This window comes from Brachyhypopomus gauderio, chromosome 20 (assembly GCF_052324685.1).
Source record: "Brachyhypopomus gauderio isolate BG-103 chromosome 20, BGAUD_0.2, whole genome shotgun sequence".
NCBI lineage: Eukaryota > Metazoa > Chordata > Actinopteri > Gymnotiformes > Hypopomidae > Brachyhypopomus > Brachyhypopomus gauderio.
This window is the reverse complement of record NC_135230.1, coordinates 11,237,041-11,297,988: the sequence shown is the minus strand read 5'-3', so window position 1 is coordinate 11,297,988 and position 60,948 is coordinate 11,237,041. Positions and strand designations below refer to the sequence as shown.

Here is a 60,948-nt window from a genome sequence, read left to right as displayed (position 1 = left end):
ATTTAGACTCGCCTTTGGTGCATTCAGTTTTATCGCCAGTTCCACCTTCTCCACAGCCTGTCCCCTCTTCTTCATATTCGGAAGTATTGTCATTTCCCTCACCTGCTTCTCCTAAAAAGCCTCAACATGTGTCCTCCAAAAAGGTCAGCTGTCCACACTGCATCATAAAGCTGCAGGAGAATAATTTGCCTGGTCACATTTCTAGGAAGCATTCCTAAACTCAACCAGACATAACCAGCACCTCACATTTGCAGAGTGTATGTTTGGATGCCACCAATTTATGCAGTACAGTCGTGATTTTTCTGTGCCTGTCCATGTACAGAGGAAGACATGGGGCAAAGTGCAATTCACTGGCTGTGAATTAGAAAACTGCCAGCAGTACCAGCGTCTAGCACAACGTAGTAAATGTGTTCACAACCATTGTAAACATGTTCGATCTGTTGACTACTGTGCTAACGCTGCTAGTGAGGAGTTCCTTGAATGGTACATCTAAGTATTGGGTGTATCAAGGAAAAACACCTGCTTAAAAAGGCAAAACGCAGCCATGGCAGCTCATGTGCCATTTTCTATAGAAGTGCATTTCAGAGGCTCATCTAAAATAAAATGCCTTTCAATTCATGAGCCACAAAAGAAACACTCCTGTCGTCTTGGACGAATCCTTGTGACATTCAGCCAAAAGACAAATTCATGGCATTGTCCCTGTGCAAAGCCAAGAATGTCTTGTGCCATTTTGCAACACTTTTGTGCAAACACAAAGACATTTATTTGAGACAAAAACTGTTTCATCTGCTGCAGCGATCGATCAGCCCAGCATCATCTACTCACCAACAACCTGGAATGTGTAGTGAAATACATTTTCACTCAGAAAAAAGTTCCTTCCAAACTTCCAAAAGAACTGACTATTCCCAGACCAGTATTCAGTTACCCAACAAGACTAGTTCCAAAAGAAACAAAATGTACTGTCTGTTCTGGGAAGCCCTCGCTGGAAGGTCTAGTCATAATAACGGACAAAGCCCGGATTGTGGGTATAGGTGGCATCATTGAGAGTAAGTTCAATTTCCTGTTGAATAACCTTGGCTATTTTAATATTATTTAGTATAACACACTGCTACGTTTATCTGTTTAATTATCTGTTTTTTGTTCCTTTTGTAGATGTGTCCACTTTCTTTAGACAATGTCCATTGTGTCAGATGGTGTATCGGTATCAGGAGTGGGAAGCAGGACTCCACAACTTTGATGATCATGTTGTGCTGACCCTGGAATTGTGCATTTTTCTAAGGCACAACCTAAAGGTAAAATAAAACATTATATGGTGTACTGGGTCTTCTGTGCTGTTCATTTAACAGCTACAATACTGTGTCCTACAGAACCATACTGCAGTTTCCCGAACAATTAATTCACTGGAGGGACTTCGGGGTGCTACATTTCCATCCAGAGACACCATACTGCATGGCTACTGCCATTTTGAGGCTCTCACAAGTCATGATTATACATACTCTTGTGGCCTGCAATGTGAAGCACTTACAAGGTTACAGAATGTTCATGCGTGTCGAGCCTCTTGGTCTTTCAGGTTTCACCCTGACCAGGAGGAGCTGGTAAGTGGACACAGCAACACCAAAAAAGGAACATTAAATGTGATAATCAGTGTTGTACTGTTGAACAGCTTTTTCTCCTCTCTACATAACTTGATAACTGAGCTTTGTTCACAAGAACAGTAGATAAAGATGGTTATACAGAGGTTGGGTAAAGCAAAAATAACCACTTCCTTGTTTCTACAGAATCCCCATCTCCACCTTTAACAGCATTTTACATGTTCAAGTTGCATTTAAGTTCATCAAATGCCTTATGTCCAAAGGTTTGTGGATGTTGCTTCTAATTACAGAAGTCATAAGCTGGTATTCACAAACATTTGGTCATATAATGCATTTGTGTGCTATGTGCTTAATGTTTTGTAAACCATAGTAAAATATATATATTTTTTAATGTTAACAGTAATCTTGCTCAGATGCTCAATCCAGGTCAATGGGAGGAGAAAACTGGCTGGGATTTGCCAGTAGTTACTTTTTCTTTAGGTAAAGACTGTGTTTTAGAATGTATTTCCTGAAAACGTCAACTGAAATAATGTTCATTTTTTTAAGGATCTCCCAGTCCAGCAATGGGGTAATGATTGCGGCATCTTCATCCTGATGGTGAGAGACCCAATTTTCTTTTTATAATTATTTTTTATTAAATATTTCTTACTGTGTTTTTATTTTGTCATTCATTACTGATTTTTTTGTGTTTGTTTTTGTTGTTGTTGTTTTTGTAGTATGCTTTTATGTTCTCCTGGATGCCCCATTTGACTTCTCTGTAGTAAGTTGATTGTTATACTGTGTGTGTGCATGCGAGGGCATGTGTGCAAATGTTTGTGCATGGTTAGAATATATTTTTTTATTATTTGTTTTTGCATGATATGCAGGCTCTACGCAAATGGTGGTGTGTGATACTAATGGAGAACCTGGAGCTAGAAGGGTAAGATCACATATGGGCCTCATGGTACAAATCCACAGAGTTACTGAAATAACTCATAATGTTTCTATTTCTATTTAGAGACATGGCAAAAAATTTGCACACTGGACAGATCAAGCACAAGGCATTTTTTACGTGGTATCCTGCAGCCTGTCCTCTGGGTGGGACAACATTCACAAAGCCAGGTTTGGTTTTAGATTGCTTCACATGGTACTAACTCTGAATGCAACATCACAAAACATCCCTTTTACAGCCATTACTTATTTAATGACTTAATCATCAAGGATCAATTGAACATTTTTTTCTGACTTACATCACTATCAGTGTATCGTCTTAATTCTGTGAAAATTATAAACTGCTACAAATGAATAGTATTCTACAATATCAGTGCTGTTTTATTTCATAGGATCCTCAATCTCCAGTACACCTCAAACAAGAGAAACTAACTGCAATCCAAACATCACTGTCTTGCACAGGACATATATGCCTGCACTTACCAAAAGATACTAAACAAGTATGTAAAAAACTGTTTGGAATTAAGGACTTGTGAAATTTATGAATGTAAGATTAAATAAAATATATTTATGCATGTCTGTCTTTTAGTGTAATCCAGAAGTGCAGACAGTCCAGTGGGTCCAGTGTGAATACTGTGGGGGCTGGTTACCAGTGTTGCGAATAACGCCGTTGAAAATAACGTTAGGTAACGGTGTCATTTTGTGTCATTTTGTCAGTAACAGGATAAAATAATTCATTACTTTTCCTGTCGTTACAACGCCGTTGACGTTACTGGTCATTCAAAGTGGTGCGTTACTATATATTGATGTACTAACAGTAATGCGAGCGGACTGCTGCCCAGATTAGTGAGAAGTAACAGATCTCGATATGTCACAGTTCTCGGTGTAACACCTGTTTAACTAAACAAGTCAGTAAGCGATTGGCTAAGGCAGCGTTATGGTAGCCAATCAGAGCCAGTGTTGTTACACGCGTGCCGAAGCACTCCAGTGACACGACCAGAGACCGTATATATGTTACGTATATATGTTATGTTTATTATATAAAAACGTAATTTATAACAATTATAAAACAATCAAAGCATTACACAGCAATGTGCTCTAACATTAGCCTAAAGTTGGTCGCTATATGTTCACAATAATCCTCAAATTGCAGTTCTGTCTGTGTTTATGCGCTCAAATTGAACTTCCTGGAACTATCTGAAGCCTCCGTGAATCACATGACCATCAAGCGTTTTGAACTTTCGTTGTCGCGACTCTCTCTCTATATGGCTCTGGCTCAGACGACCCACACCCACGGAACTACAAACATGGACATAACGGCACGCAGACAACGTATCGACACGCCCACAAGGAGGGGTCCGGAGCTGTCACCATGACAGTAGACGTTACTGTAGGGGTGACCTGCAATAGTCGCTGATTCGACTATAGTCGACTATACCCCCTAGTCGACTATGAACGTCATAGTCGAATGTACCATTCTAACTGCATGGGGGTGCCCAAGGATGCAGCTAAGAATTAGTTGTTACATGAAATGTCTTTGTTTTCGTTATATATAGCCTTTTGTCAAATAAAATCATCCTAATTTCTGTTAATAAATATTTTAAAATGATGTTTGCGCATTAACAATAGGCATCTTCCTTACTACACATTAATAAATCACACCCTGCAGTTGCACAATCCAAACGAGCGGAGCTGAACACGCTACAGAATACGCGGCATCTGCCGAGATTATAATGGCTACTAAAAAACTTCAAAAGTATTTTGAAAAAGATAAAGACGAATCAAACAAAGTAAAGTGCAAGTTATGTCATCAACGTCTTTCATTTCGCACGACAACATCTAACATGGCATACCATTTAAAACGCATAAGGCGAAAAAAAAAACAGTTCAGCCGTTTGTCGTCGTCTCGTCGCGGTGCGTCTCGGCAAGTAGGCCTAAAAACATTTTTTGTTGTTTGCTTTTAAACCCCGTTACTTGAACCTTTCCTTATATTTTTTTGCTGTTGTGTGTCAATTTTGTTATATTTTCAGGCAGGCATATTTTATTTAAAATATTTTTGACATTTTGCACAGTGCCTGTCTGACAGTTCGATATGCGCAATGCGCACTGACGGTTAATGTTCTCTAACGTTTAATAAAAAATAAGTAAGTAAATAAATAAAAGCTGAATAAACCCAACCTACCGTGTTTATTCATTTATCTGAGTGTTTTAGGTTTTTACTTTGAAGAGGAAAAAAGTCCTGAATGAGAACGGGATACCGTTTAGGATGCTCTAAATAAAAACATAAAAATAAACCCGATTCGACTATTAGTCGACTAAAGGGAAAAGCTGACGAATCAGATTCGACTATGAAAATCCTTAGTTGAATACACCCCTAGTCTACTGTCATGGTGACAGCTCCGGACCCCTCCTTGTTGTTCCCTTCCTCAGTGTTGTTGTCCACCATGGTTTGCTGTGCTGCATGGGGATGCTCCAATCGATCAGAGAAAGGAGCAAAAATGTATGGTTTCCCCACTGATACTGAGAGGAGAAAAAAAGGTTGTCTCAACTCAGCAGGAGCAATCTTACCCTCACTAAAGATTACAACAACAAATATATATGTGAGGTAAACATCAAACACTGCATTTGCACTTTTCACAATAAACACACTATTGGAAAGCTTAATGCCTGATTTATTAAAATACAGAATAGTGAACAAACAAAATCAAAGACTCCAGACAGACTCTGGTGCAGGGTGAGGGTGCTATCTAGTTGCAGGCTCCATTGAATCCCCTATGGTTATTTGGCTTAAAGAGAGAGAGGAGAAAAAGACAGGAGAAAATGATTATTATCATTATTGATGTGATATGAATTTGAACTTGTTGCACATCCTTGGTTGTTTTTCATACGTGTAATGAGTGTATACGTATCCAGTAAGTGTTCTCTAATACTGCGTATTCACCCACTATGGGATATGTAATGTTCTGGATATAGCAAGTGTAGTTGCCTGAAAAAAGATCTTTCTGCTGCTGCTGCTTAAGTTAAAATTAAAATCTATTTGTGATTTTCTTCATAGGATGTGTTTAACATGTGCTTAAATGCCACTGTCAAAAATGGTTACATTCTTTCTACTCCATTCAGTTTAAAATGTGCAGTATAATATTATTATTTTTATATATTATAATAATATAATTTTTCCTAGAAATTTACAATATTACACGTTTGCTCAGCTAGTTGCTCACTGTGTGCGAGGGGCTTAAGAAGAGCAACATAATTGTGTACAGGTGCATCAGTACTCAGGAGAATGTGATGGTATATATATATATATATATATATATATATATATATATATATATATATATATATATATATATGCATACAAAATTGCTCCCTATCACAGAAATAGTGTACTATTTACCATTAGCTGACACAATATATTGAACTGTTTTTGTAGATCACTTGCCGAGTGATCTCGCGATCTGCCATGCTTAATTTCTTATGCAATCACGTGACAGCGAGTCGTCATTTCCTGGTCTCAGGGATGAGATCGGTCTCAGAGAGGAGATGGCCTGAGAGGAGAGATTTATGGCCAGACGCTGTTGGCCTATTATTACTGCTACTAATACAAAGAATAAGAATCAGCATGGAAGTAGAGCCTCAGCGCTGAGAACTGGGGTTGTCAACATCTACGTTAGAGGACTCCTGTAAAATGGAGCAATTTTATACGCTTTGCTTAACCGTGCATTCATTAGGCCTCTTTGGATTCATGCCATCGGTGAATATTATCTTTCAGTTAAATAAGATTGGAGAGATTCCAATCTCCAGCCTCATATTCCAGAACTCACTATTTTGACAAACAGCACACTGTATGTTATACAGGAACTCAAACTGCTTTTACTGAAACTGGTCACTCAATTAATTCTCCAGGCTTTATGCCGACTATAACCACAATTCTGTTAGTCACCTATAAAGGCATAAAGGCACACCATACAACCCTTTCAGGCCAAATAAGTGTAACGTCAGGAAGAGACAGAGAGGGATCCTTATGCAAAAGCACAGTGCTCTTTATTTGGCAGATAGATACAACCAGAGAATGTGAGATGTTAATGCATAAACAGAGTTGATCTAATGCCGTTTGTTGAGAGTGGTCTATCCGGTCCGGGGTCGTAACGGGAAGGCAGAGTCCGTACGGTACCTGAGGGCTAGGCAGAAGATGGGGTCGAGGGAACAGGCAGAGGTCGGTACACAGGAGAAACAGCAGGGTATGATAATGCTCGGTATGCAACATGGTTGGCAATACTTCGCCACGAGGTGTTGTGATGACGGTGTATATGAATGCCTGGAATGTGGGCGTGGTGATGAGGAACAGCTGAGTCCTTAATGGCTATCAGGTGACATTCCTGACAATAAGATTATTTCAGTCTTGCTCTCGTTTAAGTTAAAAAAATTAAAAGCTATCCATGCTTTTATTTCATCAAGGCAACTCAATAAAGTAGTCAAAGCTGTGCCATCCTGCTTCTTTAAAGGTATAAATCTGAGTGTCGTTGGAATAACAATGAGAGGAGATACCATACTTTCTAAAATGGCTCCCAAAGGCAGCATATACAGCATAAATAAAAAGGGGCACAAAATCGATCCCTGAGGAACCCCACATGAGAAAGTTGCTGCTAATGACACAAACTCCCCACTGCTGACCACAAAACTCCTATCCGATAAATATGACCGAAGCCACTAAAGGGCAAGGCCTTTAACTCCAACACAACATTCCAACCGCTCAACAGGAATATTATGGTTGATTGTGTCAAAGCAGCAGTTAAATCTAAAAGAATAAGAACAGCGCAATCATCAATTGAGTCTGTAATTACAGAGTGTAATTATCAGTAAGTCATGAAACATTTTCAGAAGGGTTGTTTCTGTACTATGGAATGCTCTGAAGCCCGATTGATAAACCTCGTAGATATGATTTTTGTCTAAATAAGATTTCAGAAACACAACTTTCTCTAATATTTTCGACATAAATGGAAGTTTGGAAATAGGCCTAAAATTAGAGAGCACAGATGGATCCAAATTGAGCTTTTTAATTGTTGGGTGGACCACCGCTTGTTTCAAGTACGGTACCTAGGGACAATCGCTGTGGATAAACCACTATTGATAATAGTTACAACCTCAGGCCCTGTAGTCTCAAATATCTTCTTAAAAAATCGAGGATCCAATACATTGAAAGGACAAGAACTCGAGTTTGACAGGCTCAAACTGCTCAAAGACAGCTAGTCACTAAGGCAGGCAGAACACTTAAGGATACTTAATAGTAGACCTTAAATTTGTGATTTTCTCAATAAAAAACTTTTTTTCACAAATATTTAGGGAGGACTTAAAACATACAGGATTATTGCCGTTCAGTGCAGCGTTAATAGTATAAAATAATGTACAAGGTTTATGACTATTATTTTGGATAATGGTAGAACAATACAGATTTTTTTCTGCCTTCACTGTCTTTTGATACTTAAACCACTTTTCTTTAACCCTAGGAGGTCTATGGGCATTTTTGCTGTTTAAATGAAAATACTGCTGAACGTTTTACTGCTGCATTAAATACTTTTGTAAGATTATTGTAAACAATTTTGTAAACAACATTTTTTTTTTTATGATCCCAATGATATACTAGCAGCTTTCCAGTCTACCTGTAGTAATTTGTTGGATATCATAGCTCCACTTAAATTGATTCCTTTTAAGTTAAAAAATGAACCCTGGCTCAATTCCACTACCCGTGCAGCCAGGCAAGAGTGTAGGAAAGCAGAACGTAAATGGAAAAAGGATAAGCTACAGGTATCTTATGAGATACTTAACATACGAGAGTATCGACCCATTACAGAGGGAGCAACACTCTTAACCTGTAATGTTTCAAACCTAATGGGATTATGATCTGAGAACACTGCATTGTACAGTTCAAGATTGTTCACAGGAACATTAAAAGAACAAGGTCAATAGTATCCCCCTGTTCATGTGTAGGGCCCTTTACTGACTGAACAAGATTAAAAGAATCCAAAAGATCCCTATTGTGTTTGAGCATCAAATCTGTCCAAAAGTTTGAAAAGTAATTAAAAAAGTCCTTTTTGTATTTCGGAGGACGGTACATTATAGCACAAGCAATTGGATGGAAGCAGTCCAGCTCGAACAGCAAAAGTTCAAAGCTGTAGGGATGCGGGAATAAAGGGATGAGGGAATAAAGTAATTAATTTTAGTATATGTACAATGTAGAATTCAAATACAAAACACAATACTAGTCTCTTCACGGTGCCAGCTAGCATCTTGTGTGCTGGATTGTTTCAGGGGCATATTTGCACAGACTCCATTATAAGTGAATAGTCTTATCACTAAGCACTTATTCACTTGGGGCCATCTTTCTGTTGTACTTCTGGATCTTTTTTGTTTCATCCTTGATAGTGGCTCTGATGTTGACTAGTTGGTCACATCTCTGGATTTGGGATGAAACCCCCCATACATTTTGAGTTTCCTTGTCTTGATGTTAATGGCTTCTATCTTCTCTTTTAGCTGGCTTATTACAGTTTTTGGCAGCTGCTAAGACCCAAAATGTGGTCCGTAATGTAGCCTAGCTATTGACCTGGTGCGTTAAATCTTAAGCACATTCTCTACCTCACACTCATTTAGAAATTCTTAAATATCTTTAGGTATCAAAGCCTAATCCCTATAAAGAGGCCACAAGTTGCAAATCTTGGTTTGCACATCAATGGTGTCCAATACTGCATAGAAATGATGATGAAGAGGACGAGAATGAGGAAGAGCAATATGGATCAGCAACCATAACGGATGAGATCAGAGTCACTCTGGTTGACCATGTGGTCAAACATGCATTGGGTTTTCTGGAGGTAAAGGGTCCAGCCTAATCTGTGCTGCTACACTGTAGCATCATCCAGACATTTCAAAATGAGAATAGACATAGACGTATCCTCTATATCAGGGGTCACCAACGTGGTGCCCGCGGGGACCATGTCGCCCGCGAGGACGTCACGAGTTGCCCGCGGGCTTGTTTTAAAAATAGCTCACTATAGTGCCATGCACCAAGCGCTGCATCGTTTATGTTTTTGCTACTATTATAGATTGTCCGCGGTTGCTAGCGGTCTTCCCGCTTAGCAATTGACACTCGCACACGCACCCCGCCCCCGCTCAACAACTTTTCGTTAGATTGATGCGAATTCATCTGGTAGCCCTCCGCAATAATTGGTCTCCAAGAAGTAGCTCCCAGTTTCAAAAAGGTTGGTGACCCCTGCTCTATATATACTACATCATGGTTTTGCAGACTAGACTACCCTGTGCTGGAGGATGAAAACAGCTCAGAACAGAAAGAGACCCTTGTCAATGTGGTGAGAGCAAACAGCATAAGCATACATTTCTACATGTTTCTACAACAGAACATCATTACTGACGCAGTCACCATCAGCAACATCCATTCAGTGACTCTTGGCCAGTGACAGTGTGACACAACTGCACTATGAATTGTGCGCAAGTATGTTCTGCTATCCACTCACTGATTGTCCAGTGTCCTGTGCCACACAGCATTGACAACATTATACCTATATCATACTGTTGTTCAATACTGTAATGAACATCATAGGACACTATACCATTGTCAGTCCCTGGCAGCATAGCAGCATCATCACATTGTGTGCAGCCATTTGCCAGAATGCTGTTCATCATCATGCCACTCATGGTCCCTACAACACTGCAGATCATAACCTTCCTCAACACAGAGCACAACATACTCATTGTCCATCATTAGGGGGATGAAGCAGGGGGATGAAGCAGAACAGTTTGCACCGGGTTGCTCAAGTACAAACTGAATCAATGAACCAAGATTTGTTGTGCTTCACCTCCACCATACTCTCCACTGCTGTTGAGCTCTTTTTGTCATAGAGGTGATTACCATGCGATTCCGTAAACTACATGTTCATGCAAAAGAAATCCATCTTTTCCAGAATACCTTTGTTGCTGACAATCGATGAAGCCCAGTCTTCTTATCAGTTTGATTTGGCCGAGTTACAGAACTGTGATGTTCTGAAAGACGCGTTCAAGCCCAACAGTCTTATTGACTTCTATGCCGCACTCCCAAACGTATATCTGCGAGCAAACATTTTCACACATGAAACTCTTGAAAATTTCGCTGAGATCAAGATTGACAGATGAACATCTGCATCAGTGTTTGAGACTGGCTGTGACTAGAATGGAAAATGACATTCAACTTCTCACCAGCCAAATGCAGGCCCACAGTTCACACTGATGAACATACATAGGTAAGCTCACTTTTCTGACTTGAATGAGTCACTCTGAGTATAAAGGAATATGATCATAATAAAATCTACTGGGATCAAATCCATAAAAAATGTATTGTGCTGTGTAGGTCACAAGGAAGTTGATGAGAGAGAAAGGTGCAAACAGCGGTATCTACAAGCCTTCTAGAACCTACAAAAGGATTATAAGGAAGGAACATGAGAACTTTGAGAGACTACTCATATGAGTCATTTAAGGAAGAGATTCTGCTCTGACAACTTTACCTGTTAAGATGTGCATGGCACAACAGAAAATTAATGTTCCACAGACTTTTTTTCTGTGAAGAACCCAGAGAGGATTATTTGGTTTATTTCATAAATAGTGTTATTTATTTTGTTACTGGTGTCATTTATTTTGTCAATAGTGTTATTTAATTTGTTAATAGTGTTATTATTTATTACCAGACTTTTTTACTGTGAAGAACCCATAGAGGATTATTTGGTTATTATTTCATAAATAGTGTTATTTAGTTTGTTATTAGTGTTATTATTTATTTCTTGACTTTTTTTTCTGTGAAGATCCCAGAAAGGGTTATTAATGTTTGGTTATGTGTCGCTTTCTGAAAACAATAAATGTTGCAGCACCCCTGTGATTGTCAAACTTTTTTGTTTCACACTGACCCCGGCCTCCCATCAGAGAAGAGAAAAGTTATTTGGCCCTTACAGGAAAAAGTTTGGGGACCCCTGGTCTAATATAACAAGTTTGCCATAATTCATTAGCAAATATCGCCATCTAATGGCCGGCAACATTTTGACCCAGTAACTGAACAGGAACAGTACGGAAAATCACCAAATAAACATTTATATCTATGATGTGAAGTTCGGTGCTTTGCAACAGTTGCAGTTCTAGGTGAATTTGAATAATTGTTTTTTTAATGCAAATTTGAATTTTGATACTGGAAAATAATTAAATAATTATTTTATATAAAAAAATTAAATTCTGTGATCGGATGCAAAGCACTTTGTAAGTCGCTCTGGATAAGAGCATCTGCTAAATGCCGTAAGTGTAAATGTAAATACATTTTAAAAGGCATCTAAGAATCTAAAATGCATTTTTTTTCTTAAATTGTTCTGTTTTATTTATCACAAGAGTGAAGGGCCTACTGCTTGCATGAAGGCTGCCATTTTTTATGCTTATGTGTAAGTGTGTCTGTGTATCACAGCAAGGGAACCAGACCATTCGTTACTTGAAAAAAACAACAATAGTACAGCGCTAATATCTTCTTTAGAGTTCAAAAGTACATGTCTTTATTGAGCAGCACAGGTCACAGGACAACAGCAACTCAACTCAATGATGCTTTAAACCACATTTTTAAATGGATCCAGCAGCTGCCAATGTCAATGTTCTCCTTGATCAAGATAGTTAAGAACAAAATGTACTGTTAATATTAAACAAAGTTCATGAATTATTCAAACCCGAACCACCAAAGTGGCAGAAATCCCTTTGTACTGCTTTATTTTTATCATGTGGTAGCTGTAGTGTTCCAGACGTGTTCCTGAGTCCTGAACCACTTCAGTAGATACACAGTTTGACTGGAGATCTCATTGGTTACTTGTATCCACAAGCCAGTTTGGCAAAACCCAAAACAAAGCTTGCCACCCATAAACTGGTTTTATGCATTAGTGGTTTGCACAGCTCTTTCTTCAAATTGATCAGCCCTGACACGTTGTAGCTCAGAGCACAGCATCAAACAACCATGGAAGGCGACACGGCTTGTATCCACATGGCTGCTGGGGCTCCGGCCTCCGTCAGTCCCCTGGGGGCCCAAATGTGTGTTCTGTCTCTTCTGCTCCACCATCATCCCTCTCCTCCCTCCTGTCTCTCTCTCCTCCATCTCTACCCCCAGCACTCCGCTCACAGGCATCTCTCCCTCAACATTGCCGTCATCATCCTCATCTTCGTCAGGTGTCTCTGCATACTCCCCATCAGGCTCCACGACTGCAGTTTCCACACCATCACCTGCTGGTGAGGGATCTGTTGGAAAGAAAATAATTATAACTTAGAATTAGAGTTACGGTTTCTCATTAGGTTTAGTGTGATCTTGGAGCCTTGATCCCCACTTCCTCGTCTAAGATTCTAAGCCGAGGGAGTCACTCTGACAAGCTCCCTCGTATGGCCGTGAGCGCTTGCTCCTGTGTTTTACACACAATAACACGAGGCCTATTTCCACTAATGCACGCACCAGTGTCAAATTTCAAACGCCTCCATGGCTTTGCTCAGGCTCTCCTTCAAAGCGCACACTATGACTTGCTAGACGTACTCCTTCATTTCTCTCAATTTCACCCCACACATCGCACGAAATGCAGCATGCCTTCAGTGGATGGCAGTTGCAGAATGCCTTTTTGTGGCAGTTGTGCAAAACGACCTCGGACTGCATGGACTTTCTTAGCACGCAAATAAACGAGAAAGCCTTTTCTTGCTATACGCGTTGTTTGATGCCTTGCAAATAGTTTTTGAGTACATATTTAAGCCGAGATTTGTAATGAAAAAACACAAGCGCTAGCTGCTCAAGGAAGCACAGGCACGGAGTGCAGGGCGAGTTGAGTCTACACCGTCCTCATGTGTCTTTTAAGGCCACTGCCCCTCGAGAGGAGGGAAGGTTCAACGTCACAGAGCAGCTCGTTCAGTGTCGCGTGTTTATTTCTCTTACATAATTGAAAGATGGCAGAAGTGGCTCCAGCCCCGACCGCAGCGGCGCCGGCTAAAGCACCCAAGAAGAAAGCAGCCGCTAGACCCAAGAAAGCGGGACCCAGCGTCGGTGAGCTCATCGTTAAAGCTGTTTCGGCTTCCAAAGAACGGAGCGGTGTGTCTCTCGCCGCTCTGAAAAAATCTTTGGCTGCTGGCGGTTACGACGTGGAGAAGAACAACTCTCGCGTCAAGCTCGCCATCAAGAGCCTGGTGACGAAAGGGACTTTGGTGCAGACCAAAGGAACCGGTGCGTCTGGCTCATTTAAGATCAACAAGCAAGCGGAACCCAAGAAGAAGCCTGCCAAGAAAGCCGCACCTAAGGTGAAAAAGTCGCCCGCTAAGAAACCTGCCGCGGCTAAAAAGCCCAAGAAGGTCGCGGCAAAGAAGCCCGCCGCCGCTGCAAAGAAGTCGCCCAAGAAGGTGAAGAAGCCCGCTGCCGCCAAAGCTACCAAGAGTCCCAAGAAAGCGAAGAAGCCGGCTGCTCCGAAAAAAGCAGCCAAAAGCCCCAAGAAGGCAAAGACTGTCAAGCCCAAGTCCACCAAGCCAAAAGCGAAAAAAGCAGCCCCCAAGAAGAAGTAAACGTGAATATTTTCATGTCTTGGTCTCCCCAAAAAGGCTCTTTTAAGAGCCACCCAACTTTTCCAAAGGGCGCTTTTCTTTGCACTCGTGTGAATACTTGTGAATGAAAATTGCGAGCGCTGTCGCTCATAGATATTATTTTAGTTTTATTTTAGATTCTATTTTAGTTTGCCATTCTCTCCGGTCCTTGTCATACATATACGTAATTTGAGTGCATTTCGAAAAATTTCTTCCAAATTGAAGTACATACATAAAGAACTAAATTATTACGATAGGGAGTGATGGAGAGGAAAGTGCGTAAAGCATGTTACATCTCATAGAATATTATCGTGTACATGTCTATTACATGCTATGCATATTTTAGTTTGCCAATCTCTCCTGTCCTTGTCATATAATAATAATAATAATAACCTTTATTTGTATAGCACCTTTCATACATACATGCAACTCAAAGTGCTTTACAGAATAAATAAAAAGAAACATTAAAAGGAAGCAAAGATAAGACAAAAGGAAAATGTTAAAATAAATGAAAGATAAAAAAGAAACAAACATAATAAAATAGTGACAAATTATAAAATATTAATGTAATAAATAAATATTAAAATAAGATAAAATGTAACTAAATAAAATAATGCAAAACAATTACATACATATTCAGTAGCTTAGAAGATTTCGAAAAATATATTATTCATGCATATATTCAATGCATATAAGACGGCGAATTTATTGAAACTGGCAATTATTTACCAGAGGGAGTGTTGTATGGGAAGAGAATGGAGGCTGGCTTTGGATGTCGGCTGCTTCGCCATTGGATATTCGTCAGGCTTTCTTTAGCCAATAGGAGAGCAGCTGATTTTTCTATATTTTAAGCGCTCTCAGCTCGTTCTCTTTATTTCAGTTTTGTTCACGCAGTATTGTTAGAATTATGAGTGGCAGAGGGAAAAGCGGTGGAAAGGTGAGGGCCAAGGCAAAGACTCGCTCGTCCCGCGCTGGACTGCAGTTTCCCGTGGGCCGTGTACACAGGCTTTTGCGCAAAGGCAACTATGCCCAGCGTGTCGGTGCTGGTGCTCCGGTCTACTTGGCTGCCGTGCTGGAGTATCTGACTGCTGAGATTCTCGAGTTGGCCGGTAACGCCGCCCGTGACAACAAGAAGACCCGTATCATTCCTCGTCATCTTCAACTCGCCGTGCGTAACGACGAGGAGTTGAACAAGCTGTTGGGAAGAGTCACCATCGCTCAGGGTGGCGTACTGCCCAACATTCAGGCTGTTCTGTTGCCCAAAAAGACCGAGAAGGCGGCTAAGACCAAGTAAACACCCGAATTATCAACCCAAAGGCTCTTTTAAGAGCCACCCACACTGACTACACAAGTGCAATTTTTTCAGATATTATTCTGCGTTTCCCACCTAGTATAGATCTATGATAAATGGTGCTTTCACCTGCCATATGTATTCACATGCACATCTTTTGTGTTGTGATATGCCCCGACAGTATGAAAGCAAGCCTTTGTTTATATATTTACGGCATTTAGCAGACGCTCTTCTCCAGAGCGACTTTCAAAGTGCAATATACATATACGTATAGCTGTAGTAACTATATTACAATGTGTTTGTGTATAAGGAAAGGGAGACCCTTGGTAATATAAACTTGTGCAAAACGTTAACAGGGACAATGGGCAGGAAAAACGATGCAGCCTGAAAAGTGGGCGTATTGGTTTGCATTTTGAAATGCGCGCTATAGAACCCGGCCCAATTGTCGTACGGTGACGTACAATAACTGTCCAATGAATGGCGTTCAAATTGAAGACGCCCAATGAGCGCAGGTCGGAGTTGGGGTTAAATAGGATGTCTTCTCGTTTGCTTGATATTATTTTTACTTCGTCGTTTAAGAGTGAAGTCTCAGCACTATGGCAAGAACCAAGCAAACCGCCCGTAAGTCCACCGGTGGCAAAGCCCCGAGGAAGCAGCTCGCCACTAAGGCTGCCCGCAAGAGCGCCCCAGCCACCGGCGGCGTGAAGAAACCTCATCGTTACAGGCCCGGTACTGTCGCGCTGAGGGAGATTCGTCGTTATCAAAAGTCTACCGAGTTGCTGATCCGCAAGTTGCCTTTCCAGCGCCTGGTGAGAGAAATCGCTCAGGATTTCAAGACCGATCTCCGTTTCCAAAGCTCTGCCGTCATGGCTCTGCAGGAGGCTAGTGAGGCATACCTGGTTGGTCTGTTCGAGGACACCAACCTGTGTGCCATCCACGCCAAGAGAGTCACCATTATGCCCAAGGACATCCAGCTGGCCCGCCGCATTCGTGGAGAACGTGCTTAAACGTTCTGAGTACGGTCTCAAAAACCCAAAGGCTCTTTTAAGAGCCACTCAAATAATTCCCTGCAAAATGAGCAAATAGTATGTATTGTTGTGCCGTGTAGTTTTAGGTAGGTAAGTGATAAGCGGTTCATTAGCATTTGTCTTTTCAAACAGTGAACAGTGCAGGTTTAATTTTGAATATTTTTTTAAACAAAAAGTACAACGTTGGAAACGCCTGACATGACTACACAAATATAAAACCATACATGATCATGTTTATATTAATGGAGCTTGGTTTCCACCTTGTGGCCAAAATGTTGAACAACTCTTGTCGAAGCTTGCAAATAATGAAAAAGTCTATAAATAAATAAAATGCTTTTAGAAAAAAGTTTAATTATTTTATTACTATTATAAGATACATGTGTTTCTTTGGATCTCTATTTTAAATATATTATTTTGTTCTTCTAAATACTTTTTTCTGATTTACATTTGTACTTTTTTCAATTACTACTAGTTACTAGTAGTAACAATACCAACAGCAACTATAATAATCATCATAATTATGATTCTTGTCCTGATTATTGTCAGGCTTTGACCATGGTCATCATGTAGAGGGACTATTCCATTGTTGGATGGTAAGCAAGCAAGCATTCTGTGATCGGATGCAAAGCACTTTGTAAGTCGCTCTGGATAAGAGTGTCTGCTAAATGCCGTAAATGTAAAATGTTTTATATCTGATGTGGAAGCCAGTGACAAGAACACAACAGTGGAGTGACATGAGTGAACTTGGTGCTTGAAGCTCATGCTGCTGTATTCTGAATCAGTTGTTGAGGTCTGATGGCCCGTAGAGGAAGACCCACAAGTAGGGAGTTGCAGTAGTATAGCTTGGAGATGATGAGAGACTGCACAAGTCCCTGGATACCTTCCTGTGAAGGGGTTAACACAATTGGGTGAGGTCTTATCAGGAGAGGAGGTACAGTAGACTTGGTGAAGTTGTAAAGGAAAAGTACAGAGATATGGAGAGAGAGGGATTCTAAGTGAGGTGCAGACACACAGATAAGGGAATGAACAAGTCAGTGCTGTGACTGAGGGTCACAGAGTCCATTAGTCAGGTTTGTTTACAGCATGTGTTTAGAAAGACAATTGGTTGTTCAAAGTTACACCCAGGCTTTGAGCAGTTTCTGTTTCTACTTAACCTATGATGACCTACATCCATGCTAATACATATTATTTATATTGGCAGTAGCAATAATAGTAACAATGAAAGCTTTTGTTGTATTTTTTTTCCTTGTTCCTTATTCTTGTCTAAACTATCTATGTGTACATATTTATTACTGCTGATGTTTTTCATGTGACTAAGAGCCGAATTATTCCAGTCTTTTCTGGACGTATCTGGAGGAGCTTGGCATTTAGCGCCGCCTCTTCGTTGGTTTCAACTAGGTCCTTTTGAAGAGAATAATAGTGCACCCTGGTAGTCGCTGTGTCATTATTTCACTCCAATTTGAAAAAGAAAGCGTTAAGTATGTCTGGAAGAGGAAAGGGTGGTAAAGGACTTGGGAAAGGAGGCGCTAAGCGTCATCGCAAGGTTCTCCGTGATAACATTCAGGGCATTACTAAGCCCGCAATCCGCCGTCTGGCTCGTCGTGGCGGTGTAAAGCGTATCTCCGGTCTGATTTACGAGGAGACCCGTGGTGTTCTCAAAGTGTTCCTGGAGAACGTGATCAGAGACGCGGTCACCTACACCGAGCATGCCAAGAGAAAGACCGTCACCGCTATGGATGTGGTTTATGCTCTGAAACGCCAGGGACGTACTCTGTACGGTTTCGGAGGTTAAACCCTGAACTAAAGACGAAAAACAACGGCTCTTTTCAGAGCCACCCATATAATCCGTTAAAAAGAGTTGTTCCAGGTCTTCGTACTTACAAATGTTGAACGAATTAATACTGATAAAGGGCTAATAAACTCATTTAAATTTTTGCATGTTGTAGGATTTTAAGTTTAAATGCCTCACTCATTTTAAAACACTTCCATACATCAGTAGAAAAGTGCGATATGACAAAGCGAATGAGAAACAGTGACGTAGCTAGCATAGCCTAGCTTTCTGTGCTTTCTTTCCAAGACACGCGGAAAATTCAATACTTTTAATATTATTAACATGCTGATGGGACGTTGCAATGCTCAAATATTGATTAATCACAAAACATAATTTAAAAAAGGAAAAATCCCAGAACTATGGCTGGGGCGGAATTAAAAGACGCTACCCCGTCGCGATACAGTGATGGAGCAACGATAGGAGGTCCGTGTGAGAGGAGGGGTTGTTTCTGGCCAGTAATAATTTGCCATCCCCGCAGAGGGGCGGGCGTGTTTAAATTAGCATATCAGAGTCTAAATAAACCATGTGCTCTCGCGCCGTTTTTTATTCTGTTGTTCGTTTTTCTACAACTACAATGCCTGAGCCTGCGAAGTCCGCCCCAAAGAAGGGATCCAAGAAAGCCGTGACCAAGACGGCGGCTAAAGGAGGCAAGAAGCGCAGAAAGACCAGGAAGGAGAGCTACGCTATCTACGTGTACAAAGTCCTGAAGCAGGTCCACCCTGATACCGGCATTTCTTCCAAGGCGATGGGAATCATGAATTCTTTCGTGAACGACATCTTCGAGCGCATCGCTGGTGAGGCTTCTCGTCTCGCCCACTACAACAAGCGCTCTACCATCACCTCCAGGGAGATCCAGACCGCCGTGCGCCTGCTGCTTCCTGGTGAACTTGCCAAACACGCCGTGTCTGAGGGCACAAAGGCCGTCACCAAGTATACCAGCTCCAAGTAAAGCGCGACAGTGTCACTTAAAAAAAAAACCAACGGCTCTTTTAAGAGCCACTCACACTTTCGCCAAAAGAGTTTCCGTTTTCTAATTGTATATGCGGCACGAAAACCAAGACACAGTTTGTAATTGCCGTTTTGATTTTGCCAACTATGGTAATCTTCATTGCACATGGTGACTACTTTTAAGTAGAAGACTAGAATTCGTTGCATTTTTGTACTTGTATATTGTCTACACTGGCATCATAGCTGAACTTTAGGTTATTTTGCTCTAGAAGACAGGTGCATCTCAGTAAATTACAGTATCATTATACAGGGTGTCCGCGGGGTTGTAAAAAGTATTAAAAGGTAGTAAATTTAGTTGGCCAAAATTAAGGCCATTAAAAAGTATTAAACTTCATCTGACGAGGTATTAAATTTTCGAACGCTCATCCAACTGCCTAGACGTTTTTGAATTTGTGTTAAGCGCCTTTCTCCTAAAACTCCTTAAATTAGATTTATTTACATGTTGCTAGCAGTGATTTGACGTGACGTGACCTGATGTTTGTCCGCGCACGCGCCAGTCACCTAAATACCGGCTGGCTTGCCGCCAAACCTGTTTAGCGAAACACTGGGAAATTGCAAGTTTACCGACGTCTGGCTTGACGACCCAAGATTTAAACAGGCATAAAAATCTGTCACCTTTCGGCGAAATTCGCCGTTTTGAAGTTGAAAAGGGTGACCTACGCGAATCGTTTAGATCCGAGGACTTTTTTTGTGGTGCGGGGGTTCTGGAGATTTACATCTATATATATTTTTTTTTTATTATCATATTGACTTAATAAGCAAACAGAGCACTTCCCGAAATCGGCTATTTCAATGGCACAGTTGGCCACCCAATATCAGAAACGGGTAGATTTGTCCCACCCAAAAATTAAACCAAAGAAAAAGCGGAAACTGTTTAAAAACCCTTTTTCTAAAAGCGCGTTTGGCAGCGTTCGCAATTCACGCGCTGTGTTTGTTGTTATAGCAACTTGTCAGGTGCTCTCTGGGTCTTTCGCTTTCTTAAGGCTTGTGTTGAGATGCCTGTTCAGAAATATCCCGCACTCATAGCGTCACTGACCCGAGCTCTCGCCTCGCTGCAGCGGCGGGTAGTTTGCGCCCGCGTTAAACGCGAGGTCAGTGATAAGAGCAATGAATAGCCAACCATATGACCATATATATGACAATAAAATAGCTTTATTGTAATGTGCTGTTATGGTAATAGACTAGGAGGGTTTGGGTTAGCTAACGTTTATATTAACGCTTGTCAGAAAGCTCTCTGAAACGTAAAGTTACATTACTCTCTACATAACTTTCTCTAGTCAGGAAACCTTAACATAAATGTTTTGTCATTTCATTTCAGCATGCCACCAAAGAAAAAATCAAACCACAGGACAACTCTCCTGAGTTAAAAAAAAGGGTGGAAATAGTATAAGTATACAACAGAGTTAAGACATAATAATAATAATCAAACCTGTTGTTATATTATTTTAAATATTATGCATCACCTTTGTACTGGTACAAAGACACAGTAACAGTGCAGAAGCTGCAGAGATCATTTGTGCTTTGCCTTCAGAGGTACATGGATTATTTGGGCAAGTGGAAGCTCTGGTCAGGTTGCTTTTAATAGTCCATGTTTCATCCTCTCAAGCAGAGATAAGTTTTTTGGTTATATCTGAATATAATCCATACATTGCATGCATCATTTATTTAAAGTTTGTGGACAACAGTATCATGTATTATTGAGTATCTTGTTTAGTTTATAAAGTGTCCTTTAATTTGGACTTATCTAATAATAAACATAAGTAAAGAAAATGTTATATTTTGTCTGTTTATTTATTTATTTGCAATTTACCGTAATTCCACAAATGTTCTATGTCACTATACATACAGTGATTCCACTGTAGGTAAGGTAGTTAATCAGTTTATATTAATATTTTAGAGGATAGGATGGGCTTTGATTTGATAGCAAATATGTGTCGTTCCCCCCATGTCAAATCCGCTCCTATGCCCTTGCGTAATGGTAATCGCTGTATCCCCGTGCTGTCACCTGTCATAACCCCCATTTTCATGCCTGTTTAAAGACTGGCTTAGGCCAGTGGTTAGCAATAACCGAGAGGCCACTTCAGTCGCCGCTTTAAGTCATGCTGGAATTAAAAAATATTTTGTAGGTATTAAAAAGGTATTAAATTCAACTTAAGAATCTCTGTATATACCCTGTTATAACAATCTGGGCTTTTATAACACCTCTGCAGTGCTACAGGCTGATCGCCTCCATGTCACGCTGCATTGATGCAATAATTCGTGCAGTAGGCCAACATTTCAGAATTAACAATCATTTTCAGTTGGTATAATTTTCTGAGATAATAATTTTAGGCATTCGTTGGCTGTAAACCATAATCATCAACATTAACAAATTAACACTTCAAATAGATCACTGTTTGTGAATCTATATAATATATGCGTTTAATTTTTTGGATTTAATTATTGAAATTGATTAACTTTTTGATTATATAATTTACTGAGATGCACCTGTATTAGTTTGTCTATCTCACTGCTGTAGGCTGACTCATCCCCACCAGAGATTAGGTATCGGCAGAGCCGGAGTGGCTAATCGGGAGATTTGGGAGGATTCCCGATGGGCCGGCTCATGTCCATCTCTAGTTTGGGCTGATTGGGAGGGGAAAATAATTTTGGTCCGGATTTGGGTATGAAACTCCCGGGCTGAAAAAGTGTCCCACTCCGGCCCTGGGTATCAGCAAACCTCAAGAGTTTGGCTGCCTTATGGAGGCACAGCTGTTTGTGTAGAAGGAGAAGAGTCGGGGAGAAAGGACAGGGCTTTGTGTGGAGTGAGCCCTGATGGTCCGGGAGTCAGACACGTTTTCCAAGTTTCAAATGCTTGATTTCTGTCAGTTAGGAAGTCAAACTAGATGAGGGCAGGATAAGGGCAGGGGGCAGGATGATGGGCTCTTTACTGTTCAGTTTGAAATGCTGGGGACTACGGGCGTGTGGACCAGCGTCCTGCTGTGATGCAGCTTGTGGGTAAACAGTGTTACCCAGCAACATGCCCTTCGTCTACATCTGCAGGGGGCTTCTGGGTCACTTGTTAGAATATCGATCGATTATTTATATAATCATGTGTAATAAACAGGTTAACAGTATATTTTTTGTAAGTTATGAGAGGAATCAGTACAATGGAGAAGACAGTTGCTTGTAACAATTCAACGAGGATGAGCTTGGGTACAATCAGAGGAATCATGAATAAGCCATGAAGTGTGCCTATTAATATAGATTAGATTAAAATCTGATGAATAATCAGATGACTGCAAATGACTGCAAACTTCTGAATCACTCCAGTCACACCATAACAGAATGGAGGAATAATACTGGGGATAAAAGGATCTCATTCCTGATATTCAGGAACTTATCTGCCTCTCAAAATAGTATTTACAGGTGTAAAGTAGATGCATGTGTATCCACTTTAAGCCATAATATCAATGTTACTGTGACAGGTAAAACACTTTGATAGGAATAGGACCCAAATCATCAAGGAAAAAGAGAACAGCTGAGAGTATGTAGGTACAGTATGTCAGTTTGTTAGACTCTCTACTGACAGAAATAGCATTTGCATTTGCACCCCAGCCACCAATGAAAAAGCTTCATCTTTACATGCCCAGTACTGTTGTGCTGAAGGAGATTCTGTCGTTATCAGAAGACTACAGAGTTGTTTATCCGCCATCTGCCTTTCCAGTGCCTAGTGAGGGAAATTGCTTAAAATTTCATGACCAATCTCCGAATCAAGAGCTACGCCTCATGGCCTTGCAGGAAGCTAACGAGGCATACCTGCACACAATGTCACGATAGGACACGAACTTGTGCCCTATCCACGTCAATATAGATCTATATATATTACAATATGCAATATTATTGAGGAAAGGATAATTATATTTATTTTTATTGCAACTTTCATATATACATGCTTTAAAGAGCTTTACAGAATAAAAAGAAGAAAAACATTTAAAAAAAGGTAATAAAATAATAAATGACAAATAATAGTTATTAAAATATTAGAAGAAAACAACAAAATAATGTAATAAAATGGCAATACTGTTAAATTAATTAGACAAACATTACATGTAATTTTGTAAAATAGTGTTATCTAGTCCCCTATGTAAATACAGATCTAAACAGGAAGGCTTTTCTTGAAGCTGTACAGGGATGCAATGTCTATGAGCTCCTCAGGAAGAGTGTTCCAGAGCTTTGGGCCATGCAAGCACCCTCTCCAATCTTTAACTGGATTTTATGAATCACCAGTAAATTGCTGTTTGACGACCTGAGAGACCTGACTATAACATATCTAACAATCATTTCACTAAGGTACAGTGGAGCAAGGCCATGAAGACCTTTAAAAACCATCACCAGAACCCTAAAATCTTCTCTAATTAATGATTAGTATTGTCCGTATCGGGAAAGTTGGTACATTTGGAAGATCATGATGTTTTCATTTTCTGCATGTGTGTGAAGCTACATGTCAACTTTGCGTAACAATGTACTGTTTAAATCCATAACAACATGCTGTCTAAATTCATTCTTTTCCTTAATGTAGATTTCAGTAATAAATTAACATTATATTTGAGTCATGAGTAAGAGGTCATAATTGGTTTATCATGATTGGTTGGGTCTGAAAGTCTACAGAGTTGATCTGGTCATGCCAAAAAGGTCTCTTAGAGCTGGAGAACCGACCGTCAAGAGGTCCATGTCCTGTCACTAGTCTAACAGCAGCAGTTTCAGAGACACTGTTGCAGCATAATGGATATCACTAACGGTTTAGATGTTTTCATTTGAGTTCTTCATATCTTCACTGTAGATGAGTGAGATTGGAAATATCTGAATTTAAATGACTGAGCTTGCTTGTCTGCATTTCTTCATATTTAGTTGCATATTTACACACATTACAGTGAACACTGTAAAATCAACACATGTTGCACAGGTATAATCCAAGGAAAATAGCACAGATGTGAAATGAATAGAAAGCGTGTGCAATTTCAGTGAGGTGTGTCAAGAGTGTGAGGTTTGTGTGTGTGTGTGTGTGTGTGTGTCTGGGTACATGTATGGGCAGTGATGCCGGTAACGCGTTACTTAGTAACGCGTTACTGTAGTCGGACTACTTTTTTCAGTAACGAGTAGTCTAACGCAACTACTATTTAAAAACTAGTAGTCAGATTAAAGTTACTTATCTAAAACATCGTGCGTTACTATTTCTGCATTTCGGGGGAACGTAGGTTATATTTATTCATTCTTATTTTTTGGCTACACGTTTCTTACGCGGTTACGTCATCTCTGCTCTGCGGCGCCAAAGTCAGATGGAAGGAGAGGTTCGCCTTTAGCAGCTGGAAATACAGGCATTATTTTGATTTTATTTCGGCTAAGGAAGACAACATTAAGGTCCGTTGTACACTCTGTCCTGGCGACAGAGTGCTGTCTACTTTCAAAAACACAACGTCAAACCTGGAAAAAAAAAAAAAAAAAACCGGGGCTTGGCGGCGAACGTAAATTGTTACCGGGCGGGGTGTAAAATTGACTAAATTCAGTATTATATCGCGATCGATCGATCGCCGGTGGTTGGCGCCAGATCGAACTAGTAACTCATTGAATCATAGATGTGGATCAGAGGTAAATAAACTGGATTTTTTTTTCGGCGTGAGATATCGGAAGTGTGGCGTAAGCGTGTGAAGACAGTCAAATGCGTGTGTCTCAATGCGTGACAGTTGGCAACCCTGTAAGTGGGCGGAGTTGAACAGAAAGACTGTCTTATTTATTTATTTAAAAAACATGTAAGCCTATTTCAAGAAAAAGTTTACAAATGCCAGTGTCATTTTTGATGTTCCGGTTAAAATACATGTCAATAAAGTGAGTATTGGCAGAACTGGTAGTCATTTTCATGTTATAGGGGCGGGGGATCAGCCTCTGCTGAAAGTAACTAAAAGTAATCTAACTTAGTTACTTTTAAAAGCAAGTAGTCAGTAACTTAACTGAGTTACTTTTTAAAGAAGTAGTCAGTAGTCAGTAGTCGGATTACTGTTTCAAAGTAACTATGGCAACACTGTGTATGGGTAATATGGTGAGAGTTGAGCAAAAGACTATTTGCTTTGTGAGAATATCGTGTGTGTGTGTATGTGAGGGAGATGGAGAGTTTGTCTGGTAAATAGTCATGTGCTCTATGACAACAGCAATGTGTGTGTGTGTGTGTGTGTGTGTGTGTGTGTGTGTGTGTGTGTGTGTGTGTGTCTGAGTGTGTGGTGTTTGTGTGTGTTCTGTATTCTTGACTTCTGGTAAATCTACTTGTTCCCTGGACCTCAATGTTCTGGCATCCCTTTCGAGCTGTTATGAAAAACCTTTGAGATGGATGAAAGGATCCTGTACAGCATCTTGGTATGCTTAACAGATGACAGACCGCTCACTGATTCATACATGAAGGTGGAAAATATCAGATCAAATAATCATGACTGCTTTATAAATTATAAACATATATTTGTGTTTTTCTATAGATAACACTTCATTTCAATAGACTTACATAATTCAGGATTCTCAGCTTTCAGCTCGCTGCATGTTGGCATTTCTGGACGCACTTTATTTGATCTTTATTTGTCGGATTTGTTCATGATTGCAGTGAATATTCCCTTTAGTTTATTCCACACCCCAATAAAAAGTTGTAAAGGAGTAAATAAACTGACATCATCTGAAGACGTTGCCTGACTCCGTAATGAAAATCTGTGAGGTGAGCTGAAGAGAAGAGTGCATAGAAGACCGAGGACTCTGACCATTCTCTCTAGGTTGGTGACTCCGACGTACAACCTCTCTAAATCATCCAAATATCCCTCTTTCTGTATTCTACCATCTTTTGAAGAGTTACAGGAGAAGATTAAGTGTTGTCTTGTTGGCAAAAGGAGGTTGTACAAAGAACACCATGGGTGCCAATAATTGTGGCACAAAAAAATTTATTCAAAATATTTATTTCTAAAAGTGATTTTTTTTTACCACCAATAAAGGCTATTGAATTAAAGCTTAGAAGCCAAAGTTGCTCTTAACGGTTGCTCCTAAAAATTAAAAAACGTGAAAGTTCACAAAATTTGCCACAAGATGGTAGCCAAGCTTCATCTAAATCTCCTCAACCAAGGGTCACTTGTCTTCTAGACAGTTTCATTTTTTGTATTTATTTTTAGGTTTCAAAATGCATACATTAGAACGGAAACATGGAACTCAAACAGCACTGGTCTCGCTACCTCAGAAGGGCGATCAGCATCACCAAGGACTCATCCCACCCCAACAATCACCTGTTTAACCTGTTACCCTCAGGCAGACGGTACACACAAGTACCAAAACAAAAACTCACACAAGTAGACTCAGGGACAGCTTTTACCATAGAGCCATCACTGCACTAAATTCAACATGTAAATAACGGCAATATGTAAATTCCCAATCCATGTGCAATACAACCCATGTAAAATACTTCCCACGTACAATATATGTAAAAATAACAATGTAAATAGCTTGTGCAATATCCAACATATCACATAAGCATTCCACTGAACCAGTTGTATATTTGGATCGTGTTATGTCATTGAATATGTCATTATTGTCTGTATTGTGTGTATTTATTGTCCCAACAAGCACCTTTGAGTAGAAGCAAATTTCATTGTAATGCAAATTACAAGGACAATAAAGGCGATTCTGATTCTGATTCAGGTCATAAGCAAAAAGGAATGAAGTCTTGAATATTTTGGCCAACATATTAAATTCTTATGTACAATAATGTAATTTAGTGCTCAGCTAATCTAGATAGCTAACCTCACGAAAAGAGCAAACCTTTAGGAAGGCTAAAAATTAAAACTACAGGCGAGCCGCTTCTTACCTTTATAGTACATTCTCAACTACATCATTGAAACTAAAAGGTAAAAGGTATCCATTATACATTATAGAAGTTGAGAACTGCAAGTCATAACGACGCGTGACTACTCGAAGTGATGTTAAGGCAATTTGCTAGTTTTGTAGTGAAACAATTAGGTGGCTCTTAAAAGAGCCTTTGGGTATCTTAATCTGAGCGGTCAGTTTAAGCACGTTCTCCACGAATGCGGCGGGCCAGCTGGATGTCCTTGGGCATGATGGTGACTCTCTTGGCGTGAATGGCGCACAAGTTCGTGTCCTCGAACAGACCGACCAGGTATGCCTCACTAGCCTCCTGCAAAGCCATGACGGCGGAACTCTGGAATCGGAGATCGGTCTTGAAATCCTGAGCGATTTCTCTCACCAGGCGCTGAAAAGGCAACTTGCGGATCAGCAACTCGGTAGACTTTTGATAACGACGAATCTCCCTCAGCGCGACAGTACCAGGCCTGTAACGATGAGGCTTCTTCACGCCGCCGGTGGCTGGGGCGCTCTTGCGGGCAGCCTTAGTGGCGAGTTGCTTCCTCGGGGCTTTGCCACCGGTGGATTTACGGGCGGTCTGCTTGGTTCTTGCCATAACGATAGAACTCTACGATTCGGCGACAAAGTAAGAGAATAAGGTGCAGTGAAGACGGCGTCCTTTTAAGCCCAAAACGATGACCAGCGCTCATTGGACGTGTTCAATACGAACGCCATCCATTGGACAGTCGAGTGTGCGTCACTTCACGACAATTGGCCCATAATCTAGAGCGCGCACGCTAAAAAAGCCAATACGCCTACTTTTCAGGCGCGTTCACGGCAATACGTTTGTTTGGATTTTTCTGGCCTTTAGTTACCAGCAGCGCATTCGTCTGATTAAAGTCCCTGTTAGCCCACATAAATTCGTGTGTACATGTAACAGCACGCTTTTCATTTGAAGCTGCTGGGCGTATAACATTTAGGGCACTGACGCTCTCATCCAGATTGACTTACAAAATGCTTTCCATCTTTTCACATAATACATCCTAGATACTGAAACCAAAGCCATTACTTGGTACTTCAATTAAACAGTATCGTGGCTGTGTGCGTATACTTGGACGTGAAATAAGTGTTTAATAGTCATACAATGGTCAAGATGGAAAGACGCAAATCGGCATGATTTGAAAAGTTGCACTTCATAAGTTGATGTGGGTGGCTCTTAAAAGAGCCGTTGGATTGACTTGATTGATAGAGAAGGGAAATTTACTTGGCTTTGACCGTCTTCTCGGTTTTCTTAGGCAGCAAAACAGCCTGAATGTTGGGCAGTACGCCACCCTGAGCGATGGTTACTCCTCCCAACAGCTTGTTCAACTCCTCGTCGTTACGCACGGCGAGCTGAAGATGACGAGGAATGATACGAGTCTTCTTGTTGTCACGGGCGGCGTTACCGGCCAACTCGAGAATCTCAGCAGTCAGATACTCCAGCACGGCAGCCAAGTAGACCGGAGCACCAGCACCGACGCGCTCGGCATAGTTGCCTTTGCGCAGAAGCCTGTGTACACGGCCGACAGGAAACTGCAGTCCAGCGCGGGACGAGCGAGTCTTGGCCTTGGCCCTTGTCTTCCCACCGGTTTTCCCTCTGCCAGTCATAATTTTAACAACAGTGCTATATGAACAAAGCTGAAATAAAGAGAACGCGCTCAGTGCGCTTAAAATATAGACAAATCAGCTACTCTCCTATTGGTTAAAGAAAGCATGACGAATATCCAATGGCGAAGCAGCCGATATCCAAAGCCAGCCTCCATTCCCTTCCCCTACAACACTCCCTCTTGCACATAATTTCCAGTTCCAATAAATTAGCCTTCATATATGCATTTCAATATTGATTAATATATTTTTCGAAATCTTCTAAGCCAGGTCTACTTAACTGGCGGCCCGCGGACCTGAACCGGCCCTTTAATGAATTTGTACCGGCCCATCTCTCCATAAATAATAATAAATATTTGAATTTACGTTCGCGAATTTACGTTCGCCACCAACCCCCCCTCAACAATTTACGTTGTAGTATTTGTTTCAATTTTACATCCACTATGACAGTATTGGTATAGGTCTGAAAATTGTCTGGCCCACAGGTCAGAGCTCTCTGCCAAATCTGGCCCGCAGAAAAATATAGTTGAATAGCCCTGTTCTAAGCTATAATCAGGGGGCCATTTCTGAAAAGTGCTTCCATTAAGACTTCTGCGTTCAGGGTACAAGATGACAACATATTTTTTTTTGTCAGAAGGGACACACAGGTGAAATTCTAGAGTGGTTGTCAGGCTGAAAAAATGTTTTTATGACTTTTATGAGCTATTTTATGGGGGAAAAAATTATTTTGTGTAACACAACATAACTTCAGAAAATGGTGATTATCTCAGGAACCGCAAGGGCCACAGACAAAAACTTGGTATTAAATGAAAGCTGACTCTTCTGGGATGTCAGTAGAAGTATGAAGCATGTACATACCTATTACATTCTGGGAGATAATAGAGCTTGAACATGTAAAAATCAATATCCGCCTAAAGTGTACCACTTTATAAAGTTAATATAAACTTGAAAACACAAGATACAAACTAAAAACCTCTACAAATCAGTACCCCTGTCTAGGGGAAAGAGGTGTGCCAAGTAAGGCATGTATTGTGAAATGGGACAACACTGCATAGGTTTTTAACATCTAATGACTAGGCGGAAATTTAGAATTCTAATTAAGCCCATAACTTTTGGTCCTATTTGACTTAATTCATATACCTGGCTGTATATATACATATGTATGTATGTATGTGTGTGTGTGTGTGTGTATGTATGTATGTCAGTAGCGAACCGTGACCATTATACCTGGGCCCGCTCCCATAGCCCCACCCCCCCTCCCGAAAAAAAATAGTTTCCTCTACTAATTAACTGCAATTAAAAAAATTAAAAATTGAGATGACAGTACAGCTTTAAAAACGCAATAAACAGTAATATCTGTACTAGATAACTTCTTAAGCAAAATAAGGTTTACAGCTCCGTGTTCCTCGGGAGCGGAATATGTAAACAACGCGCACGAGGGCATCAAAGGAATTAATCTAAACTAGCTAGCGGTGGTACGCTAACGACAGCTAGCGTTGCCACAGCGGGCAGAAATTATCATACAGTTAAGCCCGCCCACTAAGAGGGAAGATATGATTGGTCAATTTTACTGTCATTTGAAACTTGTACTGCGCTGAATTATAACTGCCAGGCCCTCTGTAATTGAACAGCGGGCATCACAGTCCTGATAGGGGGAGACACAGGCTCACAGGCTTCCACTTAACCCCTCACCTTCCAACACAGATTGAATAGACATGGGTGAATAATTTATTTGCTTATATTTTTGTAATTGTTTAGATGTCGATTGTCAAACTGTAAGTAGATAAAATAAAATTGGATAAATTATATTATATATATTTATATAACAATATTTTAGGCCCTCTGAGAGGGCACAGAGGGCCCTGACGGTTCCCCACTGATGTATGTATGTATGTGTGTGCCTATATAGGCCTATATGCAATAGAAAACATTAAGTCAACGTATTCATATTTTGACCAAAAACAATAATGTTATGTTTAATAAAAATAAACACACTTTACAAACTTAAAGGAACTTGGACTTCTTTAGGACTTCAGAACTTTCATTAGCAGCATGGTAATGTCCATCAAAGCCTGCTGGTAGAATTAGATTGGTTTGTTGTACTCCGAATAAAGTAGAAATTGTATATTGCCATCAGAAGACACCTAAGAGCCATGTCCACATTTTTAGTCAAAGTCCTGAACAGGGATTTAACAGAAGAGTTTGTGGTTTAATTTTGTTAAGAAGCATCACATGAACAGGAAAATTATTATTTTGAACATAATATGATACATATGATAATGTGATGTAGTTATCTGAGTATTCTTGCACCAAGCTGCTGAACCACAACCACATGCCCCACAGCAAAACATCCCACCTCTTCCACATCGGCACTGCCTAGTGCTGCACTGAGTTCCACTCTCCTTGCACCCACAGGTCATCAGCTCCAAAGATCTTGCCTGTAATGGTTCTTTGGTTAAAAGCTTTGGTACCAGCACACCATCCTTCATATGCCAACCACAACTAGTTGGTGAGGGAAGCTGTGGATGAGACACTAGTGATTGTTTCCAAATCTTTGTTTGATAGTGTGCCCTCATGAGGTGCAGAGACAAGGCATCCTTTGTTGGAGGTAAAGTATCCACATTGGCTTTCACCTTACGAAACAGGGCACATCGAACCTCATGGATTGATTCACTGCTTGATTTTGGGTCATACAATTTACATACAAATTGTTCTGCCATGCGTAGAGTGTCTTGTTTCTTCCTCACCAAAGTTTTGAAGAAGATGAGGATACTGCTGGAACACTTTCCATGCAGTCCTTTTTCCTATATCAGTTAACTGGCTAGTTGTAGATTAGATTAGATTAGATTAGATTCAACTTTATTGTCATTATGCAGAGTACAAGTACAGAGCCAATGAAATGCAGTTAGCATCCAACCAGAAGTGCAAAGGGAAAACAGTGTTATATACATAAAGTGCAGAGTAAACGCAGCATGGATGCTGTAGATACAATATATGTGGCAATATGTATATATATATACACATATATATATATATATATATATATATATATATATATATATATATATATATATATATATGATGATATAAATATAGTGTATACACAGTACAACATATAGTGTAATATGATATACAATATGCGGGGGGGGGGGGTATAAAAGAGAATGTAAATGAGTGTAGGAGTATTTGCAGTATGCCCGGTAAATTAAATTAGTGCAAAAGAAAGTTCAGTGTGTAAAGTACATAGAGTGCAGGTGCAGTTAAGTCTCTATGAGGAATTCAGCAGTGTCACAGCTTCAGGGATGAAGCTCGTCCTGAATCTGCTGGTGCGTGTACGGAGGCTCCTGTAGCACCTACCGGATGGGAGGAGTGTAAAAAGATTGTGATTGGGGTGAGAAGTGTCCTTTATAATGTTACCAGCCCTGCTCAGGCAGCGCTTATCACATCCGGTGATGGGATGAAATGCCAATAAGCCATTATTGATATTATGTGGTAATTTGATTTCATGCACTTTGATGAAGCGAGGTTTCTTGGCTGTTCCTGCCTTCAATCCAAACCTCAGGACTCAAATATTGCGCAAAGGCAAGCAGCAACACCAGAACATCTGTGTCTCTGCACTGAACGATGAGCTGCTGAAACCCCTTCACTGTTGCATCAACTGCATGTAGCAGAATGCATGTATCCGCTTCCTCATGAACAGCCTGCAGTTGGGAAACATCAAAGTCAGCTGTAGATGCCACTTTTTCAGGGTCAGGAAATCCCCCACTGATCACAATTTCCCAATCATACTGATGAATTTGCCTTTCAAGCTCCTCTGACAGGAAATGGGTCAGGTTGGCTTTGTTTTCGTCCAGGTCAATAAAAGTATTCCAGTTTTGCTCTAGCTCCATTCTTTATTGAGTTTTGTTTGTATTGATCAAACACTAGGTCAACTCTTGTAATCCCACCATGTAGATCAGTGACTTTATGCATGAAAATGTCAGCGTACTCTCCAAATGTTGATGCATCAGGAAGTTTTCCTAATGCTCTCACCAGGGCCATCCCATCAATTATAGTGCACGTGCTCACAGGAGATGAAGTGAGGTCTGTCGCCATTGCACCAGCTTGTAGTATGGTGGCAAGGTCAGCATTGCAACAGATCTGCTGTGGCAAGTGAGAGGGGTACTGCACACAGTTCTTTTTGAAGGAGCTCATCAATGTTGACCTCTCTACCACTGTCCATGGATACAATTATGCAACGAAAAATATCCCTGTCAGGCTTCACACACTTGGACTTTTCACGTTTCTTATCTTTGCTGTAGTACAAATCTGAGAATGTTTTGGGGTTTCTCTTGGTCAGGCTACTGTGAAAGTCAACACTCATTGTGCTCAACCGTTTTGTCACAAACTCTTTAACAATTTGTTCCCCAGATGTTCCATATCTGCTATGAAAACTGCACCCCATCTTGTGTAGAGGGTGTGGTCATAAGCAGTGAACCACGGCATCATGCTCTTGAAGGCTGACATGTACAGGTTTCAGTCACCACACCTCAGTGCCCGTGTAAATGCCAGCAGAATAGACACAAGGTCCATGTATTGTTGCCAGAAGTTTCTCCTACCTTTTCTGACATTTCGTGGTTAGATCTGGTTTGTTGTTGTAGACAATTGAAAATGAGTGAGATGATGTTGTTGTTGTAGACAATTAGAAATGAGTGAAACTAATCAATGAATTCTTGTAAAACACCTGATGCAATGATCTCCATTGAATCTCTTTCTTCAGGCTTCATAGCACAGATGTGGTAACAAAACAGTGCCCCTGTGGAGCAATACTCCTTTGGTATGCTTATTATAAATTTTCTCAAAGGTTATATTTGCACATAAGACGGATTATATTGGAAGTATGTTCAAAAGTACAGCAGGGGTAAGGAAGAGAAGGAAACACTTAGGAAAAAATTCTGATTTTTTGCCACTTTTAAAGATATAGTCATAAAATGGATAAAATCTCATTTTCCAAGCTGACAACTAGACTAGATTACATCCCTAAGGATCAAATAATAATATTTTATAGGTTGTCAGCTTGTACCCTGAGATGTCCCCATCAGTTACAATGTCAGTTTTGGCCCCCCGACTACTATTGAATATGTATGACAAGGACATGAGAGCTTGGCAAACTAAAATATGCATAGCATGTAATAGAATATTACCGTGTACATGTCTATGAGATGTAACATGTTTTACACGCTTTCCTCTCCATCACTCCCTATCGTAATAATTTAGTTCTTTATGTATGTACTTCAATTTAGAAGAAATGTTTCGAAATGCACTCAAGCTCCGTATATGTATGACAAGGACAGGAGAGAATGGCAAACTAAAATAGAATATTTTGTATATTTCTGTATGTATAACAGGATGCACGCAGTGTACAGCAATGTATATGCACTTTAAAATCCATGAGCGACACCGCTCGCAATTTTCATTCACAAGTATTCACACGAGTGCAAAGAAAAGCGCCCTTTAGAAAAGTTTGGTGGCTCTTAAAAGAGCCTTTTGGGGATACCAAGACATGAAAATATGCACATTTACTTCTTGGGGGCTGCTTTTTTCGCCTTTGGCTTGGTGGACTTGGGCTTGACAATCTTTGCCTTCTTGGGGCTTTGGCTGCTTTCTTCGGAGCAGCCGGCTTCTTCGCTTTCTTGGGACTCTTGGTAGCTTTGGCGGCAGGCTTCTTCACCTTCTTGGGCGACTTCTTTGCAGCGGCAACTATTAACTATATTAACTATATATACTATTAAAATCACCAACTTTTTAAACACCCATTTAAAACATGACAAAACCAGTCAAAACCTTACTATTGACAAACAGCATATGCCACCAAATAGCTAATTTATCTGATATTTAAAAACATAAAAATGTAAAATGGATTGAGATCAAATGTAAACCAGCATGAAAATAATTATTATCTTTAAAAAACTATTAAAAACCTAATTACATCCAATTATATTAAAAAATATATTAAATTCAAACAACGAAACAAAATACTGATGAAATTCAAACATTGGGAAATATTGAATAATGATTTTACCATGACAGTGTCAACAGACCATTCTGCTTGGTGTAAACTGTGTTGTGCTCTATTTATGCGTCTACAGAGCTAAATAACTACATTCCACCTTCCAGAGAGAAAGAGGAGATTAAATCCAATGAAAGAAAAAACAACAAATGCAACACATTATTTTATCCTTTTCTGACAACATAGACAATGTTCCTGTTTAAGCCTGTAGTGTATAAAAGCTCCATTTTACATGTGCTCTACTGCTTACAGCCACACCACCCTGAGAACGCTAAGCAGGATCGGCCCTGGTTTGACGGGAATACCAGGTGCTGTAAGCTTTTTCTCTTCTTAGCAAAATGTTCTGCATTACTTTAACCTGAAGTTCATTATGCAAAAAAAAATTGTAAAGATCATCTTAATATGTCAGGACAGTTTTACTGGTTGTTGTCCTAGTTTTTTTTTTTTATATTTGTCTGGATAATGTATGCACTAACTCACTAATGTCTGTCATGCCTCAAGCTATTGAGCCCCTTGCAGTACCAGTCCAAGCACCTGGCCACGCAGCTGAAGTAGCAAGACGTATTCAAGTAAAGTAGATATATAGGAAACTTTAGCTGGTGCTTTTTTCTATTAATGAGAAATAGAACTGTTTGGAAGAACTTGTTTCATTTATTCAGGAAGTAGCTTATTGCTGTAAATCCTAAAGCTGATCTTATGATGGTGGTCGTGTCAATTGACCAGCAGGATGTGGTGGTGTTTTTCTTTATAGCTGATTGGATGAGGACTTTTTTTTTTCTCAAACAGTGTCCATTATTATCTATGCATTTCAAAGAGAAGACAACAGATGTTATAATTTTCATATACAGAAAATAATAGTACTTATAAGACTTACACTCGGTACAGTTGTTGACTATCTTGTTCTGTACCTGCCCTTCATGATGATATCTTTAACAGATCTTTAACACAAATTATTCCACCATCTTGACAATGTCTTCCTCACAGTGGCGTCTCTGTGGCTGGAGGGTTAAAGAGAAACACATAGCGAGAAATACGTCTGGAGTTTGAAAGCACATGAACTTATACCTTAGTCCCCCGGCCAGCAGGGCATGTATGGCCCTCCTGGCTGAGCTGCTGTGCACCATGGCACTGAGTGCCAGGTCCACATCCTCCCTGATGAAGACGCTGTTCTCACACGCTTTGTGCATCAGGACGCGGGCGGCTTCTGCTGCCTCGGGGTCCATGGCCCTCCGCAGGTAGGCGAACATGTGTGCCAGAGTGGTCATGGCAGCACGTGAAACCATGGAGCGCAGGTTCTTCACCTGAGACAGTGGACAAAGAAAAGAAAGAGAGAGAAAGACAGACAACAGTAAGCCTCAAGTTCCAGGCCAGGTTGCCCTTTTATGGCACATGTCTGTTCTTTGATGATCACTGAATCCAAAACCTTACTTAATCTGTTCATTAAAATTTTAGCAAAAATCTTATAATCCATATTCATCATGGTGAGATGTCTAGAATTATTTAATAGCCGCACATCACCCTTTTTATATAATAAGGATAGAACACCATCATAAAAAGTGTCATGCATACACCCTTTTTTTATACCTTCATTATACACCCGTATTAAAATTTCACCCAATTCCCCCTCACACAACTGATAAAACTCAGATGGTAGGCCATCTTTACCTGGAGCTTTTTTTTTATTATACCTGTAATTGCGGCCCTTACCTCATATACCATGATATCACTTGCTAAATGATCATAAGAATCTGAATGTTTATCAGTTAGAAAACTATCCATACTTTCGTTATCTATGTCAATATTTTTATACATATTCTCGCATTATGCTTTAATTATTTCATTCATGTCATTAACAACTATACCATCATAATTTAAAATACTACTAATAAAAGTTTATGTTTTTTTCAACGAGCTCTGCAACATGCTGCGGATTTAAATTAACATCAAGGTCCATTCCAAGCCGCACTTTTAGATTCACTAATGAGTCATTATTATATTTATCAATAACTTTATGTGCCTTCAATTGTATTATTTCAACATCACTTAGTTGTTTATTATTTTTCAATGCTATATACTTAATTATACTATTTTTATATTCATTATTAATTTCTTTGTTTATTTCTAAACTTTTTATTTTACACAACGCCCTGCTACGTTTCTTTAAGACTTCCCACAAGGTGAGCGGTTCCACAAATTCACTCATTGATATGATTTTCAATAAGTCACCTTTAAGATCCTCAACCACAGATGTAGATTGTAAAATTCTAGTGTTTAATTTCCAATATGATTTCGTTAAAGAACCACTTAAGTGAACCTTACACATTACTGCCAAGTGATCAGAATCTACAAGCATTTTAGTACAATAAAATTTTACTTCTAAATTATTACTAATATAAATTCGATCTATTCTGGGTTTAAATTTAGAATCACTCCGAGTAAAATCAGAGCCATCAGGGAATAACACCCTATAGGTCTCTTGCATGTTACCCTGGATCATTGTTTGTTTTAACACTTTGCCTGCTAGGCCTATGCTGTGTTTAAAGGAAAAACATCATTTCTATCCATTACTGTATTAAAATCTCCACAAACAATAACATAAAACCCTACCGTTAATAATAATTTTATTTTATGAAATAAAGCTACCTTACTTTGTTGTCCTGTGCTGTATAAATATTAATAATTCTTATTTTATGATTATTTAAAATTACATCAGCGAACATTAATCTCCCAGGAATACTTTCACGTACTTTGATTATATTAACTCACCGGTTTTACTTTTTACTAAATCTTTATTATTGATTTTCAACAGCTATTCAAAAAAAAACATGTGGGAATATACACCAATAAACAAAATACACACATACATCCTTTTTTTTTTTTTTTTTTTTTTTTTTTTTCTTTACATTCAATTACTCACTATCAAAAATCCAAAATGTCCCATGGCAGTGTGTTAATTGTCCTTCTATCGACCGTCCGTTGTCTCCTCAATTCGATTTTTATCTGTTTAAAAACCGTCTCAGCAGAGATATGGCACTGGTTTATTATCATTTTGCATCTTGTTTTCCAAATTTTATTGTTTACTATGCAGATTGTTAGCCAAAACAGGTTGTGAACTTTTTTTGGAAGTGTTTCTATGAATATGCCATGCATGACAGCTTTTTCGTTTATGGTAATATTAAGCCCGATTTCTTTCATGTATTGCCATATCTCTGCTGAGCGGGGACAATATAGCAAAAGATGCTCAACAGTCTCATCGTTGTTACATCCATTTATAGGGCACAGTTTGGTGGTAACGTAGCAACTCCATTTCACAACGCACCTGACTGATAATCTACCCACACCAATCAACCACATTACGTCTCTCATATTTTCTGAGAGATCTTTACATCTGAGGTTTTTTATCCCTACATCCATTTCGTTAGGTGTAAGGTATTTAAAACAAAAATTACCCCCATATTCTTTTGCTATGATTTTGTTATAGATTACTTTGTTTGTCATATTTAGCCAGTCTATGTTGGTTTCAGAGTGTTTTGATATAAAGTCACCATATAAAAGCTTAAAATCAGGTATTTTGTGTCTCCCTCTCCCTCGTTTTTTAGTCCAGTCTTTTCTGTCACCTACCCAATCTGCACGTTACCTCTACCACTCATTTTGTACGATATAACGCTGTGCGAATAACAACGACCGAAGCAGCTGTTCCCGAAGTGCTCATCTGACGTAGCAAAATCAGCTCAACTTCTATTGGCTGAAGAAGACATATTGAATAACCAATCGTGAAGCACTCGACTCTAAAGGCAGCCCCCTTCTTTCCACTGCTACTCTCCCTGTCTCACGTAGTGACGGTCGTTTCTTATTTCATATTATGGACAGTCTGGAGTAAATGGGCCAAAATCTAGTGTGTTGACATACGTTGCAAATTTCACCACTGTATGACTAATAATCTATTCATGTTGACATATTGTCCAATATTTTTATGAAGAATGGAATAAAATTTCTTTCCATTGTAAAATTTAACCTCTAGTTACAATTCTGGCTATATTAATTTATTTCAACAGTGAAAAAAAGTGCTCTTTGAAAGGGAAATGTGGGTGGCTCTTAAAAGAGCCTTTTGGAGATCAAGACATGAAAACTTGAATGTTTATTTTTTCTTGGGGGCAGCCTTCTTTGCCTTTGCCGTCTTTGGCTTGGCAGCTTTGGGCTTTGCAGCCTTTGCCTTCTTGGGGCTCTTGGCTGCCTTCTTCGGAGCTGCCGGCTTCTTTGCTTTCTTCGGACTCTTTGTGGCTTTCGCGGCAGGCTTCTTCGCTTTCTTGGGCGACTTCTTTGCAGCGGCGGCGGGCTTCTTTGCCGCGACCTTCTTGGGCTTTTTAGCCGCGGCAGGCTTCTTAGCGGGCGACTTTTTCACCTTAGGTGCGGCTTTCTTAACGGGCTTTTTCTTGGTTTCAGTTTGCTTCTTGTTGAGCTTAAAAGAGCCAGACGCACCGGTTCCTTTGGTCTGCACCAAAGTTTCTTTTGTCACCAGGCTTTTGATTGCAAGCTTGACGCGAGAGTTGTTCTTCTCCACGTCGTAACCGTCAGCAGCCAAAGCTTTCTTCAGGGCGGCGAGAGACACGCCGCTCCGTTCTTTGGAAGCCGAAACAGCTTTAACGATGAGCTCACCGACGCTGGGTCCCGCTTTCTTGGGTCTAGCGGCAGCTTTCTTCTTGGGAGCTTTAGCCGGCGCTGCGGCTGCTGGTGCTGGAGCCACTTCTGCCATCTTCGTAGTAACTTCTGGAACGAGATACACGTAAAGAACAAGCCTATCAGAGAACACTTCTGTGTTGAATTGAACCTCCCTTCTATCGAGGGGCCGGACTTAAAAGACGCATGAGGACGGTATAGACTCAATCTGCCAAGAACTCCGTGCCTGGGCTTCCGCGAGCAGCTTCCATTTGTGTTTTCTCATGACAAATATCAGCTTAATTATACACGCTAAAACAATCTGCAAGTCACGAAACAAAGCGTTTGGCAAGAGAAGGCTTTCGCGTTTACTTGCGTACCAGGAAATCTTATGCAACCCTATGTCCTTTTGCGCAGCTGCCACAAAAAGGCAGTAAGTGACTGCAGCTCCCAATAAGGCATAGTGCATTTCGTGTGATTTCTGGCGTGAAATAGTGAAAAATCAAGGTTTATGTCTAGCAAGTCGTCGTGTGCACGTTGAAGGAGAGTCTGAGCAAAAGCAAGGAGGTGTTTAGAGCTTGGTAGTGGTGCGTGCAGTAGCTGAAACAGCCCTTCTGTAGGTGCAAGTAAAACACAGGCGTGGGATGCAAGATGTACCTTAACTATGTAAGGTAATGGCTCCTGCAGTGTGATTCCCTCAGCGTAGCGCCTTTTCCAAGTGTGTGGCATGATCGAGGTGAGGGGTCTGAGACTGGCACTCTCACTCGGGCAGGTACTCCACGTGAGGCGGGCATCCTCTTGTAGGGCCAGCATCAGGTGCGCCCCACTGGGGGGAAGCAACCAGGTGAGCTCTGTCAGAACAGGATTAGGTGTGCAAACATCCTTGAAATGCTCCAGTTTTCATTTTCATCACTGCTGTTGGCCCAGGATATCTCTACCCATAATGTGCATTAACCCAGGTTGACTCTAACCCTAATGTGGCATGGCCTGGCGGTTAGGGAACTTGTGACCGGAGGGTTGTGGGTTCGATTCCCAGACAGGCCATGACTGAGGTGCCCTTGAGCAAGGCACCTAACCCCAACTGCTCCCCGGGCGCCGGGCTAGGGCTGCCCACCGCTCTGGGCACGTGTGATCCACAGCCCCCTAATAATCACTAGTGTGTGTGTTTGTGTGTTCTGACTGCACAGATGGGTTAAAAGCGGAGGACAAATTTCGATTGGGGTGTAAAAATCACAATTGTCAAAATATGGCACATTTCATTTCATTTCAATAAGATGAGCTCACTATAACCCTCATATTAAAGGTATCTTGTTCTCTTTCCAAACGACCCCACTTACATTTCCAGTCCCATACATATGTGTGTATATGAGAAGTTCTGCTCCCATCAAAATATCACACAAAGACCTGTCTTAACAGTTTTGCATTGCATTGCTCATTGAACAGCTTCTGCATTTTAATGGCTGTCCTGCCCTAGCATGTTAAAGTGCCCTGCAGTTTACTGTTTGACTTCATTAAAACTCTAACTGTCTAACTATTGCATGGTGTTGCCATATGGCAACAATTACTTTATCTTGGTTTTAATAAAAATCTAAATATAAAATCCATGTTACAATTTAATTGGGATGGTAGGGGGGACTTCTGCTTTGACAAGAACAGGAACTTTTTGACATCACATGACCAACAAATCCATGTTTCTACCCCCTTTTCCCATTGACACACCGCACTCAAGTTCATGACCTGAACGCCCCCCAAATCCACTGATTATTCAAGATTTAGACAAAGTTTCTTGAAGGAAAAAAAATGTAAATACTATCTGGGGTATGTTCACTTACATTTTTAGGCAATCATACCAGTTTAGATGCTCTAAGTTTTGTATGAAATGGTAAAATTAAATATATGCAAACATGGACCATAATTTGTGCACATTGAGCCTATTGGACTGTAATTGACTTATGTAGTAATAGGCTATTCTGAAACTATGCTTACAACTTATTACATTTAAAATGCAAAAAAATTAATTTTGTTTTTGTAACCCTATGATATTTTAACTGCAACATTACCTTGGTTATAAATGTCACCACTGGAAAGCACAGGAACTATAGACTGCATTTTGGCTGTATAGCCAGTTTACATATGATGCTTTTATCCTCAGAAATGATGAAAGCCAGCATCTGTTATGGTAGAGGGCAGGTGAACAGGACAGAGTTGCTCTTCTACAAGAGCAAAGTAAGGATGAGCTAGTGGGCAGTAATGAGAATGATGTTGATGTGAACCTGAATGAGTTGTAACAGGTCAGAGTCATGTACAGACACAGGGGCAGAACCAGAAGAAACGGGTTGAGGTACTTTATAAAAAGAAAAAAAATATTTTATTTATTGTGACATTCTATCAGTCTTTTATATCATGATTCTTTATTTTACATTTCAGTAGGTGGGCAAAGAGAGATGTGGCATACGTTATAGGCGTATGTACCTTACCTTAGAGCAGTTCTCCTTAAAATAATGCTGTGGTTTCTTGTGGAGTGAAAAGTGATCCCAGGGGATAAACGGTCATAACATATCCGTCATGACCTTTCTCACTAGATCACAAAGCAACACATCTGTACAAAGAATGTCAATAGCCATTACTGAAATGTAACAAAATTTAAACACGGGCAAGAAATCTTGCAGTAAGGTGATCAATATAGACAAAAAATGTTTAAACTGTAATTTGGTCTTTACTCGCAAGTGTCACACAACGGAGAAAACTCATTTAGTGAGAATGTGGGTGGCTCTTAAAAGAGCCGTTGGGTTTTTTTAAGTGACACTGTCGCGCTTTACTTGGAGCTGGTATACTTGGTGACGGCCTTTGTGCCCTCAGACACGGCGTGTTTGGCCAGTTCACCAGGAAGCAGCAGGCGCACAGCGGTCTGGATCTCCCTGGAGGTGATGGTAGAGCGCTTGTTGTAGTGGGCAAGACGAGAAGCCTCACCAGCGATGCGCTCGAAGATGTCGTTCACGAAAGAATTCATGATTCCCATCGCCTTGGAAGAAATACCGGTATCAGGGTGGACCTGTTTCAGGACTTTGTACACGTAGATAGCGTAGCTCTCCTTCCTGGTCTTTCTGCGCTTCTTGCCTCCTTTAGCCGCCGTCTTGGTCACGGCTTTCTTGGATCCCTTCTTAGGCGCGGACTTCGCAGGCTCAGGCATTGTAGTTGCAGAAGAATAAACAACTGAATGAGAAACGGCGCGCAAGCACCTCGTTTATTTAGACTCTGGTATGCTAATTAGAACACACCCGCCCCTCTGCGGTGAAAACAACCTCTCCTCTCACACGGACCTCCTCTATTTGATCCGCCACCCCTTTGTGTAGTAATACCGTTTAGCTTTTAATGCCGCCGAATAAGTTTATGCGTTTGAATGTTACTCTATAACTCTAAATAAAACTTGCATTACCTTTAACATTTCTTGGGAAGAAAACGTAGAAAGTTGTGCTAGTTAGTAGTTACGTCTCTGCGCTGATTCCTTTGTCTTATCGGTAACTTTAAATCCGTCCTTAAAATACTATAATGTTTAATTCATACTGTACTTCAATAAACACTTAAATAATCAATATTTTTACTATATTTTCCAGCAATTGTTTTGATATATTTCGGGTTGCAATAAGCTTCTTGTATTCCTTTTAAAGCACTTCGTAAAGCCCAACACCGTGTACTGGTTACACCATCCCTTGTACTGTTTACGAATTACACAAAAGATTGGACGAAGATTGTTTGCTAATACAGACAATGCCCCAAAACACACACATATAAATACATCGTATCACTATTCTGTATTAATTTTAATGGGACACGATAACTGTCAAGTAGCTTCATATAAAATGCGAATCCTGAAACCTGTAGCGGCGGGCAACCTGAAATCAGCTCAGCGCCACTATTACCATTACCCGTTCTTTACCATTATTATCAACGTAATTACAATCACCATTATTACTTCTAATACTACTACTACTACTACTACTACCACCACTACTTGCAGCTTTTGTTTACTATGTTCAACATTGTCTTCATGTTGGAAGATATTGTGTAAGTATACGTTCTGATCCCATGTATCTTGGTGACATTTACTGCCCATAACAAAACAAAAAAAATGTTCCTAATACAGAACTAGACTGATGTACCAAGTTTCTTCCCTGTGACTTTAAAATTCGGTGTAGACCTGTTTGCACTCGCAAAGCCGTTGCTATGTGGCAACATGCTCATTTTATATTGAAACAATTAGGTGGCTCTTAAAAGAGCCTTTGGGTTTTTTGAGATCATACTCGGAACGTTTAAGCACGTTCTCCACGAATGCGGCGGGCCAGCTGGATGTCTTTGGGCATGATGGTGACTCTCTTGGCGTGAATGGCACACAGGTTGGTGTCCTCAAACAGACCGACCAGGTATGCCTCACTAGCCTCCTGCAAAGCCATGACGGCAGAGCTCTGGAAACGGAGATCAGTCTTGAAATCTTGAGCAATTTCTCTCACCAGGCGCTGGAAAGGCAGCTTGCGAATCAGCAACTCTGTAGACTTCTGATAACGACGAATCTCCCTCAGCGCGACAGTACCGGGCCTGTAACGATGAGGTTTCTTCACGCCGCCGGTGGCCGGGGCGCTCTTGCGGGCAGCCTTAGTGGCGAGTTGCTTCCTCGGGGCTTTGCCACCGGTGGATTTACGGGCGGTTTGCTTGGTTCTTGCCATAGTGATGAGACTTCACTCTTAAACGACGAAGTAAAATAATATCAAGCAAGCGAGAAGACATACTATTTAACCCTAACGCGACCTGCGCTCATTGGGCGTCTTGAATTGGAACGCCATTCATTGGACAGTCATTGTACGTCACCGTACGACAATTGGTCCTTGTTCTATCGCGCGCAAGTTTCAAAATTCAAACCAATACGCCCACTTTTCAGGCGGGTTCGTGTTTCTTGCCCTATCCTAGAAGTTGCAATGTTCGCTTGCAATATTTTATAGCACGAGAAGCATTCATTTCTTTATACACAATCACAGAGCATATATAATTGCTTGCTTTCATATGCTGCTGGTCGTCTTAAACAGGAAAATGTGCGTGTGCTTAGACGCGACTTGGCAGGGGACAGTAATTTCATTAAGAGTAATGCAATACTCCGGATAAAAACAAAATGCGTCACTGAAAAATTGCACTTGTGTAGTCAGTGTGGGTGGCTCTTAAAAGAGCCTTTGGGTTGATAATTAAGGCGTTTACTTGGTCTTAGCCGCCTTCTCGGTCTTTTTGGGCAACAGAACAGCTTGAATATTGGGCAGTACGCCACCCTGAGCGATGGTGACTTTTCCCAACAGCTTGTTCAACTCCTCGTCGTTACGCACGGCGAGCTGAAGATGACGAGGAATGATACGGGTCTTCTTGTTGTCGCGGGCGGCGTTACCGGCCAACTCGAGAATCTCAGCAGTCAGATACTCCAGCACGGCAGCCAAGTAGACCGGAGCACCAGCACCGACACGCTCAGCATAGTTGCCTTTGCGCAGAAGCCTGTGTACACGGCCCACTGGAAACTGCAGTCCAGCGCGGGACGAGCGAGTCTTGGCCTTGGCCCTTGTCTTTCCGCCGGTTTTGCCTCTGCCACTCATTTTGAATGATAAAACAACGTACGAATAACTGAATTAAACAACATTCGACTAAGAGCTCTTCAGATATAGCAAAATTAGCTCCTCTCCTATTGGCCATAGAAGACATGTTGAATAACCAATCATGAAGCACTCGACTTTCAAAGCCAACCTCCCATCTATGCGTAGCCTACTTTTTACTGCTGACATCGAACCTTTATTCCACTATGATTTTTGCGTTGAGCGTTGCCCCCTTTAAAATAGCTTTAAACGAGAAAGTACTTTGTGTTCCTATGTCATTGATTGCCACATTGAGAGGTTTAGAGAGGTTTAAATGAATACAGCTGAGCTGGACTGTCCCAAGGTTGATTTATACGCAACTGCACGAAGTATGAAAACGAAAATTCTCAGTTTGTGCAATGTGAAATAGTATATGTGAGAGGATATTTGATGTTAGTATGTACGTTTAAATATATAAATATGTATGGAAACTCAGTCACTTTGTATACTCTGTGTCTGGGTAGATAACAGTTCCTGCATTAATTTTGCACAAAATCCATACTGGGAAACGTACTGTCTGTCTAAGCATACTGATTATCTCTTCACACTCACACTACATTTCTACATCATTTCATATCACATGATTGCTATCCCATACGGTCATCATCCTTTCTGACATACAAATGTTCTTGCAGTTCCATTTGCTTCTTTCCTTTGTTTTACTGCTGTTCTGTAGTTTCTTTTAGTTATTTTGTTCTTGTGGTGCTATCAGCCAGAGGAGTGTGGTCTCCCCCTTTGAACATTGGTTCCTCTCAAGGTTTCTTACTTGTAATATTTAATCTTGTCACTGCTGTGCTTACTCAAATGTTTGTAAATATATCTGGGCTTGCACCCAGATAATTGTAATGCTGCTTTGTGACAACACTATTTTTATTGACTCAGCTGTACTCCGTGTTATCTTGTGTTCTTTGGTACTGTTTTCTGGTCTTTATATTTAACCTGCGTTTGATCAAACACATGTGAATCTCCAATTAAATTCTTGTAGCATTTATTGTCAATCTGGAAAAAGGATCCCTCTTTGTAAGTGTCACACCGACATTTTCTTTAGTGAAACTGGACCAAATCAGCACAAATTTGTTAAATGCAGTAAGAACAAAAATCTATTTATTTATTTATCTGTTTGTTTATTTATTTTACACTAGAGAGGGTAGAGTTAAGGGTGATATCTGTCTCATGGTAGTATACGGCTCTATATGTCCAAACCCAAGTTAGATATATATTAAGATATAATAATCTCAGCTTTTGTATCCACATCAATCCACATTAGCCTTCCACCACCATCAAATGCAGAGGTTATGTCAAAACAAAACATAAGCATCTGTGGTAAAAGCAGTATGTACAATGAAGATCATTCTGTCTGAAAAGTATATGTGTTGCATTAATTCCTCTTTATCGTGTCATTGTCTTATTTTTATATTCATTTTCAGATTTGTTAATTCATTTATATCATTCTTATTAGGCCTATCTTGTCTTTATCTATCTAACAGCACATAGAACACAAAGTAAAGCAAATAAATGAGACAGGGTTACTCTGGTGAAAAGAATGTTATAGAGGGGCCAATCATGAGAATTTGTTTTGTTTGTTTCATTGTAATTTCACTGATGTATGGTTGTATGCTTTTGTCTATAAAATCACTATGGTTGTGTAGGAAGTGTCCTTTACAGTTAAACGTGCTTCATGCTTGGTGTTCCAGTGGCATCCAGTGAGCTTTGTGCACAAGACATTTATTAAAGTGTGACTCAAGAAATGATACATGAAACCATAAACATGAACAATGACAAAGAAAGTGCAGGGATCAGAGGCGGACGAAGTACTCAATTTCATTACTTGAGTCAAAGTACAGATACCACTGGTCAAATGCTACTCCGATACAAGTGAAAGTTGCATGTTCAAAATCTTACTTAAGTGAAAGTACTGAAGTACTTGCTTTTAAAAATACTTAAGTATTAAAGTACACCTTCCGTCACCTTTGTAAAAAAGTTATAGTTTAAAAGTATTATACATCCTACCAAATCCTCTTTGGGCATAATATTCATACAGTCTTTGATAATAATCCATAAGGCATATTCCAATGATGTACATCATTCAGGTAGTGGTAGCAGAAAAGTTTTCCTACACTTTAGTTTAAGGAACAAAAACATTTTCTAAAACCACAATTCACTGATTAACCTAGCCTAACCTGTTTAAGCAAATTATGTTACCATATTAAAAGTTAATAATAAAATGATGTTTTTCTCTCTTTGCTAGTTAGGTATTCAGTCATCCAATACAACATTATGCTACAGTCAATATAAACAAAGACAAAGTAAAATTACCAGTGTGGCATCTTGGTAGTCTAACCTTGCTACAACCTTTTGCAGTATGGCTAAAGCCCACCAACTCCATGCCACCCAACATGCTAACAAACTCTTTTCAAACTACAAATCACAGCCACATTAGAATTATTGACATTAATTATACACTGACATTAGAATGGAAACATTATTTGACAAGATTCGATTAACCCACACGGTTTCCCTTATTGATGTTTCCGTAGTTTGAATTACTTGCCAATATAATGTTAACATTATTTATAGTGATCCTAGCAGACCTAGCAGTGGAGTGAGCAGGCAAAGTCATTTCACTAGCCTTACTGCAAAGCTCCTCTGACTACATAGTCACTTAACAAAACATTTAGGCTGCATACTGTAATATACTTCCTCAGGTGGGATGGTGAATTTTGGTATGCAGTGATAGTTTGTTTTTGGCAAACAAAGCATGCATTTAAAACGATAGGAATGATTCATCCGTTCAGAAAACTGGAACATTTTGTCGAGATACGGCCATGGGTGCAAAAGAGCATGCCAGGGTTGCCAGCTCTCACGCATTGAGCGTGAGACACACGCATTTGACCGTTTTCACACGCTCTCACGCCACAGTTCCGATATCTCACGCCGATAAAAAATCTAGTTTATTTACCTCTGATCTATATCTATCAACCACCAGCGATCGAGATATAATACTTAATTTGTGTCCATTTTTCACCGCCCCGGTAACGTTCGCCACCCCCCGATCAACAATTTACACTCGCCACCAAGTACAGGTTCAAATCTCCCTCCAAGCGATCTTGAAAAGTTGGCAACCCTGGCATGCTCCATCACCGCCGTCTCCGCTCATGTTGCTGTTATTTAGGAAAAGAACGACTAGCGACACCGAACTTGATTTTACACCTCACAGACACATCCTTGATTGCTGATAGGCTGTCACCTGTGAAAATACTATCGGGGGAGGGGAGGAGAGTTGTGTGTGGAAGTAACGAGTAACGAGAGCTGGACAGAAATGTAGTGGAGTGATAAGTACTGTATTTGTTATTCAACTGTAGTGAAGTGAAAGTCACAAGTATTTAAAAAAAAATCTACTTAAGTAAAGTACAAATACTCAAGAACTGTACTTAAGTACAGTACTTAAGTAAATGTACTTCGTTACTGCCCACCTCTGGCAGGGATAACACGATGGAATGAATATATGTACAGATGAGGAGAGAACAAAGTTAAGTTGCCATATTGCAAATTGTGATATTCGTCCTAATTCAGAATTAGTCCACCGCATTTACCCATCTGCACAGTGAGAACACACACTAGTGATCACTTGTGGTACACATGTGCCCAGAGCGCTGGACAAGCCTAGGCAGGCACCCGGGGAGTAGTTGGGGTTAAGTGTCTTGCTCAAGGGCACTTCAGTCATTGCCTGTGAATCAAGCCCACGACCCTCCGGTCAAAAGACCATTACCACCCCTAACAAAACACAAATGTAACAGGCTAACAAGAGGTGTGACAACACATGACAGTATATACAAAGTGACGTGAGAGTATGCACAAAGTGAAACAACAAATGCATGTGGTGGGTCATACCACGTAGACAAATTCATGAGGTGTGAGCCATACAGCTACATTGTTGGCTATATAAGGACATTGTTTAGTAAATTGTGGGCGTGAGTGATAGGTGAACTGTATGTCCACTTCCTCCTTCCACTGACTATAAATGTCAGTGGGAGATACTGTCTGTTTTATGTAAACTGAGAGGTAAATTTGAAAAGCCAAAATCTCAGATTGGACAAAGATTCCAACCAAGATAAGGTGAGATGTGAAGTTAACAAATACTAAATGTAATTTGATGCTATTAACACCTTTTCCTTTATTAGCTTTACTGCTGATTACTGCCATGTCTTAGCTTCATAACTGTCATAACTTCATCACTTAATTGGTATTTGTACTTTTACCATATTCTAGAGGAATAATTTAAATCAAATAGAACAATAACCCAGAAGCTTTAATATATTTATATAACATTTTTTTTTCTGTTTTTATTGACAGGCATGAATCCCAAATTCATTGAGATCTCGGCCCTGGGGAGGCCCCTATATCCCGGCATGTTGTACGACTGCCGCAGTGATTCCTTCATTCCAGGTAACGTTCCCATTACCTGCTACATTTCACATTCCATCTAAATGGTGATATTATTTAATGTAACATATGGCTGGTGGTTAACACAGTGCACTAACATATAGGCCTACCAGTAGCGAACCGTGACCATTAAACCTGGGCCTGCGCCCCCCCCCCCCGCCCGAAAAACAATTGTTTCCTTTCCTAATTTATTGCAATAAATAAATTAAAAAAAACTGAGACAACAGTGCAGCTTTAGAAACGCAATAAACATTAAGAAGTTATCTAGTACAAATGTTAAGCAAAATAAGGTTCCAACAAAATAAGGTTCACAGCTCTGTGTTCCTCGGAAGCGGAATATGTAAACAACGCGTCCTTAAAACAAGTCAAAATGAGGCTCAGTATTGTGTATGGCCTCCACGTGCCTGTGTGACCTCCCTACAATGCCTGGGCATGCTCCTGATGAGGTGGCGGATGGTCTCCTGAGGGATCTCCTCCCAGACCTGGACTAAAACATCCGCCAACTCCTGGACAGTCTGTGGTGCAACGTGACGTTGGTGGATGGAGCAAGACATGATGTCCCAGATGTGCTCAATTGGATTCAGGTCTTGGGAACGGGCGGGCCAGTCCATAGCTTCAATGCCTTCATCTTGCAGGAACTGCTGACACACTCCAGCCACATGAGGTCTAGCATTGTCCCGCATTAGTAGGAACCCAGGGCCAACCGCACCAACATATGGTCTCACAAGGGGTCTGAGGATCTCATCTCGGTACCTAATGGCAGTCAGGCTACATCTGTTGAGCACATGGAGGGCTGTGCGGCCCTCCAAAGAAATGCCACCCCACACCATTACTGACCCACTGCCAAACCGGTCATGCTGAAGGATGTTGCAGGCAGCAGATTGCTCTCCACGGCGTCTCCAGACTCTGTCACGTCTGTCACATGTGCTCAGTGTGAACCTGCTTTCATCTGTGAAGAGCACAAGGCGCCAGTGCCGAATTTGCCGATCCTGGTGTTCTCTGGCAAATGCCAAGCGTCCTGTACAGTGTTGGGCTGTGAGCACAACCCCCATCTGTGGACGTCGGGCCCTCATACCATCCTCATGGAGTCAGTTTCTAACCGTTTGTGCAGACACATGCACATTTGTGGCCTGCTGGAGGTCATTTTGCAGGGCTCTGGCAGTGCTCCTCCTGTTCCTTCTTGCACAAAGGCGGAGGTAGCGGTCCTGCTGCTGGGTTGTTGCCCTCCTCCACGTCTCCTGGTGTACCGGCCTGTCTCCTGGTAGCGCCTCCAGCCTCTGGACACTACGCTGACAGACACAGCAAACCTTCTTGCCACAGCTTGCATTGATGTGCCATCCTGGATGAGCTGCACTACCTGAGTCACTTGTGTGGGTTGTAGAGTCCGTCTCATGCTACCACGAGTGTGAAAGGACCACCAACATTCAAAAGTGACCAAAACATCAGCCAGAAAGCATAGGTACTGAGAAGTGGTCTGTGGTCCCCACCTGCAGAACCACTCCTTTTTAGGGGGGGGGGGGGGGGGGTCTTGCTAATTGCCTCTCATTTCTACCTGTTGTCTATTCCATTTGCACAACAGCAGGTGAAATTGATTCACAATCAGTGTTGCTTCCTAACTGAACAGGTTGGTTTCACAGAAGTGTGGTTGACTTGGAGTTATATTGTATTGTTTAAGTGTTTCCTTTATTTTTTTGAGCAGTGTATATATCTGTATATGTGTGTCCGTGTGTGCAACTGGCGTCTCTCTCTTGACTTGTCACTCATGGGATACAAACAGAGAGATATAATTAATGTGGCATTAGTATGGACAAGGCTTTTCCAGTTCGTGACTACTTGTATTAATAAGTGACACAGCTGCTGTATGTTTTCGTAATCCGGCCCGGATTTTCTGGGACAAGTTGGTTTTTTTTCTGATCTCCGCTGCATCAGCTGGCCCAGTCCGCGGCCGCGGTCCAACTCGTTCATGTGTTTACAGGCTCAGTCCGCGGCCGCGCGCTGAGCAGGTTTGCCTGACTTGAGCGGGGGAGAGGTACTAGGATTATTTCATCTTTGCTTACACAACGCTGTGGTTGTCATTATGAATGGCAGAGGCAAGACCGGTGGAGACCGGTAGACCCGAGTTTCTAGGTTCAGTCTGACTTGTATTTAGCATCAGGGCAGCCAAGTTTCTTTTTTGGCTTGTTTTGTTCAAAAATAATTTACCTTGTTAGTTTACACAAAGACAACATGGCCGCAGGACCGGCCGCTCAGCCGGCGGTCAGGAAATACTGGGCTAAAGTTTACTACGCAGGCCCTGGAGATACACCAAGTCGGTCTGAAGTGGGAACCAATCTTTTAGCAAGTCAATGGATAACAGTCCAAGAAATATATTCATTGAAATGATCTTTTTAAATGAACGAGCTTTGAACAGTTTTCCCCTACTGTTCCAAGGGGGAGAGTTTTGGAAAAACTGGGAGATTGAAACCTCTGCCCCCCAGGATATCAAGACCGTATATGTGAAATTCTGGACGGGCCGTGTCACTGATGCCGATATTGAACTCTGTCTTAGCAGATATTGTGTGATCTTACAACCTGTTTTTAAGCTTGTAGATCAGTTTGGGATGTGGTACGGAGTACGTCGCTATAAAGTTAAGCTTGATAAATCCCCGAGTGGGTCACTGTGCCACATTCCTAACTCCATTGCCCTCGAACCTTACAATGGTAAGGTGTCCTATCAAGGTCAGATGCAGAGGTGTTACATATGCCACTCGTCTGAACATCAAGTCAAAGACTGATCTTCAACGCTGCTGAAAATGCGGTCAACTGGGTCATAAAGGAAGGGCTTGTACCAACGATGAGATGTAATCTGTGCGGTACACGGGGCCACACGTATTTCTCGTGCCCTAGTTCTTACAGCAACCGCCTTAAAACACAGAAAAAAACAAGAGACACAGCCTTTTATGGAGACATTTTCTCCCTGTTGTTCACGAGATAACACTGATCTACAGGAAGCAGAGATTATGTTACTGGATGGAGTAGACATCATACGGCTACAGGAGAACAACGTCGTGGTCGGGGAGCAACGATCAGACCAGGTGGAGGAGCAGGCGAGCTTTCCTGTCTCTGAGCAAACATCTGTGACCAGCCCCGGAGTTCTCGACGTATAGCAATTCCATCATATGGAAGAGTTTCGAAGTCACCATCATTGCAGTTCTCACTCCAACCGCACCAGACAAGTCAGAACATGGGATCGGCTGTTCCGGTATCCCCCAACACATCCAAGAAGTCAGTAGGTAATGCGTCCTTTATGTCCTCTGCTTCTGGAACTAATAGCAATGAAGCGCTAATTGTTGAATTTCCTATACTGGAAAAATATCTTAAACGAAGAGGAAAAAAATGCATGAATGTTGATCAGAACGTTAACAAAAAGATCAAGGAACAGGAATATGGTGTTAGTATTGCTTGTACTATAAGGGTTAATGTGTGTATGTTTAATTTATACCAATATGAGCACTTTCCCGTTGACAATATTATCTAGCAATTTAAGGGGCAAACAATCCACTGCCAATAGAATTTAAAAGATAAGTGTACTTATACAGAAGAGATGTGATATTGTGTGCATTCAGGAAACCAGACTATCCACCTTTAAGGATGTTGACAGCGTATCTGCATTATGGAGTAAAGGGAAGTCTGTGTTTTCTATTGGGGAGGACAGGGCGGACGGGATTGGGATTTTATTTTCAAATCAAAGAGTTAATATGATCAAAGTACGTGAAAGTATTCCGGGGAGATTAATGTTCTGTGATGTAGACCTATACACCTACACATAATCATAGTCCTATGTCTATTGGTGATGATTTATAAGTATACTTACCTGTGACCAGTCTGCATCTAACTGACTAAAAGAGTAAGAGTTTAAATTTCTGGCTTTTACTTACCTGGGCAGGTGCAACCTCTGCAGAAGAGGAGGGACGAACTTAAACTTTATAAAAGTGATTGTATATGCATGTGCATATGTAGAATGGAACAATGTCATGACGTGAAAAGATGTAACAAAAGCTGTTTATTCAATCGCATGTTGACTGCAATTAGAATGTTTTTATATTCTTTGTCCCCGTTGTACTGGTATCAGGAATGGAATGTTTATAGAATATAATGGGGTGTAATTAGTAGAGTGGGAAACGAGCCTGGGAGAGCAGGCTGGCAATGTATGTGATGACGGGATCTATGTGACTTTGCAGTCACCGATCCGTAAACTCTGATTAAGAGGACTCAATTTTATACCGTTTTATTTTTTTCCATGAACGCGCGTTGTATATATGTATATAGCTGTAGGTGTCTAAAATAAATGTGCAAAGGAAAAAGGCAAAGTTTCGACCTCTTGTACGGATTTATTCCAGGCCACAAGGCCCTCGCCCGGCACTACCCATAGAGTGCGACTCCCTCCTCCTATACACCTGTGGGGTTCAGGGTCGCGCTTTATCACATGTTCGCTGATGTAATTTTAAATAATCATAAAATAAGAATTATTAATGTTTATACAGCACAGGATAAAGTAAGAAAGGTAGCTTTATTTCATAAAATAATTTATTTTATTTTCATAAAATAAAAGTATTATATACTTTATAACATAAAAAAAGGGTTTTATGTTATTGTTTGTGGAGATTTTAATACAGTAACGGATAGAAATGATGTTTTTCCTTTAACTAAACACAGCATAGGCCTAGCAGGCAAAGTGTTAAAACAAACAATGATCCAGGGTAACATACAAGACACCTATAGGGTGTCCCTGATGGCTCTGATTTTACTCGGAGTGACTCTAAATTTAAACCCAGAATAGATCGAATTTATTAGTAATAATTTAGAAGTAACATTTTATTGTACTAAAATGCTTGTAGATTCTGATCACTTGGCAGTAATGTGTAAGGTTCACTTAAGTGGTTCTTTAACGAAATCATATTGGAAATTAAACAGTAGAATTTTACAATCTACATCTGTGGTTGAGGATCTTAAAGGTGACTTATTGAAAATCATATCATTGAGTGAATTTGTGGAACCGCTCACCTTGTGGGAAGTCTTAAAAAAACGTAGCAGGGCGTTGTGTAAAATTTAAAGTTTAGAAATAAACAAAGAAATTAATAATTAATATAAAAATAGTATAATTAAGTATATAGCATTGAAAAATAATAAACAACTAAGTGATGTTGAAAATACAATTGAAGGCACATAAAGTTATTGATAAATATAATAATGACTCATTAGTGAATCTAAAAGTGCGGCTTGGAATGGACCTTGATGTTGATTTAAATCCGCAGCATGTTGCAGAGCTCGTTGAAAAAAACAAACTTTTATTAGTAGTATTTTAAATAGTAATGGTATAGTTGTTAATGACATGAATGAAATAATTAATGCAGAATGTGAGAATATGTATAAAAGTATTGACATAGATAACGGAAGTATGGATAGTTTTCTAACTGATAAACATTCAGATTCTTATGATCATTTAGCAAGTGATATCATGGTATATGAGGTAATTACAGGTTTAAGTAAAAAAAAAAACTCCAGGTAAAGATGGTTTACCATCTGAGTTTTATCAGTTGTGTGAGGGGGAATTGGGTGAAATTTTAACACGGGTGTATAATAAAAGGTATAAAAAAAAAAAGGGTGTATGCATGACACTTTATGATGGTGTTCTATCCTTATTATATAAAAAGGGTGATGTGCGGCTATTAAATAATTAGACATCTCACTATGATGAATATGGATTATAAGATTTTTGCTAAAATTTTAATGAACAGATTAAGGTTTTGGATTCAGTGAGAACAAACATGTGTCATAAAAGGGCGACTGTTATGGGACAACCTCTGCACACTCAGAGAGAATTGTATGAAAGTAATGAAAGTTGTTTTATTGTAGCTTTGGATCAAAAAAGCCTTTGATTATGCCTCTAGAACTTATTTATGGGAAGTTTTAAAGACTTACAACTTTCCAGAAAAGTTTATAGATATGATTAAATGTCTAGACGTCGGTTCAGATAAATATAAACGGGAATCTGACAGTGCACTTTCAGGCTCATAGAGGAGTGAAGCAAGGGTGTCCCCTCAGTGCGGCTCTTTATGTTCTGGCAATCAGCCCCTTAATTAAAAAAATTTTAAATGATGATGAAATAAAAAGATGTTAAAGTCGGTGATAGGACTGTTAAAATTACGGCTTATGCCGATGATATTACTGTCTTTGTGAAAAGCAATGAAGAAATGCAGTGCGTACTTAACCATTTTAAAACTTACGAGGAAGCATCAGGTGCAGTTTTAAAATCAGAATGTCTCTGGATTGGAGATCCGGATATGAAGTTTAAAACGGATATCCCGGAACGATCACATATTAAGGTCTTAGGTATTTGGATAGATAACCAAAAGTGTGTAGATTATAATTGGGAACAGAAACAAGAAGAAATTAAGGTTGAAATTAAAAAATGGTCATAAAAATTTGTTATAAAGCAAGAATTGGTATTTTAAAAACGTTTTTTTCTTTTTCTAGCATGCGTATTTCCACCCACTGACAGGTGGTGCAAGAAGATTAATAACATATTTTGTAATTTTATTTGGAATACTAGGGAAGTGACTAAAAGAGAGTTACTTTTTAAAGGTAGGCACCTAGGGGGTTTGGGAGCTTTAGATGTATCTTTGAAACTTAAAATAGCCTTCAGCAAGATTATAGCAAATGGAATTAATAGGCAGGTTGAATGGGTGGGTAACATCTCGAACTGGAAACAAAAAATTAAAGGGAAAAAACGGGATGTAATACCGTATTATAAATTGATTTTTAGTGATTTTAGTAATAAATATGAACAATTGAATATTGGGTGAATTTATCTAACAAGAGTATTTATAGCCTGATCTGTGAAGTGTATGGGGATAAAGTTGATTTTAGGAATTTGGATAGTGACGACTTGTGTATACAAAACATTTTAGTGGGAATATGTCTGAGAAGGTTCGGGATATTCAGGAACTGATTGCGGTAAGGAGGCTCCCCGTACGAGATGTCGTTAGGTAGAGCTGTTATGCAACAACCACTGAATGTCCTATGCCTCGTTGCAATGAACTTTGGATCATTTTCTCTTCGAATGTGATCGATCTAAAGATGTTTGGAAAAAAAGTTTGACATGGGAGTTAATATTAATATGAACAGCAATGCAATATGTTATGGAATTTTTGAAGAAAATCTCTCTAAGCAGCAAAGACTTTTTTTGGTTCATTCTTAATATTGTGAAATCAAAATTGTGGAAGACTAGGACACGAATGACAATTGACCACATCTCCATTCCTTGTGAACAGATTTTAAAGACTTTAAAATACATTAAAAAAAAGTGAGGAATGGGAAACACCTCTTACCTCTTAACACTCCAGCCTATGTGACAATCTGGATCTTTGAAGCCTTTGTAATAAGGGTATGATTGTATGTTTTGTGGTTGTATTATGCATGTAGTCTTTTGAGATTTCTAATAATAATAATAATAATAAAAAAGGCACCGTTAAACAGCAGCGTGACTACGGGCGGAGCCGGCCATATCCTCCACGGGCTGAGTTAAACCACCGGCAGCCGGCGGCCCACTAACCCATTGGCCCACCGGGGAAATCCCCGGTAGTAATGTGGCGAGTGTGTCTTTTTAACCAATGATATACAACACTTTTATTCTACTTTCAATCAAAACGTTGTTTTGAAAATGACCCCGTAAAATATGCTATACTGTTTATCATACCCGTGTACACATACACTATAGCAATACATTAGATTACGCCAAGAGTGGTGAGATTGGCAAATGAAAAGTAACAAGTGGTGCTTCACATATGAAATGCAGGAACACCGGAGAACTGCTGCCACCTAGTGAATTAATCTGGGAGTTCAATACAGCAGCAGTTAGGCCAAGTAAAACAGAGTTAACGGAATATTTGTGACGACGGGTGTACGTTCTGTACACACCGCGCCAGAAAATGTAGAGAGATAGACCCAAGCGCCGTATGAAGCAGGCAGATGTTCGCTGAAAACTGCGTGCGTGCAATGAACCCACGCAGATCAACAGAAAATAAATCCCACATCGTGCACGTAAACACACACACACACAGTAGAAAAACCAAACTCAAAAGGACGCGGAAAACTCGAGGCGCAAAATAAACAAAACCGTGAACTAACGGGAGAGAAAAATAAAAACTACGGAAATAATGCGGAATAACTTCAACGCGTGACAATGGAACTAAGGACGCCAGGGGAAGACTGGCAGCAGGCAAACGCCGCAACAAAACCCTTCCCAAAATAAAAGAGTAAGCGATAGGAAGAGAGATAGCTGGAGGAAAACTTGAGATGGGCCAGTAAGAGGCGCAGGAGATAGACACTCTAATAAGTAAGTGAGAGTGAGAATGAGAGAGGTGGCGAAACACCTTCACAAAGAGAGCGCAACGGCAGGACAGAGAAAGGGCTGAGCATGTAACAGGCAAGCCAAAACGAATCAGCCATTTTTAAGTACGTGATTGCAGCACACTGTCCTATCCCGTGATTCAACTGGAGCAACTGTCCTATCCCATGATTCAATTGGAGCAGCGGAGGAGTTCGAAGTCAGAAAAATAAAATGGCGGAAAGCGGCGAGCCAGCAATTTACAAGTGTAAGTAGATACAAACACAAAATAAAACATTTTTAAAATATGATGATGTGCAAACTAAGTGCAACCCAAGTGCCGTTACAAGTAGTGTCACTGAGAATGAAAAATACAATTTGTTAGATTACATATTTATCGTTTTTACATTTTTTATTAACGTAGTTAGCGAGTCCAAGCTGAGGTAATCTTGTTAGCTCGCTAGTTAACCCGTCAAGCTAATACCGATTAACTCGTACTGTTGCCATAGTTACTTTGAAACAGGAATCCGACTACTGACTACTTCTTTAAAAAGTAACTCAGTTAAGTTACTGACTACTTGCTTTTAAAAGTAACTAAGTTAGATTACTTTTAGTTACTTTCAGCAGAGGCTGATCCCCCGCCCCTATAATATGAAAATGACTACCAGTTCTGCCAATACTCACTTTATTGACATGTATTTTAACCGGAACATCAAAAATGACACTGGCATTTGTAAACTTTTTCTTGAAATAGGCTTACATGTTTTTTAAATAAATAAATAAGACAGTCTTTCTGTTCAACTCCGCCCACTTACAGGGTTGCCAACTCTCACTCATTGAGACACACCTCTGATCCACATCTATGATTCAATGAGTTACTAGTTCGATCTGGCGCCAACCACCGGCGATCGATCGATCGCGATATAATACTGAATTTAGTCCATTTTACACCCCGCCCGGTAACAATTTACGTTCGCCGCAAGCCCCGGTTTTTTTTTTCCAGGTTTGACGTTGTGTTTTTGAAAGTAGACAGCACTCTGTCGCCAGGACAGAGTGTACAACGGACCTTAATGTTGTCTTCCTTAGCCGAAATAAAATCAAAATAATACCTGTATTTCCAGCTGCTAAAGGCGAACCTCTCCTTCCATCTGACTTTGGCGCCGCAGAGCAGAGATGACGCAACCGCGTAAGAAACGAGTAGCCAAAAAATAAGAATGAATAAATATATCCTACGTTCCCCCGAAATGCAGAAATAGTACCGCACGATGTTTTAGATAAGTAACTTTAATCTGACTACTAGTTTTTAAATAGTAGTTGCGTTAGACTACTCGTTACTGAAAAAAGTAGTCCGACTACAGTAACGCGTTACTAAGTAACGCGTTACCGGCATCACTGTTAACTCGTATATCCGATAACGCGAAAAATGTGCGGTATTAATGTCGGTTTTGTTAGATTTATATGCATATCCGAATGGAGCTATGGATTTCTGTATTTTTTAGTGTTTATGACCATCAGCGAGTCCAAGCTGAGGTAATCTTAGCTCGCTAGTTAACCCGTCAAGCTAATACCGATTAACTCGTATATCCGATAACGCGAAAATGTGCGGTATTAATGTCGGTTTTGTTAGATTTATATGCATATGCGCATATCCGAATGGAGCTATGGATTTCTGTATTTTTTTGTGTTTATGACCATCAGCGAGTCCAAGCTGAGGTAATCTTAGCTCGCTAGTTGACCCGTCAAGCTAATACTAATTGTCGTACCGATTATTCCGCAACAAAATCTGAAGCGCATCCGTCAATTTTAGACCATTTTGCTCGCAATGATTTTAAGACATGACTGACTAAAGCTGGGTGTATACTGTGCGATTTTTGGCCCATTTTCAGCCGATTTTTCACTCGTGCGACTATTTTTGCGATCGGGCCGAGTTTCGGCTCAAACATGTTTGAAATTCAAATCGCTCCTCGTGAGAGTATCGCACTGTTGAAGCACGATTACACGATTTAAAATATCGTACAGTGTACGCCCAGCTTTAATCTGGGTTACAAGTGGTTTGCAGGTCGAATTCCTTTGTTTATTTTCTTTTATTTTAAACCTTGGTTGTTTGTCATACTGATATAACGACATTCGTGCATTCATCTCACCTTTTTAGTAATACTATTGAAAGGCTAACCTATTCTTACCATATTCTATACTATAAAAATATATCTAGCTTTGTGATTATTGATTTTTGTAACTTTGCTACACTGATACAGTAACCATCAATTTTAAAGCTATAGTTTATTCTTGCAGGGACTGATGAAGACACCAGGGACCTTATCCGGTGGAGGGTGGCCAATGCGCCCCTCTTCACCGGTAAAAGAAATGCAGCAGTACGAGGTTTTGAGTAAGTAACTTTGGTTAAATTAATACATCTGCATTACAGGTCATGTACACTATTAATTACAAAAGGCTGTATGTAATAGAGATGTAGTATTAACAGTTTTAAGACAGTGTATGCATTTTACTGTAGTTAACGGTTATGTCCATTATCTTGCAGAGCCTTCGTCTTGGAGAAAAAACTGCCAAAGGCAATCTCTCCACTTTATGTTAAAAAAGTGGGAGAACCTGAAGCAAAAATATAAAGTCTCTTCCTGATAGTTTATCAGATTAAAATAATTCAGTGAAGGTTTAGTTATAATACAAGGTGTTGCCCCCCGTTCCCTCTTCCGTGTTTTTATTAATTTTGTAGGAACTGAAGTGCCCCCCCACTGGGGTGAGTACAGAGGGTGGTGTAGCAACAGCAGCATCCTGGAAATGGTATGCTGCCATGGATGAGGCAATAGGAGGGAGGCCATCAATTAGTCCACCCACCCTTATTGCCTCATCTGGCCAGGGTGCTGCTGTTGAGCCACTGCCCTCTGTAAAGGAACCCCTTGCCAAGAAGAGGCGGGGGAATTTAATGGACTATTTGAGGGAGTTGGAAGAGAGGGAAA

General features: G+C 40.3%; 10 protein-coding genes, 1 long non-coding RNA gene and 2 pseudogenes across 16 annotated transcripts in view; 7 read left to right on the top strand and 6 right to left on the bottom strand.

Moving 5' to 3' along the window:
- Positions 1 to 948: 948 nt before the first annotated feature.
- On the top strand, positions 949 to 1,441 carry LOC143484416 (uncharacterized). Its single transcript, XR_013122636.1, has 3 exons — positions 949 to 1,046; positions 1,153 to 1,292; positions 1,368 to 1,441. It is a non-coding gene; the product is annotated as an uncharacterized LOC143484416 (long non-coding RNA).
- Positions 1,442 to 13,466: 12,025 nt separating this feature from the next.
- Positions 13,467 to 14,670, top strand: LOC143484399 (histone H1 pseudogene; annotated as a pseudogene).
- A 337-nt stretch (positions 14,671 to 15,007) lies between these two features.
- LOC143484409 (histone H2A-like) lies at positions 15,008 to 15,562 on the top strand. The gene has a single exon (XM_076983105.1). The coding sequence runs from the start codon at positions 15,040 to 15,042 to the stop codon at positions 15,424 to 15,426; it is 387 nt and encodes a 128-aa protein (XP_076839220.1). The 5' UTR covers positions 15,008 to 15,039; the 3' UTR covers positions 15,427 to 15,562.
- A 278-nt stretch (positions 15,563 to 15,840) lies between these two features.
- On the top strand, positions 15,841 to 16,753 carry LOC143484406 (histone H3). Its single transcript, XM_076983102.1, has one exon. The coding sequence runs from the start codon at positions 16,020 to 16,022 to the stop codon at positions 16,428 to 16,430; it is 411 nt and encodes a 136-aa protein (XP_076839217.1). The 5' UTR covers positions 15,841 to 16,019; the 3' UTR covers positions 16,431 to 16,753.
- A 1,165-nt stretch (positions 16,754 to 17,918) lies between these two features.
- Positions 17,919 to 18,587, top strand: LOC143484414 (histone H4). The gene has a single exon (XM_076983112.1). The coding sequence runs from the start codon at positions 17,932 to 17,934 to the stop codon at positions 18,241 to 18,243; it is 312 nt and encodes a 103-aa protein (XP_076839227.1). The 5' UTR covers positions 17,919 to 17,931; the 3' UTR covers positions 18,244 to 18,587.
- A 176-nt stretch (positions 18,588 to 18,763) lies between these two features.
- On the top strand, positions 18,764 to 19,324 carry LOC143484404 (histone H2B 1/2-like). Its single transcript, XM_076983100.1, has one exon. The coding sequence runs from the start codon at positions 18,806 to 18,808 to the stop codon at positions 19,229 to 19,231; it is 426 nt and encodes a 141-aa protein (XP_076839215.1). The 5' UTR covers positions 18,764 to 18,805; the 3' UTR covers positions 19,232 to 19,324.
- Positions 19,325 to 27,216: 7,892 nt separating this feature from the next.
- On the bottom strand, positions 27,217 to 27,771 carry LOC143484408 (histone H3). The gene has a single exon (XM_076983104.1). It carries the CDS (start codon positions 27,764 to 27,766, stop codon positions 27,356 to 27,358), a length of 411 nt encoding a protein of 136 aa, XP_076839219.1. The 5' UTR covers positions 27,767 to 27,771; the 3' UTR covers positions 27,217 to 27,355.
- A 638-nt stretch (positions 27,772 to 28,409) lies between these two features.
- LOC143484411 (histone H2A-like) lies at positions 28,410 to 28,797 on the bottom strand. The gene has a single exon (XM_076983108.1). It carries the CDS (start codon positions 28,795 to 28,797, stop codon positions 28,411 to 28,413), a length of 387 nt encoding a protein of 128 aa, XP_076839223.1. The 3' UTR covers position 28,410.
- Positions 28,798 to 37,798: 9,001 nt separating this feature from the next.
- On the bottom strand, positions 37,799 to 39,642 carry LOC143484253 (histone H1 pseudogene; annotated as a pseudogene).
- Positions 39,643 to 42,016: 2,374 nt separating this feature from the next.
- Positions 42,017 to 42,693, bottom strand: LOC143484367 (histone H2B 1/2). The gene has a single exon (XM_076983064.1). It carries the CDS (start codon positions 42,687 to 42,689, stop codon positions 42,315 to 42,317), a length of 375 nt encoding a protein of 124 aa, XP_076839179.1. The 5' UTR covers positions 42,690 to 42,693; the 3' UTR covers positions 42,017 to 42,314.
- Positions 42,694 to 43,792: 1,099 nt separating this feature from the next.
- Positions 43,793 to 44,229, bottom strand: LOC143484379 (histone H3). Its single transcript, XM_076983073.1, has one exon. It carries the CDS (start codon positions 44,218 to 44,220, stop codon positions 43,810 to 43,812), a length of 411 nt encoding a protein of 136 aa, XP_076839188.1. The 5' UTR covers positions 44,221 to 44,229; the 3' UTR covers positions 43,793 to 43,809.
- Positions 44,230 to 44,737: 508 nt separating this feature from the next.
- Positions 44,738 to 45,126, bottom strand: LOC143484488 (histone H2A-like). The gene has a single exon (XM_076983225.1). The coding sequence runs from the start codon at positions 45,124 to 45,126 to the stop codon at positions 44,740 to 44,742; it is 387 nt and encodes a 128-aa protein (XP_076839340.1). The 3' UTR covers positions 44,738 to 44,739.
- Positions 45,127 to 57,486: 12,360 nt separating this feature from the next.
- LOC143484326 (uncharacterized) overlaps positions 57,487 to 60,948 on the top strand; it is a 5,256-nt gene continuing 1,794 nt past the window's right edge. For 2 of the 6 annotated variants that reach the window (XR_013122602.1, XM_076983007.1), the window contains exons 1-2: positions 57,503 to 58,241; positions 60,266 to 60,359. Coding sequence is in view for 3 of the 6 variants with exons in the window: in XM_076983007.1 (XP_076839122.1) it covers positions 58,208 to 58,241; positions 60,266 to 60,359 (128 nt within the window). In the remaining 3 variants the exon portion in view is untranslated. Of the gene's footprint in view, positions 58,242 to 60,265 lie in introns of all 6 variants that reach the window. The other 4 variants (XR_013122603.1, XR_013122604.1, XM_076983006.1 and 1 more) reach the window with 4 other exon arrangements.

What these genes read in the sequence shown, in the direction of transcription:
- LOC143484409 (XM_076983105.1), top strand. Translation starts at nt 15,040, where the DNA reads ATGAGTGGCAGAGGGAAAAGCGGTGGAAAGGTGAGGGCCAAGGCAAAG.
- LOC143484406 (XM_076983102.1), top strand. Translation starts at nt 16,020, where the DNA reads ATGGCAAGAACCAAGCAAACCGCCCGTAAGTCCACCGGTGGCAAAGCC.
- LOC143484414 (XM_076983112.1), top strand. Translation starts at nt 17,932, where the DNA reads ATGTCTGGAAGAGGAAAGGGTGGTAAAGGACTTGGGAAAGGAGGCGCT.
- LOC143484404 (XM_076983100.1), top strand. Translation starts at nt 18,806, where the DNA reads ATGTGCTCTCGCGCCGTTTTTTATTCTGTTGTTCGTTTTTCTACAACT.
- LOC143484408 (XM_076983104.1), bottom strand. Translation starts at nt 27,766, where the DNA reads ATGGCAAGAACCAAGCAGACCGCCCGTAAATCCACCGGTGGCAAAGCC.
- LOC143484411 (XM_076983108.1), bottom strand. Translation starts at nt 28,797, where the DNA reads ATGACTGGCAGAGGGAAAACCGGTGGGAAGACAAGGGCCAAGGCCAAG.
- LOC143484367 (XM_076983064.1), bottom strand. Translation starts at nt 42,689, where the DNA reads ATGCCTGAGCCTGCGAAGTCCGCGCCTAAGAAGGGATCCAAGAAAGCC.
- LOC143484379 (XM_076983073.1), bottom strand. Translation starts at nt 44,220, where the DNA reads ATGGCAAGAACCAAGCAAACCGCCCGTAAATCCACCGGTGGCAAAGCC.
- LOC143484488 (XM_076983225.1), bottom strand. Translation starts at nt 45,126, where the DNA reads ATGAGTGGCAGAGGCAAAACCGGCGGAAAGACAAGGGCCAAGGCCAAG.